Source organism: Pomacea canaliculata, linkage group LG1 (assembly GCF_003073045.1).
Source record: "Pomacea canaliculata isolate SZHN2017 linkage group LG1, ASM307304v1, whole genome shotgun sequence".
NCBI classification, from domain to species: domain Eukaryota; kingdom Metazoa; phylum Mollusca; class Gastropoda; order Architaenioglossa; family Ampullariidae; genus Pomacea; species Pomacea canaliculata.
The window spans coordinates 7,629,148-7,689,941 of NC_037590.1; the positions used below are offsets into that span (position 1 = coordinate 7,629,148).

The following is a 60,794-nucleotide window of genomic DNA, read 5'->3' on the forward strand; positions in this document are numbered from 1 at the left end:
TCTTCAAACTACTTTACTATCATTAATTAAAATAATGTCAACAGATTCACCTTCCTCTTGCTTTTGAAATCCTGCAACAGTTGCCAATACGATGACCTTGAAATAATGTTAAAATGAGAGAAAAGAGAAGGAATATATTTCATTATCTCTCTGAAGTTTTATCTCTTTGGAGAGATTTATTTCAGTTTTTATCAATTGAATCATGATAACACATAATGATAGAAAAATCTTGCAAATTGGGTCACTGAATTCATTTGCGAGGAACATGTTGTTTATGTGTTTATGTTTCCACAGTTCACTTGCCTCAGGGACCAAACGGCCTTGAACTTTGGCCACAGTAGGTTCAAAACAACAACTAGTCACAAAAGCGCGATTGTCAAAAGATTTCGAGTTCAAAGTGCTGTTTTGATGAAGTACACAAGTAAACAGTGGATTCCTCCTCTACTGCGAGCACTGCATCATTTTCTACCTAAAACTGCATTTTTTTCTCGATCAGATTCTGGTGGATACCTTGATCACAAAAAACCTTCAATCAACAGAAACAAAATACGAATGAAGGTTATTTCAAAAAGTAGTTACACACGGTCCTAAAATGTGTAAACATATCAAGTTGTGTGACACGATTCAGTATCTCGAAAGTGAAACAGCTTCCGCATTTTCTGAAAGCAAACAACAGAGTGGGCGAACAATGATTCACACAGGCAGATGACAACACACGAGGGCAAACACGAGTAGAGGAGAAGAAAAGCTCTAACCTCCGTCAAAGGCCTTCCTCGTCTCGACAAATATTGTCACGAGCCTCTCATCCACCGCATCCGCCAGCTTTCTCAGAGGATGTGCACAAGTGCAGGAAGGATGAAGCCGCTTCAGCTGGTCATCATCTTCTGCTTGACAGCGGTTTCAGCTTCAGGTAAAGCATGTTGAGCTCAGACTGCCTCGGGTTACCTGTGTGCACGTAGATACGTTCGTTCGCCTGGCTGCGTATAGTCGAGGGTGAAAGCAGGTTCAAATGCAGTCCTAATGACTCACGTACTTATTATTATATTATATCTTTTTTGTCACTTTATCCTTCATTACGAATATGTAAAGGGTTTCTTGAAAATAGCTTTCTGCAGCAATGGTGCTGTGAAATCACTTAGTCATAGTGAAATCACATAGTCGCTGACTGTTTTCCATTGTAGCTAGCAGATACCTCGACAGTCAGGTGATGAGCGTGAATGTAATGGATTTTTGTTTGTTCCGACACATGAGATAAAACACTTTAAAAGAAAACCACGTGTTCAGATACATCGTCTGTCCTGATTAACCTTGAAGCAAAACCAGTTATAAACAATATACTACAGCGCGATAACGATGACGACGACGACGACGACGATGATGATGGTGACACAAAACTGTTCCAGAATGTCCCAGACGAGTGTGTTACTACACCAACTGGTCGCAGTACCGGCCGGACCAGGGCAAGTTCTTTCCCGAGAACATCGATGTCAACCTTTGCACTCACCTCATCTTCGCCTTCGCCAAGCTGCAGGGCAACAACCTGGCTCCCTACGAGTGGGACGACATCAGCACTCCGTGGTTAAAAGGCCTGTGAGTGTCACTCTCTGTATCTTGGGCATGTTTTTTTCCAGGGTGAGCAGTATAGACATGAGAAAGAATGTGAAGAAAATAATCAAAAACGAAGCGGGTAAATGAAGAAAGAAGTAAGGTAAAAAGGAAAAAATAATGAAGAAAAAAAAGAAGCGATGCATAAAATGAGATACGATTTAAGGGATGAATAAAAGCAGCTAGTGAACTAGCTTTTGTGAACAGGTACGAACGCTTCAATGACCTCAAGATCCTCAACCCCGGACTGGTCACTCTCCTGTCAGTGGGCGGGTGGACCTTGTCGTCTGCTCCTTTCAGCGCCATGGTGGCCACAGCCGCCGGGAGACAGGAGTTCGCCAACTCCAGTGTGCAGTACCTACGAAAATACGGTTTTGATGGCCTGGACCTTGACTGGGAATATCCTGGATCACGTGGCAGTCCCCCTGAGGACAAGCAGCGCTTCACATTGCTGGTGCAGGTACAATATTTTGTTTTCGATTGTTCGTGTTTTTCGTTCTCTTCTTCTTCGTCTTTCTTTCAGTTTTCTGTCTGTCTTTCTGAATCTGCCTCGGTTAGTGGGCGTGTCTCAATTGCTCCTACTGATTAGGAACCATTGAAAACCAAAGTTTTCACAATTAAAATGTGGCCTTGAGCAGCACCACCACTCTGTAGCGAAGGACTGTTTGCAGGAAGTGATGTCCACCTTCGAGAGAGAGGGACAGACAACAGGCCGGCCACGGCTTCTGCTGACCGCTGCTGTTGCAGCCGGTAAGGACAACATTGATGCTGGATATGACATACCATCCATTTCTCGGTATGTTCATCAAGAGAGAGGAGTGAGGTAGATAGAAAGAGAATGCGCGAGAACGTACCACAATTAAAAAATCACGAATTCAGATTTGTGTGGCAGAGGAATGCTTTTGAGCGTACTAACATTTGTAGACAGAGATGCAGAAAGCTTGAAGAAGAGAGCTGTATGAATTGCTTTTTTGAATAGATGAACTGATGGATAACAAAACAGAACTTTTTTCTGTACATGCTGTTGCTTCACCAAGGACGCTGGACTTTCTCAATCTGATGACGTTCGACTACCACGGCTCCTGGGAATCGTTCACCGGTGAGAACAGCCCACTGTACCCCTTGAGCCACGAGATAGGAGCACAACGATTTCTAAATGTGGTAAGTGGCATAGGCTGTTGTCATGGCAATGCATTGCTAACCACAAGCTGTCGGTAAGACAGACATAACAACTGGCATCACGGATTTTTTTTGGCGTTACTGCGCTTTATCCAGTAACTGTTGTTAATTACTCTTCTTGCTAATTAACTACATTATTGAGATGCTATTCTGTTTGGGTGTGGATGCCTGCAAGGTTTTGATATGATACAGTGTGTTACAGAACTGGTCAGTGAGCTACTGGCTGGACAAGGGAGCATCACCAGAGAAGCTTGTGGTCGGTTTACCTTCTTATGGTCGGAGTTTCACGCTGGCCAATAAAAAGGACAATGGAGTCGGTGCCCCTACCAATGGACCTGGTCACCCGGGCCCCTACAGTCGGGAGAGTGGAATTCTGACATACTATGAGGTAGACTAGTCCGTCCTGTCTTTAATTTAATGACACGGGTGAACCCATAGCATAACAATGGGTAGAAAAAGTTTATCTTTTCAACGTTACTCAAAAAATCTTTTCTATCAAAGTGCCTGAAGAAGAGAAAACGATGAAAAGACATTGGAATTCATCTAGAGCAATTATTTTTAGGAAACCTTACACTCGCACACTGATACATGACAACCTAGATAAGGTACCGTATATTAAAACTAGGAAGTGGAAGAACAAAGTTAAAAGTATTAACGTGTATACTCCAGTGTATGTAACTCTCCCTCCCTGTTCTTACATTATGTTTTATCCGTCCAACCGTATGTCACTACTTTGAAATAAGAGAAATAGATAAATATTTTCGGGTCTGTTTCATTTTGTTTAGTTTCCCCTGGCTTAACCGCACAGCCATTAAAATATTTTCAGAAAAACAATAAACTGCAACTGAATAAGAGCAACACTTGTTTACTCAGTTTATAAAAATAAAATAAAAGGATTAGGAGGCTTTTCTCCTCCCACGTTCCTGTCTAAACTGTAGTATCATTTCTGTGTATCAGATCTGCACTCAGATAGCCACTGCCGACAAGTTTGTCAACGACACGGAGCAGGAAGTGCCTTACCTCGTCAAGGACGACCAGTGGATGGGCTTTGATGATGAAAGCAGCCTCATAATCAAGGTAATTAAATGTAGTGAGGTCCACGTGTAGTAATGGGATATTCACCATGTAATATAACAATGCCAAGGGTAGTTATGAGATAAAAAAACAAAAACACATTGGGAGACGCAAGGACACTCGGTGACACAAACCAGAATTTTACCTGAGCACCGACAGTGATATACAGAGGGATGAAAAAAGATATTTATATTGTCTATAACTGCGAAATTTCAAATTTGTACTACACACACACACACTGTTACATCTACTTTATTCACATAGATGTATGTGTGTGCCTGTGATTCAGGTGCAGTACATAAAGAACCGGAAGCTGGGTGGTGTCATGGTGTGGACCCTGGATAATGACGACTTCTCTGGATCCTTCTGTGGCTCTGGACCCTATCCGCTCATAACAACAGTCCACAAGGAGTGTATAGCCCCATAAAAAAGGAAACAACAATTCAAGGACTATATTTCACATATTAGCAACACCAGAATTCCAAAAGTAATGTATTTCACGAAAGCTCCATTTTTATTCTGTTCGGCGGACCCTAGTATGGATGAAGATGTTGGACACAACAATGAACATCATAATCTAAAGAGAAAAACTGCGGTGAAAGGTGTACGTGGTGGAGATTTTGATATTCAAAATACAGAACAATTCTAAAAAACTTTTTTGAAAATTTTCCCTGCATCAGAATGCGTAATTCTTTTTGAAAAGAAATAGAAATATGATTAAAAGACTAACTCTACTTGCTGACATGAACACCATTACTCCATAAAATAAGATATTCTACCAACGATCCATCTTGACTAGAATCGTCTTTTTGTCAAGAAATTGTAAGTTTAACAGATTTACATAAAACGTATTTAGTTCAGACAATATTTTTGAAATAAGCTAGAAATAAGCGGCGCCATATATGTTATACATGTATAGAAAGGAAGGTCGGAAGAAGTAAACAGAGTTGCACTTTGTATGCTTAGAGTTGTCGTTAATCGTTGTTTGTTTTTGTTGTTTTACCTTGAAATGCAAACATAAACAGAGTCACCTGTAAGGACTGGACCACCGATTTGTGAGAACAAGTAATTTTCCGAATGTGTTCAGATCACTATTTGTCTGTGAGGGCTGGTTTTAAAGTTTTATTATGAGCGAATTCAAACAGATTCACTTTATACAATAAATTCTGTAAATGAAAGCCTTTCTGAACTCATTTGTTGTCCATTCCGTGATCACTAGGTTTGTTGTGTGTGTGGTTTTTTTATTATTATTTTACAGGACCGTCGCAAAACTTTAAACAGAATTTTGAGGCCAGCCTCCAAAAATAAAAGTTTGCCCACCCCTCCCCTAGGACCTTCTCTATAACCACCCACCACCTTTAATGGCTATAACATAAGGCTTTGCCCATGTACATATCTGTCATTACAAAAGAGTAAAAGACTCAAGCTGTGTTTTAAATAAATATAGATGAATAACGGGCATAGGATTTGATAAGAGCTTACATTTCGTGCAGAGTTTGTGATGTGAATGCGTGTCACATCTCGTGTGGTGTGAGATACAATCTTTTCTACACTGATGTTTATCCACTGCAATACAAGCCCCTGCATAGGTCTTCAGGTCTGATTGTTTGCTAACAAATGTCCCGATCGTAGCAAAACATTATGTGTTCCTAGTATCTAATTATACCTCTCCATTTTTGAGGTGTGATCCTACATGGATGATAATGAAAGGTCGAACACCCTGATATCATGAATACACTTTGATACAATACAGAAGTTCTCAGTCAATGGACATGTTGAGGCCAATACTCGGAGGACATTTGTGGCCTCATGGCTGCTGATCTCTCTGTGTCTGAATAATAAAGTTTGAGTATACGAGACCTCAGACAAGCTATTTGAATAGTTAAAAAAAACCACTATGCCCCCGGGAGGTCAGCTGCTCGACTGCCTCGCCCGCTAGTTACTTGGGGACATGCACGAGCGTGATAACTATCGCTCTTCATTATTATTATTTTTTGATATGTTATTGTCCCTCCCTGCGCATGACACAAAAGGCAAAAACGATGACAAAGAGACATTTTATTGTTGGCACTCCCAATAGGTTTGCGCCATCTGTGACAGTCTGTCTCCTCTTACCTATAAACCAACGGGAGTTAATACAGCGATTGTAAGATGTTTCGCAAATTATCTCCCTTTCCCATCAGCAATTCAACTGGTGCTTTGTGGATGTGCGTGTGTGTGTGAGTGTGTGTGTTGGTGGGTATGTCATCAACAATCCTCATTGTCAGGTATACTTCTCACTGCTGTTACTGGAAAAACAGCTTCGCTTTCTATTATTAGCTCAACCTCTGACCTCAACCACTTACACGCGTGTAGGCTATCCATGCCATGTGTGCACGTGTGTCTGTGTGTCTGTATGTGTGTGTTGGTGGCTAGAGACGGTGGTTGACATGGGACTACAGGTGTCTGCCATTAATTAAAAACTTTGAATGAGTGCTGGCAGGTTGAATGTGAGTTGAGTAGGAGTGTCTGTGATGTCTGAAGTTCACAACAAGAGTGCTTTGTTCACTCCTTGATACTCTGGACTGTGTTTTATTTCTCCATCCCTCCCTCTCCCTCCCTCCCTCTCTCTCTGGGGTGTGTGTGGCTTTATTTCCCTCTGAATGTGTATGCGGAGCTCTTTTTCGAGTGTACGTGCCCCTGTAATGCGTGAGTGTGTTCCCTCGTGTGTAAGGGAATGTGTGTGTGATTCTGTTATGAGTACCGTTCATCTTATGTAGAAACCTTAGAGAAATGCTTTTAATCTTCAGGCCTTTCTCACTCTGTCTTGAAACCAGTTTCTCACATGATTTCTGACAGACCCTGGCATAACGGATATCACTGTGTCCCACAAACACACGCGAGCTGAAGGCGGGAGACATGTGACCAGTACTTGAGTGACATTTATTTAGGGTTGCTATTATTGACATTATATTTAAATGATTTTTTTTTGTCAGACACGGATGTTTGTCAAGCCCTCGTACAATAAGTAATGTTTATATTGACCTGTGTTAGTGCAACAGGATCCATTAAGGCTGCTTCACACGGTGCAACAAAAAGCTCATCAAGTGAACTATCAAGTCCTCAAGCCGCCATTTGCACAAAGTGTTTCTTGGGTTTGTTTGTTGTGTGTTATTCGCTGTTTGTTCGGGTTTTCTTCACTAGACAAATAGGGAAAGATAATATTCATTATCCGGAATAGGGGACCATGAAGACAGGAAAGAGAGAAGATAGAAAACATTGCAGAAAATATGAATTTTTCCTGCTATGACAGTCGCCACTAGAGCAAGGTCCTACACATAATTATAATAAACCTTCTGAACTTACCTTTTATAATTTAGAAACAGGAATATTGAAATGATTCTCTTACAATGACTAGGAAAAAATATGAGAGGCTGCAATAAACGACCTGATCTCGCGAGGTGCGTCATGGGAATATCACTTTCTGTTCAATCAACGAGACTTGGGCAAGAAACTCGCAACAGCTGCAGTTAATCAAACTGTGGAAACTCCGCGGCTTTTCCACCCTTTGAAATGTAGATGTTGGTGTCAACAGGTTTAAGAACACTAAATCTTTGAATCGGTAACTTTAGAATTTCGTCTGTTTATTCACATAGAGCGAGTGAAGGCGGGCAGGTGGCGACAGGTGAGAAGGATGAAGATGGCGCCCACGTGTCTCGTTGTGTGAGAGACAGGAAGACCGGACCTGAATACAGTGGAACCTCGGTTAGCGAACGCCTCGGATAGCGAATTTTTCGGTTAACGAACAAAAATTTCGCTAAAAATTTGTCTCGGATAGCGAACAAAATTTCGGATAACGAACAAAAATTTCGTTAAAAATTTGTCTCCGATAGCGAACAAAATTTCGGATAACGAACAGCCACGTGAACCACACGTGACCGACCAGCATGTAATCATTCGCGCTCGAGACAGTTACGATCAGTCGTTCCTTACCTGTGCGCATCCTTCTTATTTAGTGATTGTTGTGCTTTATTTTAATAAGATAATCCTCAATCATGGCTCCAAAGAAGATTAAGAGCAATTAATAGTAGTGAGGTAATGACAAGGACGCGGCCAACAAATGAATTGAAAAAGGAAATGATTTCAAAGTATGAAGGTGGCATGCGTCTGTCGTAATGTGATGTCGTATTACCGAAGAGTTTTACAAAAAAAGGCAGAAGCAACAGACACTGGACAAGTTTTTTTCTTCAACCTCAAAGCTACAGAAAAGGGAAGTCTCCCCGATTTTATAATGTCACGTGTGCTCATGGAGAGGGGAATCAAAGCAGTAATTCCACCCCTTCCTCCCCACACCTGTTTCCAACCACGCCGTCAAAACGGCAAGTTTTCTGTTTAAATGCTTTCGTTAATGTTTTTATGTTTATTTAACTCCATTTATATTGTATTATAACTGTTCTCATTAAAACAAATACCTATATATATATAGCCTGTAACTTTCAAATAATAGCGAGTCAACAGGGGCTGGGAACCAATTAAATCTATTTCCTTTATTTCTTATGGAAAAAATTGTTTCGGATAACGAACATTTCGGTTAACGAACAGCTTTCCAGAACGGATTAAGTTCGTTAACCGAGGTTCCACTGTACATCCTTTTGCTTCAGTACCACTCATCTCTGTATCAGACTTTCAAAGAACACAATTGTTCATTCATTTTTAATGTGGTCGTCGGGGGTCTCCTCACCAACATTTCATCCTGTGATTTTTATCCTAACCAGGGCATGATGTTTAAAAAATTATCTCAGGGGTTTCACAGGGATTGGTGTCGGCGATCGTGTCTGAGACAATAAATAGAAAATAGAGACGGGAGTGGGCGGAATAAAAATTTTAAATCCGACTGAATGCAACTCGATGATGTAAGACGAAACCTGATTATTTTTTGCTGTCGGGAAAGTCAAGGAAAGGAAACTGTGTTGTAGGATGGTCAGAATAACGGTTTAAAACAGACACGTGACGTGTGAGGGAGAAAATAATTCTTCTGATGATAGGAGGAGTTTCTATGTAAATGAAGATTTACAGGGAGTGAGCTGTAGCAGATGGTTTCTGTTTGTACACACGTTTAGTGTCTTAATTACAATAACAGTTATGCCATTCGACCTCATTTGGATGTTTGTTGTTGTTCTGCTGACTAATGTGTTTTGTGTTAGTCTCCTGCTTGCAAGGGAGAAACAGGTTTGAAAATTAAAGCGGTAATAATTAAGGACATCGTGTAAATTTTGTGGTGATTAATGTAAAAACAACTTTGCGAAAAAATCAATGTACTGAGAAGACGGATGAGGTGAAATATGAGGACAGTGTAATTAGTGGGTGTGGCGGACTTGTGGTACTCACCCTCACAGGGTGATACAGAGATACAGAGATACAGAGGGATAGAGCGAGCATACACGCTCAATTACACACGGTGCATACAAACACAACATGAATGTAATAAACACACACATATATATATATAGTCTGATTGTACTTTCCTTTCCTGTCAACCACGATTCTCTTCATAGAAAAACATATTTACCCCCAAAGTGATCCCGTTAACTGCTAATTATGAATCACATGCCCTCTTTATGTTACAACTTTGGCCAACATCTATATTTTTGGGGTGTGATAGCTAGATAATAAGCTCAGGATATGCTGTGTGTGTGTGTGCGCGTGTGTGTCTGTGCTTGTGTGTGTGTGTGTGTGTGTGAGGGAGTGTGAGAGAGAGACGTCTGACGTCCTCCAGAAAGAAAGACACAAATTTGATTTAATGTCCCAAAGATGGTGCACAGACGTTTCAAACCTTACAACTGAAATCCTTTACATACCTTTCCCTGTTGTTGTTGTTGTTGTTTGCTACTGTTGTTGTGTTCTAACTTCAAGGTTTCCAGTGCTTTCAGTGTGCGAGGTGTTAAATTCTCCTGACACCGCCAGGGATGGGCGTCGGCAATGGATCTTCGCTTGACGACACAGGACATGATGAGCTTCCTGCTAACAAACAGCTTTGAAGGGCTTGAGATAACCAATAGGAGGCTAATGTTGTTTTTTTTTTAAAAAAAAGGAGTGATGGGTGGTGCCGTCTGCACAGGGTATATTAAGCCCCCTTCCTCAGGACGAGAGGACGAGACAGTTCAGGTGCACAGGTGAAGCTTGTCTAAAGGTTTGCGTGCAGTCGACATGAAACTTGCTCACCTGACTGTAGTTCTTGTGTGCCTCTCTCTCGCCACAGGTAATTAATGAGTTTCTTGTCGGTGCGCATGAATGACTAAGGTCCGTGTGTACGTGTGTGGATGACAGTTGGCTTGGCTAACCTTGCTTTATTTTAAATACCTTAACTACCTTCACAAATCGCTGATGATGATGCTATATTTTCAAATAATTATGCAAATTATATTTTGCGTTTTTTATTTTTTTCTGTATTTCTTGTTAACTTAATCTTGTGAGTGAGGAAGTAAGTGGGAGACAAGGATTTTTAAAAACTTAGAATATTATTCTTTTATCTTCTAATGTTTCAATTTTCTGCTCTTCCCGACATGTTCTGATTAAATTGGCGATGAATTATTATTTGTTTAGCCTCCGTGGATAGATGAATGAATCCGTTTTCTTTCAACCTCAGCATGTCGGAGGCGAGTGTGTTACTACACCAACTGGTCGCAGTACCGACCGGACCAGGGGAGGTTCTTCCCAGCGAACATCGATGTCAACCTTTGCACTCACCTCATCTTCGCCTTCGCCAAGCTGCAGGGCAACAACCTGGCGCCAGTCGAGTGGAACGATCTCTCGGTCTGGAGCACCGGGCTGTGAGTGTTAATCTCCATTGAATGATTAAAAATCCTTTGATGTTGTCTTGAGGATGTCAGGGGGCTGTCTGGCACAGAGGTCGGAGGTAAGTGTTAGTCAAAAACTGCTGGCACGAGCAGCTGAGAGGCAAGCGAGAGGTAAGTGGTTCAGCGTGCAAGTATTGTTTAGTTCATGACTGAAGTTGAGGTTTATTAGTAATAGGCACCAGACGATTGTGATACAGACAGGAGGTAAGTACTGTGAGTGGCTCAATGTGAAGATAAGTGTGAGTAAATAAGAGAGACTAGGGTACATGAGTGGTGGTTAGGAATGGAAGACACATGTGTGATAGACTGAAGGTAAAGTGGAGGTAAAGGCAACAAAGTGAGACAGACATTCGGCAAGTATTAGTGAGTGGTTCATTTCCTGAGTTTTGCTGTTCTCCATCTTCCTTAGAATGGGCGTCAGGTCGTCAAGTTCCTGCTGGAGCCGAGAGTTTGTAAGTGGCAGCGCCTGGCATAAAATGTTGTGTTATCTGTCAGACTTTGGAGGGCAATGGAGAGAGAGAGAAGGAGAAAAAAAAAGACAAAATGCTTGCAGGTGCCAAGCGGACTTTTTTTTAACAGACCATCTGCCAAAGGAAACAAGATCTGGATGGGGCATTAGTTTATGTTTTGAATAATTCACAGCCCTCTCCCTCTCTTTGCTCTCTCTCTCTCTCTCTCAATGTTGACGAAGGAGTGTGTATGTGTGTGTGTGGTGGGGAGTATGTGTGCACTCATGTTATCTCAGTAACAGTGTGGTGTAGCATTTAACTAGAATGTTTGTATTCCCTGGGGAAGAGAAAGAAAGAGACAGAGAGAGATATGATAAATTTATACAGAAATCTCACAAAATGGTAGCGTTTGGGAAGGCAAGTCCCAGGACAGAGGAATGCTATACCACATTTACTGGATATTTTTCCCACTCCGTAAACAACATGATAAACAAACATATTTCCGACTGCATGCCTAAACGAAAACTGAAAAATTAATGTCCAAAATTACCCACTTCTCTGGTTGTCAAGGTACCGTCAAGTCAATGACCTGAAGCTACAGAATGCGAACCTGACCACATTGCTGGCTGTGGGCGGGTGGACCTTGTCGTCTGCTCCCTTCAGCGCCATGGTGGCCACAGCCGCCGGGAGACAGGAGTTCGCCAACTCCAGTGTCCAGTACCTCCGACTACACGGCTTCGACGGCCTTGCCCTTGACTGGCAGTACCCGGCAGCCCGAGGAAGTCCACCCGAAGACAAGGGACGATTTGTCTTGCTTTTAGAGGTGCGGAGCAACCTGTAGTCTGTTTGTCAACGTACTTTTAATCTTCGTATATATACATACACACATGTATACAACAGCCATGTCTGAATCGTTTTACTGCTTGTCTGTGTGATTACCTGTTTGTCGGCCTGACTGTTTACACCCATGTAAACATTTACCACTGTAAACATCTGAAGATAAATATACCCAAGTACAACAACTCATGGACTCAGCTGATTACACATCAAATACATCGTCAGACAAAGTCTCATCCTTGTTGACAGGAAGTGATGTCCACGTTTGAGCGAGAGGGGCAGACAACAGGCCGGCCACGTCTTCTGTTGACCGCTGCTGTTGCCGCCGGTAAGGACATCATCGATGCTGCCTACGACATACCAGCTATTTCCAGGTATTTCTCGACAATCGCCGTGTGGCATTACTTCTCGCTCAAGAACCTGTCTCCTTTCTATTCTGATGCCATTTGTCATGTGTTTTTTTTTTTCTTTAAGAATCTTATTTCCCGTTTGCTTTTTTCTGAAAGAAATGTAGACTTCATGAACCTGATGGCCTTTGACTACCATGGACCGTGGGATGGTGTGACAGGACAGAACAGTCCATTGTATTCCTTGCCGGAGGAGATTGACAGTCAATTGTTTCTCAACGTGGTAAGTGGCGCCATGACATCCACGTGACATGATTTAGAGGAAAAAAATAACGAGAAAACCCCGACTTCATTATATGTACAATACATGTAAAGTTATTCGCAAACATCACAGTTATTAACAGTTTATGCTTGAGAGAAACAACTGTATAAAAAACAGGGAAGGGGAAATAGTGAAGGACTAATAAACACTTAAATCCGGAGAATCAGAGGAGGTAGATAAATATACGAAAGAAAACAGAAAGCACTGCCAATCACTTCCTGCCAGGGGGAGTGAAGCTCAAGCAGGAAGCTGATTCAGATACAGATTGTCTCCCTTTTATCTTTTTATACATTGGCGAAAGTTCAAGAAAAACAAATCGCGATGCCCGCAGTTTGTCGAAAGATATCAAGGAAACGAATCAAACGCGAGGAGGTCGCTGTGACCCAGACAGTGTTTCGTGCTGAAGTAAATATATATTTTCCAGATGTCATTTTTTATTTTTATATAGCTTCAAATCCGTTGTTTATTGTGCGTTTCTCGTATTTTAATATTATATTGAATTTAATTCTTTTTATCGCTTTGTGTGTGGGTTTTAAAATACAGAACTGGTCAGTGAACTACTGGCTAGACAAAGGGGCATCACCAGACAAGCTTGTAGTTGCGGTTCCTGCCTATGGCCGAAGTTTCACTCTCATCAACTCGCAAAATACAAGCATCGGGGCCCCGGCCAACACGTCTGGACTGGCAGGACCATTCACCAGAGAGCCAGGAGTTCTCGCTTACTACGAGGTCAGTCGTACACTTACGGCGAGAGTAGGTCGTCTCCCCTGGGCTAAATGATCAACTCAAGAAGAAGCTTCTTGTTTTCATAGTTAGAATGTGCGACCTAGACATCATTTACAATTACTTTGTTTCATTATCCCAAGGCATCTTTGCTATCGCTTATCTCTTCGGGACTGGATCCCGCTTTTTAACTTCGGGAACAAGACTTTGTCTTTGTTTTACTCAAGTTACCCCAAGGGCAATGACTTACCATCCATTCAGTACGACGGCCCCAACTGTTTTCCGTTATTGGCGTAAATAAAGACTTCAATACCTCCTGAACCTCCAATTTCGCATTTTTTTATTATTTAACTTTTAGTCGTAGGCGCTTTCCTTAGCCTCAAGTCCTTCTAAAGTCTTTTCATTTTAGCTAGCATTGGCATCCTAGCTGCAAAAGTTCTCCAGCAGGTCATTAAACAGCAGTTTATCTTACTTATATTTAAACATTCTCTAGCCTTAATTAGCATAATTTATGAAACATTTTCCATATTTAAGCTAATTATAATAAATTTTATGATAAATATTGTGGCTAGGTAGACTCTGTAGCCGTGTCTCAGGTAGATGAAAGTCACACTGTAAGAGGAAGTAAGAGAAAAAGTCAGAAAAGGTGACCGTACTTTGCCGTCCGTCTATATTGCCTTTCATATGTTTCATAAATGTCACCAAAATGTGTGCCATGAGTCAGCAATCTTGTATGTGTTACGGCTCCATTGGTGTATATATATAATATCTACTTATATATATATATATACACTGGACTTTTGCTTCCAGATCTGTCCCCAAGTGCTGACCGCTGATATACTCGTCAATACAACCCTGCAGGAGGTTCCCTATCTGGTCAAGAATGACCAGTGGATTGGTTTTGATGACCAGGACAGCATTAGAACCAAGGTGAGGCTCACACGCGTGAATATACAAAACAAGACTGCAAAAGATAATTACTACTCAACATCAAATTAAATGCCACAAATGACAGCGAAATAGTGAAATTTCCCGCTAAAATCTTTTTTTAATATGTTTTATCTCCCGGATGATATTAACTTTCTCCTTTCCTGCCTTTCCTAAATAAAAAAGTATTTATATACGGGTGAGAAAAGCAGTTTTCTGGTGATTGGCCTGCTGTTGCCTAGCTAATGGATGGAGAAATAACACACACAGACACACTGCGAGAGAAAGACACGTGTTGATACATTTTACCTCGGGAGTAGCCTCAGTACAGATTGTTTACAGCTGCAGTAAACAAACAAAACATTGCCTCCATTGTGTACTACAGTGTATGGGGTCTCTGTCCACTCAGGTGCAGTACATCAAGAGCATGAATCTGGGTGGTGTCATGTTCTGGACACTGGATCAGGACGACTTCTCTGGAACTTTCTGTGGCAAGGGACGTTACCCTCTCTTACGCACAGTTGATGAGGAGTGTCGGGCCCTGTGAGGATCTTATGTCACAGAGAAACACGGAACAGTCATTAACTATGATTCCAATTATGTAAATTTATAAACACTGCATATTAACAGGGTGCCAGCTTCCTTACAAAGTAATGAGGCTCATCGACATTGCCTTCAAACACAGATTTATCTCCCTGTTAATATATTGATAAATAACCGAATGTTTTAGATAAACAAATGATGATTCCTGTACTCACTGGCGTGCACACACACGCATACACACAAGTACAAATGTGGATGTGTTCCATTTTTATTGCTGTAACGAACAGGCAAGCGTTTGTCCCTTCACAAAACTCCGAGCACACAACATCTCTGACCTCCTGCAATATTTACGATCATCGTAACTCCAAGAATGACAGTCAAAATAAAGTGGACAATTGAAATTGCATTACTAGAAACTTGTATCTGTTTTTTTTTTCTTCTTGAAATCGTCATTCACGTGTTTATGATCAATGGATATTTTTAATTTATGGAAAGCAGAAAAAAGAGAGATGGAAAAAAGGTAAAAGAACAAGATGAAGGAAAAGTTTTGGCTGATGTAAAACTGATTTATGTGGCTGTTTGAAAATCACAATGATCACTCATCATCTGTAGGATAACAAGTGGAACACGCATAATACAGAAAGAAAAACATGACAAGCACATTAATGTTACTAATATTTTTCATCTTTGAAATAGGTCACCACATTTTACAGACCTGTACTCTCTCAATTCAGTTGTATTTATACTGAAAACTTTGTAATGCAAAAATCCTCACACCTATACAAGACATGAGTAGAGGATGATACAAATTCTTCATAGTTATTAAGCAAGCAAAAACTGAGACTCTGAATGTGTTCCAAAGTGTCGAAAATGAATAGCAAGGCAAATAAGATATATAGTAACAAAAAGATATTAGAAATTAGAATCACTGTACAGATATGAACGAACACACCTTAGTTGTCTGAGTCTTCCTGGCTATCAATTCTAATCGCTTTCTCGGGAAATAATAGTTGCCAGTTAGAACAAAGCAATGTTAAGGCACTCTATAATGTGGTCAGCACAACTACCTCCTGCAAGCGAACCCTGGTGGTCAGGTGAACACGATGACCATAAGTAAGAATGACCACCTAGTTCTTGTCCACTGCGCCCTCTGCTTAGTAAACATGACAACCACGTACAACAACTATCATCAAAGAGGACAGACTATATGAAACTGTTACACATCAATACTGTGAGGAATCTTTCATCCTTTTTCTTTCTCTTTCTTTCACTCATCCTTTCCTAAAAAAAAAAATTTTTCTCTCCCTTTTTCTACCTCTCCTTCGAACCCAAACTCGCACGCGCGCACACGCACTTCATGGTTCGTTTCCACAGATGTCAAACGGTCCATTTTCCTCTCCAGTCTACAGGAAGTTAAAAAACAAGAATCGACAGATCCGTGCTTCAGAGAAAAAAAATCTTAATTTTAACCTGAAAATTGCACCAAAGAGATAACTGTATCTTCCAGACTTAAGCGAGAGATATGGACACATCTTGGCTTAGGGAGAAGAGTTTCCAGCAGATGGCCATTTCAAACTAGACAACGAACCATCTACCTGTTGCATATATACACATTTAGTTTGTTTTTGAACTTCGGGCTATTCCACATTTCGACACTTTTCACAATCCAATCTACAAAGAACTCTCTACTCCTAATGCATGTTAACAAGACCCAGGACATCGCCGAGGAAGATGTCGTGGCAAAATATTTGATTGTATGTGATCTGTTCTTGGCCATTGGGGTATCTCATCCTTCCAATCGGATGCATGGGAGCCATGAAGAAACCAGAAAATGCCATTCACAAACTCTAGCGCTTGACTTCCATCCATCAAGGAGGTTTTGAAAGCGCGTAGGAAAAAATATTGTAAGATCAACAATAAGTTATCTCTCTAAGATCGTTGTAACGAGTAACACATAAGTCAAAACTGGAATAGGCTTGAAATTCTTTCACATTGTGCGAGCAAACAAAAGTGACAGTGAATACATGAACAGTATTTGTACAATCAGGCACTTATTAGTGTCTATGACTACAGACTACACGTCTACTAGTGGCGACCTCTCACGACAAACACATCAGACTGGCCACAGCATCACTCCACGAACAGCATCTCAGTCAACTTTGCCAAACTAAGCCAAAACAAATGAATTTAGTATTATTATAACTATTGAATCAAACCCACACAGCAAACGATAATAAACAAGAAAAATATTCATGCAGCAACATCTCCACGTAGAACATCTTTGTTCTTTTCGCCGTAGAAATATTTCCCGGAACATAATGTTCAAACATATGAAGAATGTTTCTTGACAGTTCCTCTAATGTTACAAACATTCAGTTATGTAACTTGCTCGTCCATGGAGTGTCTCACAGGATGGCCAGTCTCCAATAACAGAAAGAAGTACAGGTGTACAGGAACACGTGATGTGAATCTGATGTCTATCCTATAACTGACTGTGCAACTCTTCATATCATTGACCCTCCTCCTGTCATTGCATCTTAAGGAAGGCGAGGTTTACAGGTGAGTTGACAGGTATTCAAACGGATCTGTTGTCTGAAAGAATGGTCTTACACGTGTAACTGTCATTAACATATTCCACTCCAAGCACAGTTCGTAAGCACTTAGTGATAAGGCCACTAGAGGAACAGATGGTCATCGACACAACCACAATGGCGAATGTTGTCCACAGAACATGTCTGTCTCCAGTCCTGCGGCAACCAGCTGAACCAGAGATTGGTCGAGAACAAGGAGTCAGATATAAGGTTCGCCATTGGCTGACATCTGAACGGCGTCAGATATGGAGCATGTCCCACCTTGCCGGGCATCAGATCATCGTCAGATATTTAGGCTTCCAGTCCTGGTGTGCGCATGGCAACAAACATTAAACAGTCCCTCATCGCCATCTTTGCTGGCGGTCACATGGCATCAGACATCTCAGTCGTCCTCTGCTGGCGTCCGAGGGTCGTCAGAGATTGAGGCCGCCTTTACTTTGGTATGCGCGGTGTCGGCTGATGCGCTTCTGGCCCTGTATTGCGATGTACAGGACGACGCTGGAGATGATGACCGTCGTTATCGTGATGCCCAGCAAGCTCAGGACGATGGAGAAGCGGCTCCGCCTCTCACCCATGTCGTGGCGCCCCTCCTGGTACGCGCGCACGGCACGGAGGGAAAAGTACATGGCCAGGATGCCGAAGGGGAGGTTGAAGCACAAGGCCACCATGCAGGCGATGGCGAAGTTGGTGTTGGGGATGTCACTCATGGCTTTGAACGGCGTCACCTTCTCTTCTTTCTTCGTTCCATCTTTCACGTCGTTTCGCACTGGACTCGGCGCCTTGCCCGTGGAGTCCTTCTGAAGCTCGATGACATCAAACACGCACTCCTCCATCTTACACTTCGACGGGCTGTCTTGAGGGAGGGGGCGCTTTTCTGGCTTTTCTGGGGTTATCGCCCCGGAGAAGGTCACTTTGCAGTCGTCGTACGAGGGCGCAGGTTTCTGATTGTTGGGTGGTCTCGGAGGTCTTGGGTTCGAATCCATGGCCGGTATATCCCAAATGGGGATGGGCACTGGATCGTTTTTGTCACCGTCGCGTTGGAAAGCAACTGTGTCGTAATCCTGGCTATCTTGTGACGTCATACTGCCACTACATCCGGGGCTTCCTGCGCCGCTGCTGGTCGGGCTGCTAGGCAGCGTGCCACTTCCGTCCACGTTGACGCTACTCGGTCGCGAAGACCCGATGGTGTGCTCTTTCCCTTGTTGTCTCCCTTTGTTACTTCCGGAAAGTGAAGTTTCTTTCTCTTTCTCTCCAGCTCGCGAACCTCCGTCTGTGTTTGTTCCTAGGATGCCCCCGACCTGGCCGAAGCTCCGAGGCCGCACAGGAAGTCGTGACGTAGGGTTGCGAGCTTGGGGGTTATCGTTCTTGTCTTTCTGTTCTGTGCTACCTGGACCTTCCACCACAATGATAGGAACCCGAGATGATAAATCACCACGAGGGTTAGACAAGTTGCCAGCCATCCTGTATGGAGGACACAATCTCTTGGCTAAATCCTTCTGGACAAACAACAAACAGGACGATCTCTAGCACTCATTCAGTCATTCTCTCCCTGGTCGGTAGATGGAGAACGCTACCGGAAGTGGCTAAAAGTGTTGCTATGGCTTCACCTTCTTGTAATCTTAAAGCTCCAGCTCCTTGAAGTTCTACGATGCTGAAAATAATCTACTCCTTGCGGTCTCACCTTGAAGAAGCTGACTATAATAATGGCTTAGGAGTCGATTCTCCTCCGGATCCTCTAGCCTTTATAGTAATGGTTTTCTAATAAATAATAGTTGTCCAATTAGTAATGCTGCATAATGATTCCAGCATTCATGGAAGACAGTCTGCTCATATCTGTTGGCAACACACACTTAACACATCACAATGCATCAGGCAACACGAATATTTTCCCCGCCAACACAATCCTCCACCTGCCTGCCTCAGTGATTTCGTGTTCCTCGAGGCCCACGGACTGTAATTTTAGAAAAATTTCACTGACAGTCTCTGAAAACTCAAAACCTTACAACAAATATATTCTTGAAAAAAGAAAGCATTTTCTGTATTCTCTGATCCTGCTAAGAACAATCACGGAGCTCAACTCTTGCCAAGTTTTCTAAATTCTCAATAAATCAGGACCAGCAACTCTTTCATCGGAAATTGCTAAAAAGATCTGTTAGGAGGTTGTGTCTATGAATTCGTTCATCGTTCTAGAAGGTATGAAAATGGAAACTCCAAGAGCAAGTTGGCAGTTTTGTTGATAATCTCCAGGAATTTGTTGCACTCACTCCTTCCTCGCGGCCTCCGTGGAGTCGTCGTTGGCTCGGTGTCAGGAACCTGCCTCCAGCATGACAGCTGTTGTTGTGCCAGCACCAGGCGCCTGTATCTACCCGCCTGCAAAGAAAAGAAACAGAAGAAGCCGGAGACTGAGACTGAGTATTCCACACACACGCACCCTTCTCGTGTTTCTCTCTTTCATTTGCTCTACCCACGCCATGACTCATTCTCTCCCTCTCGCCATCTTTCATTGAAATCACATTCTCCTGGCTTTTTGTCTATATATTTACTGTGGCTCTAACGTCCTTACTCAAAGCATTTCCCAAGGCTGGATAAAAGGATAAGATTATATCAGATTTACAACTATTTATGTATGTTTATTTTCCACTTGATCCATAATAATTCAAACTCCCTTTACTAGTCAGAAATACAACAATTTTTAGATAATTATATTATGAAGGTATTATGGGTTGTGTCTTAATTTGTAGCTTAGAGACGAGAGACAGTGATAATTATAAAAGAAAAAAAATATTGTTTCTTTAACAAAATTATAGTTGCTTCCTCTATGACTTCTTTATTCTAGGAATTGGTCTTAAAGATGATGGTGACAGAAATTACTATGAAACCAGTAACAATAATGATGTTACTGATCAGCTTAAAAAAGCTGGAGTCTCCATTAAAAAAGGTAACACTTATGTACGGGGAACAATCATAAAGTAAAGAACATACCAAGCAAATGCAAGATTCCAACTACAAATATAAATACAAAGAATTTACAGAGAAAAAAATATGGAGGAACTCTAATGTGCGCCGCCAAGATTCTCCAGAACATTCCAAGCAAAGTCAAGAATGTGAACATGTTCACTTGTCACAATGGGTCAGGGACAGCGCTTACAGACAAAAGCAGAGAGAAAAAGGTCTACATCAACTCTACAATGCTCCACAACATTCTTCACAACAAAGCTTTATGATAAAGAGTTACAGAAATCTGTGGAATGGAGGGCTGTCACACTTTGAGCTTCTGTTGTGAGCAGGGTGCCTGTTACCTTTCCCAACCCGATCTTAAGGAATCTGATTTCAGATTTCATGATGTCCGGGTTGAGCGTTAAGTCTCTCACCCTCCACCATTGCAAAAAGGAAAAGTCGTTAATGAGGCGATTACACCGCAGCTGTTGTGGACTCGCGAAGATCTTGTCTATGTTTATGCCATTAAGCCACCACCGGATACTTGTTTAACCCCACCCCAACTCATCCCTAGGAACAGAGTAAAAGGGGAAATTTTTCTTTATTTGGATGTTAGAAACAGGTAACTCTTGTACCCGCTCCTCACACAATCCTCACCCTCCACCTGTGTGCCTCCCTTCATGTTGCCGTGGACACAAGAATCGCTCAGCAGAGCCTTGTGCAGTTAACATGCTTTGTCATCGCTCACATCGTCACTACAAACATCTTCACTGCTACGTGGTCTGTCCTCAGATCACCCTGAATGGTCAGCACGCACTACGTCCACAACCTTTCAGGAACGTTAACAACTCTAAGAACGACAACCCTGACGGTTCGGAGACATTTTTGTCTTGTCTGCTTCTCCTTTTTTTTTTCTTTCTGTCTCACTTTTCCTTGTTCCTCCTTCGAATTCGTTCCTTTTCCCCCTCAATCATTTTATTGTATTTTTTTTTTCTTTTTCTTTTTGCTTTCTTCCTCACCCTTGTCTACTTTTAAGAGAAAAGCTACACTGACGCCCCCGGTGTTGACCTTTTAGTCCGACTTAACTCTGTCCTGATTGTTCTCGGACTGGATATCATGACTAGGTTTAACAATAACAGACACACACACACATAAACACAAAAATGTCCTACAAACTGCACGCACACGCGCACACGCACAGCCACAGAGGCACGCACGCACAGAGGTAGAGAGGAGTAAATTGAAAAGAAGGGAAAAGGAGTTTATCTAGTAAACGATCGGGTCTCCAAAGACAACAAAAAGCCGCCATTTTAATTAAAGCTTGCCTGTCATGCACTTGCTTCTCCCTTCTCCATGGGCTTCTCAGATTTTCAGCTAAGCTTCCATATTGCCTCACATAATCCTACAAGCATAGCTGTGATTGGATGCCCGTGGTTTGCGTGCTCGTGCGTGCGCGTGTTTGTGTGAGTGCGTGTGTGTATGTGTGTAGAAACTTGACCCTTTGATCTACAACTTGATCCATTCATTTTCTTCACCGCCATTGTGCGGATGTGAGTTCCGTGACAATCATCTGTAGGTGTGTGCCGAATATTTGACAACTTTGTTTATTGTTTTGTAAACCCCTTTCAACTTGCCTCGATGGTCATGAAGGCGCTATATAAATCATTATATGCACGTGTGTGTGTATATATATGTATGTGTGTGTGTGCGCGTGCGTACGCGTGTTCGTTTGCTGGCTTGCATGTCCAATCTGCTAAAAGTCCGCGGGGTCGATGGCCACCAATCTGGCCGCAAGACGAACCTCCACACGACGCATCCATCGATTGTGGCGGCGAGGTTTTGCAGTTTGTTCTGTAAAAGCAGTCAGGACTGTACCCAGGGCTACATGCCAACAGACTTGGCGCATTTATCTGCTCAGGCCTCTTGAGGAAAACAAGAAAGAAAGCTGTGAAGTCCTGTTCTTTTTCTGGATCCTTCTTAACGACTCTTTTCTCTTACGTCATCACTTCAATTTAAAAAAGTTGTTTGTGGCACCGTTTACCAAAATAGAACCATGAACTGGTGGAGGACAGGACTGTTTAAAGACAACAAGATGGTTAGGACATTAATAGTCACTATGACATGACTGTCCTCTTTGATACCATGTAGACATATAACTGCTCGCCTTCACCTAAGTCTTCTTTTATCGTCAAACAGTTTTTCTACAAACCGAGGTATTGGGCGCTCAAAGAACTCATTCAATGTAGATAGAAAACAAACAGCCAAGAGTACAATAGCAAGGGTCAAATATCTACAAAGATGCATCAGAGATGGATTACATAAAACTTAATGTCTCATTTTTATATTAATGTAAGATGACCTCTTCAGCTCCTGAACCAAAGCTGGTGTGTGGGCAGATGGGGATAAACGATTTCAGATTTTTTTTTTTAAGTTTACATATTTATAATTAGAACTGGCTAAGAAACAGTTCAGAGCTGCTCATATATTAGTGGTTGTGAACATAAAAGTGTTTAGAGTGAGATGAAAGCGTTTTCCAAGTCTTGTTTCTACGCCGCGCGGTCTGTGACAAGTCAGGTACCGAGTTCTCTTGAGCAGCTTTGAAGAAGGTTGAGGAAAATTTGTTTCCTCTAAAGCTAAGTCATCTGCAACAACATACTGCAGTAGCCTTTTAGGCTGTGTGTTGAGCAGTTTAGCAGGAGTCGGCTGGAATAGTGTTATGAGAGCCTGTCTGCACGGTGGTACGGGGGAACAAGAACAGGGTGTGCTGCCAAGATACCCTTACAACGATTTTCTCTTGCTCTTTGCAATGTCACGGAAGAATGTGCTAGAAAGCTGAAAGCAGTGGGATGAGGGAAATCTTTTGGCCAAAAAATAAGAAACAAGACTCTCTCCCTTCAGCCTTCAATTTAACCCCACCTCTCTCTCGTTCTATTTCTGTCTTCTTCTCTTCTCATTTTCTAAAGGTTTCAGTGTGTGTGTGCTGGGGGATGCATAAATGCATATATGTGCATTTGTGCGCCCATCTTTTCCACAACTCATAAAATACAAAAATTCGCGACAGTTTGTACATATGTCGAGAAAAGGAGTTCCTGGTGGATCGACCTGATCAAACACCATCTCGACAACCGCTGAAGTTCTTTGAAGTTACCTCCCGAGGTGCCGCTCTTGGCTGTGAGAGTTGGTTTTGTTCTACAGGTCAAATGTCGATACAGAAACAAGCGGCGAACTTACACAGGAAGTGGAGGATGCCATGGAGGGAGGTCGTGACGCCAACGACAACATAGACAACACAGAGACTCGCGCGAGGAGGTAAACAGACAGACGGGCAGAGACTAAACTTGCCAAACTAATGATTCTAAAGGGTTCCGGTGGATGGTATCGCCATCTGTCGGTGAGTGTGTGCAAAGTCTGGCTGCTTTTAAGACGAAACCCTTGCTTTTGCTAGAGGACGCATGCGCTAATGAAAGGAAGTGAGATAAGGAAACGTCACTTTCCGGGGAGGCAACTCTTTTCCGCTTTAGCACGTCACCTTCTGCGACAAGTCATTCACGCTTTAGTGCGTCCGGGGGTGCAGAGACAGAGACGTGACGTAGCACGCTGTTGGTTAGATGACAACGTGGTGACGTGCCCATACGTTCCTCACGTGCTGGACAACTCCCAAAAGCTGATAACAAAGAGTTGAAAGTTCATGCTGTGAAGTGTTTCTGTCAAGCGGGTCTATGAAGTGTGTCAGTGAAGTGTGTCAGTGAAGTGTGTCTGTGAAGTGTGTTTGTGAAGTGTGTCAGTGAAGTGTGTCAGTGAAGTGTGTCTGTGAAATAGGTCTGTGATTTGGAGCTGTAAACTCGCTGCTTCTATTCACCCGCTTCAGTACGTGGTCTTGCGGAATAGCTGCCCATTAAGAACTAGTTTCATGTTTACCCAATTTAACTAAGATCAAACAAAACGGAAGCAATGTACATTTCGCAAGACAGGAAAGGCTGAAGCACCATCATGATGCTGACAGTCAACAGGTTACCCAGTTCTTCTCAGCCTACAGACGAATCAAAGGACAAGGAGTCGAGTTCTCTTTCCTGTTTCATCACCATTCCTGATGACAATCTCTTTTACCTCTACCTCTTATAATGAGTATATTTCTTGTCTTGCAAACTGTCGACAAGAAGAAACGGCTGTTTCATGGAATGGATTGAAAATTTTTGTATTATAATGAACGGTGTGTAAATGTTCCTCTTATAACAATTAGTGTATGGTACAGTCACAATTATGTCTTCTGCTTCCATAATATTTTTCTTTATGTACTCTACAGATTTCTATCTCTTCTTCTGGCTTCTGATAGCATTCATGGATACCAAATGGCGAAACAGTTGTGATGTCAAGCAAAATGTCGGCAGGAAAACTGCCTTTACAATATGTGTGGGTGGCAAGCCAGACGACAAAAGTAGAAACGAGCATTCTATCACTTTCCTTTTTCTTTTTCATTTTTTTTTTCTTTTTACCGCAGACGTCTCTTTGCTTCAGGCGCAAATCCACAAAAGAGCACACAACTCTTGCTTACCCTCCCCTTGACTCTACTGCGTAGTAGATGACCTCCCCTTGTGGTCTGCTGCGTCAACACCCACGAGCGACAGAAACAAAAAGAGGAAAAATAATGCTCAAACGATTTGTGATCTTGTCGGCTCGACCTACAACTACCCACGTCTTGATACAGAAAGATTTGGACAAGCAAGGTGGTGTAGCCTGCCTCTGATAGCTTTGTTTTCTTCCTACCTCCCACGCGAAAGAGTGCGACTATGATTTGTTTCTCAAAAGGAAACAATGGATTTGTTGAAGGTGGTGGTGGCGGTGGTGATGGTGGTGGTGGTGGTGGTGGTCAACCGCAACCCACATATCTAGTCCTCAAAATCTACTCTCCATTCTTTATTTTTGTCTTAAATCGGAAGAGTTTTCGCAGAAACACACAGAGAGACAAACACGCACAGATTTAGCATCAAAAACGTGCTTTCACATGTGTGTACCCGTAAATAAACCAAAAAAAAGAAAAGTAAGAAAATCAGGGACAGCTTCAACAAAACTGGCAGGAAATGAATTAAAAGCTACAGCCCTGCGCCTCTTAAAATAACAAAAGGAATGGAGCTTCAGCGCGGATTGATATCGCCGAGTCCGGCCATGACGTCACGCGCAGCTAGTCGCATGTGCACGAGGGCGGTAAACACACGTGCAAAAGAACACAGCCACTCTTCTCAGTCGCTATCCTATCTACCCCACCGTCTTACGATCTACTCCCCATCTCTTCTCTTATCATTTCTCTCTCCCTCCTCCTTCTCTCCCTTGCTGCTGTTCTTGTCTCTCACGTGCGGACATTAATCGTCTGGTGCATCTAATTTGCACAGACTCGCCGCATGGCGAGAAAAACAAAGGTGACGGTAAGAGTTACCCAGTCCTCCATGATGAACTCAGTGTTTCCATAGTTACTATTTTTCGACTGATATGTATATAGATATATATTTAACAAAACGAATGGACTAGTGGTTGCAGCAACTTCGTCCAAACCCGAAATTGCGGGCGCTAGACGGTTCGATACTCGTGTAATGCAGCGTACTTTTCCCCAGTTGACAAGACTGTGGAGTTGGGTACCTGACTCTAAAGAGAGTTGGGAAACATACAGAAGAGAGATGGGCACTGCCCTCACAAAAATAAAAACTGGTTCCGAGATAATCAGAGGTTATGTGCCTCCCTCCCTGGAGAATGTAAAGACTATTACTTTTACCACAAACTTGTATTGTTGGACTGCAGGCAGACGATTGTTTTCAGTTAACTAGTAAAACGAGGCTGGTTTGTACAAAGCTTCCGGTTTAGTCACATTCATTGTTACGGCTCACCGAGACTAGCAGCGAACAAGAGGGTAAGCGTTGGTCTCGGCAGACAGACAGCAGTCCACCTACACATGTCCGTGGTTTTACCCTTTTACATATTTAGTTATGTGAAAGACACAGGACTTTACCATTCGTGCAAGTTATGTGCACTTTTGTACCTACATGCTGGACTATTTATGATGAAGTAAACACGCTTCTGCCTTGTTTACCACGTGACCTAGTGAACCAGTTACCAGTCCTGTCACGTGTGAAGTTCGTTCTGGTTAGTTAAGCAACATGTAACATGAACCAAACAGATAAACAGCAAAGCCCTCAGTCCATAAAACATGTGTAACATCTTGTGACATGTTCGACTTTTTGTTTTCTTTACTTGTTTTAATGGCGGGAATGTCTCTGAATGCACAACATGTTATCTCGAGATAAATACAGGAGGTTTTTGTTTACTGTGTTGACATCGACATGTTGAAGCCTGCGATACATGCAGTGATGTTACACCTTGTTACTTTTGGACCGAGCCTACTAGTCTTCCAGAGAAAAGTAAGACACACACACACACACACACACACACACACACACACACACACACACACACACACACACACACACACACACACACACACACACACACACACACACACACACACACACAAACACACACACTCACATACACACACAGAGCATACCTAGCTGCAGCCGGGTAACTGCTATAAGATCCAACAGTAACGGTCTCCACTTTCAAATAAAAGGTGAACACAAATCTTTTAAACAAGAAGCAGGTGAACCATGTTCCATTCACTTTCAATCTTCTCTGCTTTTAAATCATGGTAGATGTGTGTGTTTTAATGCTTTCACAGCAGTAAGTGTCCACCCAAAGCAAATAAATTTTTATTCAAACCAACCCTCCAACAATCGTCTTTCCAGCTCGGTCTGTTCTCACACCATCTTCTCTGCAATTTCTTTCCTTCAAGACTTAAAATTCTTTGCCAGACAATGATGGATGAAAGTCCTGCAGACATGTTCATTGTATCATCTAATGTTCGGCAGACAGACAGACTGAGAGAGAGAGAGTGCCAACAAATAAAGGGCTAAAACTTGTTTCTTCATTATGCCAGCTGAAAGATTAACGAGGTTCAGAAAGAATAAAGCCGCCATTGAGACTCCAGAGGCCAGTTGATGAAAACTGTAAAATTGTTTATCTGTGATCTGTTGTCTTTCTGAACTAACCGTGAAGATGAAAACAATCTTCGTCTTAGTCCGGAGAAAATGAAAATGGATGGTGAGCAGGGTTGAACTGTTGCCCTGAGGATAACAGAATCTCTACCCCTGTGGTATCAAATAGAGGACATGACTGCTGAGAGTTTTGACTGCTGTATTCTTTGCTGAGAAAGATAACTGACGATGAGAAGTCGTTTGATTTAGACATATAACAGATTTTTCTACTTTATCTTGGTCTACCTTTTCCTTCAATCGCGTACAAAAATTTTCTCTCTCATTGCCATTCACCAACCTCTCACCTGATGTTTCTGAACATTCTGGAAGGTGATCAGGGTTTGTTTTTTTTTTTTTTTGGCTAGGGTGGGTCACAAGGGGTATTGTTCTTTTTCGAGGGATAACTAATGTTTTATCATAGATGGCGCTGCATCATAATACAAAACCATGCATTCATTACTGTACACCATCACCGAGGGAGTGCGAACATAAATCGCGAGATAAGCACGCAGCTCATCACTCCTCGCCAGACCCACCATCTTGTCTTGCAAGCTCCTGGCTCCATGGCTGCCAGCAAGTCGCTTCTCGTCTTTCACAGGCATCCCAAAAATCTTCCACGTGTGCAGAACCACTCTTCCACAACATGATTCAGGGCCAATATTATCGTACATGCAATCCCACCAGGCCTCACCTTCGCTAAATTTCCAACTGAATCATTTGAAATCCATCCACCTTTATTCCGCAAGTCCGTGATAAACAGCACTTTCTATAGAATCTTCCAGGTAACCTGTTTGCCTGCTATTCTCGTGCCTGTTGGCAGGGTAACACTATCGTGTTGTTGTTTTTTTCAGTTCATGCCCAACCCGTTAAATAAGAAAAAAATGTATTAGTTTGAAATAAACAGTGTTAGAGAGAAAATGGGTTTTTTCCCCTTGAGTACAGAATTATCAAGGTCCTGAGGACGATCTCCTGCTGTACCTAATGTTTTCTGCTATTTTCCAGCAAACATGAGATGGTAAGAAGTGCATCAAGTCCTGCCACTGGCGTCAGAACATTTGTGTGACATGGTTGTGGTTCATATCAAAGCATACCAACATCTGGTGTATATCAAACTGCCTTCCCCCTTCACAGAAAAAATTAGTAGGTAATAAAGCAGACGATGCTGGGCTCTTAGTGTAGTGACTGTAGAAAGACGAACACAGTCTGTTTGCTGATGAGTTTCACAGAAAGATGTGGAAGATGGAAGAGGAAAAGTTGCTGTTTGGTGGTGGAAGAAGTTGAAATGAAAGTAGTGGTTGTTGTTGTTAATGGTGCTGCTGAAGAGAATGATGATGAAAGAAGGAATGAGAGAGAGGGAGAATTAATTTACCTAAAATGTCTGACATGTTAAGCCTTTTCAACGGTTTCTGGCATCATGACTTCCTTAGATAATCCTTGGATTCATCTCTTCTTATTTTAAAAAAAAATTATGATTACATTCTCTTCTCCTTCACCACCGCCATAACCATAACCTCAACCACACCACCACCATCACCACCACCATCACCATCATCTCAGCAGGCGCCGCTGCCAGCTACCTCCACTGCCACCACAGCCGTCGGTGCTCTCATTGCCTGGCGCGGGTCTCTCCCCCTCCCTTGTCTGCAGCTGGCATTGATGCCCCAGTGACGTCATTGGCTTAAAGAACGAGGGCTGTAAGAAGATCGCCTGCTGAGTTCATGGCGTCATGTCATCATAACTCCAAATCGCAGGAGGAGGGCGCTTGTCCAATCATAACTGTTTTAATTTCCAGTGCAACCGAGTGATCCAAGGGTCAGGACACGGAGGGTAAAAGTGCAGCTGCTACAGATGATGATGATGATGATGATGATGATGATGATGATGATGATGATGATGATGATGATGATGATGTCTGCAGCCAGAGACAAATATGCAGTGCCAATAAAAATGTTTTAATGACTAAGAAATCCTTCCCTTCAATAATAAAAAAAATAAATTGCACACGACTGAGGGGAGAAAAAAAATCACAAAAAGTGAATATCACCAAATGGCGCATGATTTCCTAAAGTTTCTGTCTAGATGCCAGGCATTCCTCGCTAGGTGACACACATCTCTTGCCTCTCTTCAGATAATATGCTGCAGCCATTAACGGCCGCTGACTGCAGCGCCGAGCAGCGGGCTTCTAAGTGAAATAATAGACGTACTTAGTGGTAAATGTTTGTGTCAGTGACAGTTCACAGTGCCAGCCTGCGTCTGACACAGATTTATTTTTCAGCAAGAGAGTCCTGTGAGCCCTGAGCATGCGCAGACCCTGCAGAGCCATTAAGAGGGATAAGCAAGGCATACGTACTTGCCTCCCCTTCTTAATTCACTTTGTGCCATAATGCGATCTTCATGAGGGAGTTATCCGCTCCTTTACACTCGATGGTCCGAGTGTAATGTGGTATTGAAGCTACCCCGAAATGACATTTTTAATACTAGCTTACCTTAACTGAAAATTAAAAACGAATTGAAGATTTATTTTCTTTAAATTTTAAATGAAAGATTTTGTTATTTGATATTCATTATTCTTACCTCAGTATTAAAAACTAATTGAAGTGTTTACTTTTTTAAAAATTTTGGATAAGAGTTTTGTTATTCGATATTCATTAATATTCTGTTAGTAAAGGTTTGTTCAAATGTACAAGTCAACAAAATAAAATTTTTAAATTTATTTCAGTTGATAAGATTGCACATTAAAACACGTAGCAAGCCTGACAGTTTATTTTTGGATTAAGTTTTATGTTTCTTTGCTTCTGGAATTTTTTTTCTCTCTCTCTCTCCTTTCTGCCTGAGCTACATGTCCGCCCACTCCAATCTCTCTTTAGGTTTTGGCAGAATGTGTTTGTCTACATGTCTACATGTCTTTCCACACCACAAAGCAGAAGAGTCTCTACATTATTTAATGAGAGAAGGAAACGCAAGAACTCTACCTCTTATCTTGTGTGTGTGTGTGTGTGTATTATGGGATATTCAATCATCGCGCTGAACATACTCGAGCATTTCTCAATTCGTGAAAAGAACTATGTTCATCCGATTCATATTTTTAAAACCACCAATGGGCGTGCACATCACTTGGCTGCATACAATTTAGCCAATCACAGTCAGCTTTATTCTGTTCAAGAGGTCAGAGTGACGTGGACAGTTTGCGCCACCAGGGGAATCGATTGAAGGCGAGCAGGTCTGAAGGGAGAGAACTCAGGAACACGGAATGGAAGCGGAAGTGGCCAGAGAAAACTGATCATGATCGGAATAAAGTCCGCAGGGCGCTCATCTCGTTCATCTCGAGTATTATTCAGATGGACTAAGGGGTGGATGAGTGGTGAGAGGGACACGTTGGGGTCGCGCGTAAGGTCAGTTTTATGTGACCCTGCCGGTTGACACTGAGTGAGAAGCAGGATGAATACTGCAAACTGTATTGTTCTGAAATTTTTATTTATTGTTTCCTATCTTTGGAAAGGGTTTCACTACTGACTGCGTCCATTCTTTCGGCCATTTTTGCATTCCGAGATAGTAATCTAGGCAAACAAATCTACTTCCAGACCACAATAGCAACAGGCTCAGTGATGACTCGTCACAAGGAGGCTAGGGGAGGAGGGGAAATCCCTGTTTAACGCCGAGTAATCAACTCAGGCTATTCACGACAATGGTATGCCATAACAAGAGAAGAAAAAAAATAGCACGCCGAGACGAGATTTGAACCCAGAAAAGCCACTCACTGTGTTGGATTCTTTTGATTATCCCGTTGCCTCATACTTTCGGTTAGTCTACTTCTGTGTGTGTGTGTGGTCTGTGTGAAGAGAGAGAGTGTGTGTGTATGGTCGTGTCAGAATGTTTGTGAGAGAGTGTTACTCTTTATGTGTGTGTGTGAGAGAGAGAGAAAGAAAGAGTTAAAGGGGAGACATAGACTGATGAGAGAAGTTTCTATATAAAAATGATCAGCAGCACAACAATAATAATGAGTTTGTAAAGTGCAAGATTTCCTAGAATCGTGTTGGATGCTTTAGCAACTGTCTGATTCATCCTTCACATTTCTTGTTGCCTGCTCCATCTACGTATTGGACAACCTTTCTTCAGTGCATCGGCATAACCTCGTTACGATGCCAATGAAATTGTCTGCCCCTGGTGCTGACTGTGCTTACTCGGCGTGATCTTCACTTGATCACAATCACCGAATTCCCGAGAATGTTGCTGCCTCTTGTGCTGCTGCAGGTCGGCCACAAGGAAATTTCCAGATAAGCGTCACGTGGTCAATCAATCATTCCAATGGTCTGCTGCTGGCATCTTTGAATACTTTTGCCAGATAAAGAGGGATGAGTCACTCCGACTCCTCTTCACCACCGCACAACTATCATGTAAAACTGTTTGGTTTCTCCTTCACCGATGACACCTCGTTGTGAGGAATTATTTTTACACGTCCTTCTCTCATCCGAATTTTTAGAAATACTAGTTTGAAGGTAAAGGTCGCACAAGGAGGAGTGACATGGGAGGTCCAGACAGGTGTTTCAGGAGGAAAAAACACTTTAGAAACATGTGAAAGGTTTTGTTTTTTTTTTTTGCTTCTTCTTTATTTTTATTTCTTCTTCTCCCCATGCTTAATGTGTGTTTGGATATTGTGGATTGACCGTTGTTACCATCTGACAATCCGTGAGCAGAAAAACAACAGTTTGAGACAGCCACGAGGTGCGTGTGCCTCTCATATGCAAATCAAACCCTATTTGATAAACTTTTATTTTTGTTTGCAGTCGAAGTGTCCGCAATGCCACGTCTGATATTGACATCGCAAGATCCAGTTCCGTCGATTCCAGAGGTTTGGCGAAACCCGATCTCTTTTCTCCTAAACAGCCATTTCCTCACGAACTTGCCGGAGCTGCGAGAGTATTGTCTTCTGTTCAGATTTCATCGTTCTTGGCTTCTCCTCGATGAGGTCAGTTATTCGATCGCCACCAAAAAAATCGCATCACGCGAGACGGCGAGAAGATTCGTCCATAAATGTGTCCGTCTGTGTTTTTAAATCGTAAAACAATACGCACGCTCAAGAAAGTGCTGGAAGACATCTTTTGTGATTTGTGAATGTGAGGCAGAGACAGACGCAACCATAGACGGGGTGGCTTGGTGTGATTTGTGAATGTGAGACAGAGACAGACAGAACCATAGACAGCGTGGCTTGGTGTTGAGAACTCCCACACCAAGAAAGACTGAGGAAGGAAGGCGAGGAATAGGTGATTAGTATGGTTGCAGACAGGATGGATGGAACGAATACTGGCAGAGAGAGAGAGAGAAAGAAAAGAAAGAAGAATAGCGGTAATCTGAACGATAGATATTGTATTGCCTGTGGACTTTCTTTTTTGAAGTAAATGTGTGTTTTGCGTGTTTACATTGCCAGTGAGCAGGAAGATATTCACAGATTTCAGATGTAATATCCCTCCCTTCACACACACACACACTGCTTTACTCATTTCTTGCCCTGTTCTCTCATTCTCTCTCTCTCTGTGCGATGGATGCTGAGGACAGACTTTGTCCTTCATGTCTTCACGGCATCTGCTACAAGAGAATAGCGAACAGACAAAGAGCTAAGAAAAGGAACACCATTTATTCACTCCATTTAGTTAATTTGCGGTAATATATCTTGTTTCCTTTCTTTCATTTGACTATAATATTTTTTAGTTAAGCCGCACGTTTCCCATCTTCATTTAGTTTTCATTCATTCCTTAGCCTTGTCCTACTTTTGGTTTTTGCTTTTTTCAATCGACCCTGTTTACACTCCCGTTTCCCTCTTTGTTCTTCTTTCTTCGTTATTCTATTCTTAATTTTTGTTTTGCTTGTTATTATTGTTTTTTTCTGCCGCCATCAGTTTAATAACCAGAGGTTGAACGAGAGAAGCGCGCTAGCTCAGAGTAGAGACAGCTTGAACCATCCCACCCTCCGTGAGACGAATTTACAGCCCAGACATCGTGAAAAATATGGCTACCCAGTTTTTTACGAGCCTTAGAAAATAACATAAAAGGAACAGGGAAAGGGACAGACAAAGAAAAAAGGTATAGAGAAAGAGAAAACGGAGAGTAAAAACCGTCTTGTAATTACTACTACAATTTACAATCTATTTGGAAGATGTTTCGGAGGGCGGTAGGATCAGGGATCGCCCATGTACGTGGAAAGATTCCTCAGCAAGTGAAATGTGCCCTGAAGTGTCTGGAAACTATAAATGGGGAAACATAACCATTTTGGATCGCATGTCACGTGATATTTTAAATTGTCCATAATGTGTCACAGAAACTCTACTGGCGGCTGTTGTCAGTCCTTGTGGATTGTGTGTAAATGTCATCATGTGAGGTGAAGACATCAGACCCATGTCAAGCCTTTAACTGTTCAGCAAACTGCTTACAGGATGTCAAGCACTGCTTACAGACCGTCAGCCATCTTGCAGGATGACAAGGATGACAGAAAGTTTATTTAAACTGCTCTGTCAGACACTTTCCACTTACTTCTGAATGTCAAAAATCTTTTCTTAAAATTCTCTATGTCCCACAGTTATTATCAAGGCTAAATATCAGAAATATTTGAACCCACGCAACCTGCATATCCCAGAATACCTTAGTTGTGTCGGCATATCATGACTTGCCCGAAGATGTCAGAAAGATAAGTTCTTTCGGTGACTAAAAATCGGTTTTCCTCGCCCTATTCTTACATTTTTCCAGTCATCCACAAACCAATAATCTTCCTGTATGATAATTGAATTCCAATTAATTTTTTAAGTATTTATTAGTTATAGAGCAGTAATTAAGACAGAAGTGGACATCAAGACATCCCATGTATAAACTCAAACACTGCTAGCCAGGTTGTGGGTCGGGTGGAAGAATGAAAAGCACGTGCATATCAAGGGGAGGGAACTCAGGGTTGCTGACGGGAAGCAATCGTAAATTTCGTACGTGCACGTGCACTTTTCAGTTGGAAAACGGTCATCTCACTTGCTGCAAGTTCTCGTGATTTATCGTGATTTAACGTGAATTTTGCGAGATCTCACGATCACGTCTTTGGTAATTTATTCAAGGATCAGCATTTCCAGGCACTCGACATCTGCGAACAGCTTGTTTAAAGTAATTAAAACTCTGACAGGAATAGCAAAGGGTGCTTGCTCCATGCACCTGTTATTAATGGCGGCTGGTGTGGAGTCAGTTTTTATGACTGCATATCAAGCGCCGAAAAGATTTAACTGACAGCAGGTATCCGCTTCCCTCCACTGAAATTAATTGCTCATTTCCTCGTTACTTCTAATTAACTCAAGAAGCAAGCGCTCCAGACAATGTTCCAGCCAAAATGAATCAAGCTGAAGCTGTAAGTTTAAAGCAATGAGAACATTAACATTCATATCTCCAGCAGAAAGACATGGAGACACTAAATCACTGAAAACAGTGTGGAAAAAAAGGACAAAAATGAAAACAAAGGAACTATGAAATATATAGACCAGGAACCCTGTAATTTCTTTTTATAGCAATTGTAGCTAAATCAATCCAAGTGAGAACGAGACTAAATGGAGAATATTATATTATATATCATCATACTATGTATAAGGAGCCTCACACAAGCTGATGTTAAGATTTAACACGAAATTTTAGCGTTTAAAAAAATTGCCAGTAAGAAAAGACCAGAAAAATATTACAAACAAAGGTAATTTTATTAAGCTCTCTTAACCCACCGACTGAAATACACTGTCCCTTTAAGATGGTTGCAAGCCATCCAAATTCCAGATTGATATAAGCAAAAAGTATTTTTTAAAAACACAACCAAAAAATTGTAATTATAAATAAACTTAACCTCCAACCTCTAAAAGACTCAGAACAATATTCCAATATAAAGAAGTTGATATGTATCTAATGCTCAAGATGTAGTCTCTACATAACAATTATTATTGTATTTCAAGCTCAACAAGCTTCCAGCAGTAAGGTGAGGTAAGTACTAGGTAACATCAGGGACCAAACAACAGTGCACCTACTGAGAACTTGGCAAGCTTTCCTGAACCCCAAGAACAACTGGAAGACAACACAACAGTAAACACTGTGGTGTCATGCAGCAGCGACCCTCCTCCCCTCCTAACCCATTCCCCTCCTCTCCCCTTCCATCATTTTTACCTGTATTCCCCAACATCAACATCCCATACGGTGTGAGATCGCCTTACAGTTGAAGTATTTTCTTTTTCCAAATACAACTACTTCATGTAGAACATTGAAAATCATCAACAGTGTCCCACAGTCAAAGTCTAGTTGACAAAGTTAACTCCACATACAGATTCTTATTTTTAGAGATGTTTCCAGAAGTCACATTGCTATTTTTGGATTTTTTTTCCATCAGTCACATTCATATTTCCGATGGCCTATCACACAGGTTACTGTCATTTTCTCCTGTGCCAGGTTAAGGCAGTTCTTAACACGACTAAGTGCCTAATCGTCAAGCCACCAAAGTCCACACAGTTCCTGTCATACTTCATCTAATGTAGTGACAAACACATTGGACTTAGTTTCTTGACCAAATTTCCAATGAGCCCCTAAAAATATTAGTTTCTTGCGACCTGGATAAACACCTTTGCTAAACTTTGTCAAACATTTTCCCTATTAAGACAGGCCTTTACACAGTTCCACGATGTGAAGATGTTTTATGGACCAACAACAAACAGCACTTTGTCGTCAACAATAGGGAGCACTCTGACCAACACCAGAGAGCACTCAGTCATCTGCCGACGAAGGGACGAGTAGCATCAGTGCAAATTAAACAACAAACTCCAGGAGCCTGCCTCTCAGACACACAGACACACAGACACACAGACACAGTCTACTGCGAGTCTCGAGCTTTGCAGTCAGAACAAGACCACGGTTCCTTCAACACCAGAGACGCTAGCTGAGGGTCAACAACCTGAAGATAAAGCGCGTGAGATGCGGCGGTTAGAGAATCTGCGTCACTCCAGTATTTTTAAAATGTTGGCCCGGTCAAGTGCACTAACTGCCAGGCACGTTCAAACTGTGATAAGCGAGACAACTTGTGAGACAGACTTACCATCTTTTTTTTTTTAACCTGGGGCTTTGCAAGAGACGGTTGCAGACTTTGTACACATAGAAATATTTTAACACATTCTAATTTACGTTTAAACATAATTTAAAGCTTTTTTTAGTTTTCAAAATATAAAACATTTTTTTCAAAAATACAGCATATTACGAAACTTAATATTATTGCGATTATCAATAATAATTTCCTTGACTTCTCAGAAATGGATTTCCTTTGCCTCTTAAGAATGAGTTTGAATTTTTCTCCATGCTAGAAAGTAATTTTTGTAATTTGGGTGAATTCAGTTAGAAATATCGATTACTCTTAGTAATAGTTTGTATCACTTTAGATACAAGACCTAACATATGAGAAGTATCATTAATTTTTAAGTTCGTATTTGTAATTGGGCTTTAGGCACTCCCTCCATTCTTGACTTTTGATTTATTTTCGATCTTGTTTTACCTTTGCCACCACACAGAGAGAGACAGAAGGAGAGAGGGAGATTTACCAGTATCACCAGGACCTTGAGGAAAACCTCATTAAACAAATCAAGGAAGATAGCCAGAATATACAAATAACAGCCAAAAAATCAAAAGAAAGATGAGAGTCAACATACCGAGGAATTAGAGGATGCTTTAGACAGCAAGACTCTCAAAGTACATCTTGGACAGATGGGAAAACTCACAGAGGATAGCCAGAACACCCAAAAGACACACAGAGGATAGCCAGAACATCAATAGAGACAGAGAGGATAGCTCGGACAGCAAGGAAGACGCAGGCAGGATAGCCAGGCACCCTGAAGACTCCCACAGCGGCCATCATCGATTGTGCAGGGCGATGACGCTGGACCGGTGCCCGTGGAGAGAAATTGGCTCCGACTCCTTCCCTCAATCCTATTTCGGCCTGGGTTTTCTTCCAGCTCCCCTCCCCCTCATTCCAAACACCGGCTCTTGCTCATGCGTACTGGCCGTGGGTCCACGCTTAAATTTGTCGATTCTGTTTGGAAAAGCAGGAAGTGCGTCATGGCGCTTCGGCAGGGGCCCTTAAACTCAAATGAAAGCAGGCGACAGGCGGATTCTTTTTAATTCTTCGTGTTGTCTCAAGCCGTTGCCAAATAGTAAAACTAAAATTAAGACAGGAGGAGATTTTCATGTCCTCTTTTAGCCGGTGTTTAACGCATGATCGTGGGGGTCAGTCATTGACGTCAAGTACGCAAATAAAAATTTTTTAAATCCGATTCCACGAGAATTTTTTTTAATTTGCATGCTTTTGCCTCGTGTAGCAAGTCTAATTCAAGACAAAAAAAAAAATGTCTGTCATGTGTTTGGATTTTTCTGGAGATTTGTATTGAGATAGGAAGGTTCAAGTGGTCAAGGAGTTTTTGTCCGGAGGTCCGGTCCTTAAGGCAGCCTGCATACAGCACGAAGTCACGACTTCCGATTGGATGACTGGTGAGGGGCGAGCAGTCACTGGAAATACATCGAAGTTGATCAGCTCAAGGCCGGGGCAGCAACTTCGGTTCGATTACCTGCAGCGGAAGTGGAGACAGAAATTTACATTTGGCGATCGTCGATTCTGATCAATGTCTTTACGAGTCGACCAACGACGGGAGGTCGTGAAGTCATCTTAACAAGAGCCAGGGGCCATAACTATGGACTGGAGGGGAAAATTATCCTGGTGGTAGCAACAGACCTGAAGAAAAGCTCTGTCTTCTAAGTGCAGTCTTTTGCAGCCGTCCCAGGTCTCCACACAACCTGGAAGGTCTTCAAAGGCATCCGAGGACGTTCATGGCGCTGCTCCGTAGTTGAGAGTTAGTCATGAAAACTTCAGTCGCCAGGGATGTGTACATGGAGGATGGCTGGCTGTCCTCCCAATGAAGATGTCACCCAGATTGGTAGTTGTCCTCTAGTGTTCTCTCAACAATTGCATGTATCCGTGATGTTTAATCTGTTTCAACTAACCCTAATGTTGCCTTATTTTCCACGACAATATTTTTTTAAGTTTATTTTGAAAGAAAATGTCTTTGTTTATATCTTAATTCAATAGTTGTTGGGAAGGTGAGGGAAAATGAAAAACGATGTGATTGTCACTTTGCATCAGCGTTGGGTGTTACAGGACCACGTGACCAGATTCCGCTACCCAGTGTATGAAAATCCATGTCCGACACCACAATTTGTAATTTGTCCACGACCACAAAAGCTTACGGTAACCCATGCAAGTACTTTTCTACACATAGCCGCCATATTTCCAAAGTAACTACAAAACTACAGAGTTGTTGGGAAAATTTGTATTTCAGCGAAACGAAGACACCTGTCAGCAGCTTTAAACTGAGTGTGTTCTAACGGCACCCGTTGTTTCGATTAAGTATTTGGTGATAAAATCTGATAGTTTACCTCCAACATGTAGCTGCTTTTCATTTAATCAGCCCGAATCTTCTAAGCAAACACATAAAAAAGTTTGTCATGCTCAGGTCGGAGGGTCAGGCCAGACTCCGCAAAGCCGCTAACATTCGAGATAAAGTCGTTTGCCTCTCCGAAGATGCCGAGTGTCAGACAGCCCAAGGTCAGCTGCCAGGGAGGACGACTCGACTGCAACATCTATTTTTAGCTTCAATCTTTGCTGGAGATGGAGCGAACGGACGAGCAACCCTGCATGTCCGCACCCACCCACGCACGCGCGCACACACATCCACACACACCGAAACGTGCGCGCGCGTGACAGGCCAAGAATAAAATATACTGGGACTCTACAATACTTATAAATAAAACATAAATATAGAACAGTCGAGAGACAGGTGGGAGGTAGAAGATGGGTAGATAGTGTGGAAAGGTCAGTGATATTGTTGAAAACTTCACAGACGTCAACATCCACTTTTTAACACTCATTGAGGAGGATGCAAGGAATGTTAGCAGCTTTCTGATTGAGATAATTGTAAGCAACTGTCGAGAGAAGTGATGTTGGTTTGTGAACCTTCTGTCGCCTGTGTATTACGTGCGACTGTTTACTGGAGAAAAAGATGGCAGCTGTGGGCACAAGTAAGCAACAAATGGCTGAATGGTAGAGACAACTGAAAATGGTTGATAGAGTTTGTTTGTCCAAACTTGCAGGTAAAGCCAAGTGAGGATGACCGAGAGGGCAAACTTAATGGAATGGTATCAAATACGAAAAAAAAAAAAATATGAATAAGCATTATATTTGGCAAAACGTGAAATACTTATGTTGCATATGAACACGTGTCAAAGAAAAAACCTAAACAAAATGAGATCATCCCCCCATCACCTCCTTTAAAACAAATCCCACACATTTTTTTACGGGATCGGATGTTCTACCTTTCTACCAATTATCAACCTTCCTACCCTGAAATTTTAGAAATAATTAGAAACATGGAAGCATGCAGCTTGGTTTGTCTGTCTGTTAGCGTGACATGAAATAAAAAGTACAGGTGAGAAAACAACTGACCTGCGTCGCTGGCTTCCTCGCCTCCGGCTCTTCCCTTCTAAGCCCACCTGCCGGTTCAGCTCACCTTCTGTAGCAAGGTGCGCGGGTGTGCTGCATGCGAGTGCAGCGTGGGTCTGCGTGCACGGGGCCAGCCACAGGACCTGCCGTAGCGCGGAGCTGTGGCGGTACAGCGGCGGTACAGCGGCGCACAGCTCGCATCTGACAACAGTGTGGTGTGCAGCAGGCGGAGGTGGCAAGAAGGCACTGGCACCACCACATCCCCATCACCACCACCACCACCACCCCCCACACACACGCCACCCACCACCACAGGGGCGCGTGGACCACGTGGTCGCAGGAAATTGACCAGCGCACGCGCAGCTCGCGGCATCTCGCGAGAACGTGCTGCAAGAAAGGGTGCAACGAAATAGTTCTGTAGAATTAGGAATTTGGAATCGTGTTACAACTATCATGAATAACAGATATGGCCATCGCTCTCTTCTCCTCACCATTTGTTCGTTCTTTCTTTCGACGCTTGAGTATTTTTTTTTTACCCGAACCACCTTCCTTTATATCATCTCGTTTCGTCAAAGAAGTGAATATGCGACGATTTCTTGCATTCCACCCTTATGGTTACAGAAAATGTGATTATCCGCTTCTCTCACAACCTGAAATGTGACCGCTTTGCATGTAGGGATGCTAGGTTATATGTGGCACATTAAGCCCACCCACCTCTTCCTTCACCGCTTTCTCCTTCATTTTGTCCTTTCCCTTGAACACACAGCCCACACATTTAAATGTATTGAAATACTTTGGGGTCCTGGGTTACATAGCAACAGAACATTGTAAAAGCTGTCCATCACTTACTCCAATAATAATAACAACAATAGTGGAGTATATTGTGCAGAATACCTTATTGTCTGATTCATGGGATTTTACCTGTAGATTCCATCTTGTTTATAGCACCCGGAAAAAAGAAAGTGCAGCTGCCAATTGAAGAAAGCAGTGCGGGAAGAATAATTATAATTATACAGTACAGCAGACCATGCTATCAGATCTTTGTTGTCTTCTTTGTGGGATTTAACCTATAAATTTGTATCGTGTTTCCTTCTGGATTTTTTCGTTATGCTTTCTTCTTTCATTTCTTGTTATGCTTTATTTTTTTCATTCGTTTCCTATTTCGTTTTAGCTGGTGCAGAGGAGCAACGGTTACCGCCTTTCACCAATACAAATGGGACTTATTATCCTGGGTTCAGATCTCCTCTCAGACACGCTTTTTCCTTCTCTGCATGTGGCATCTGTTTATAGGGCTGGCTGGCTGCCTTTGCCGTGATGTAGTCTTAGTTGCTGACTCGGCATAAAACACTAATTATCTCCCCTCCATATTCTTTGGGTTTTGTTTTCCTTCACTGATCACGTGATCCACGATACAGCAGGAGGCACCATGCTGTGAAGATGCTAATCTACTAACCCTCGGACACCGAGAGTAACTGTCGCTGAAAACTCATCGATAATTCCTCTTTTCCCAATGAAAAAGAAAATAAAGACATCGATATCCACCGGTGTAGCTTTCGCTGCTGTATATGTTTATCTCATTGCGAACGTCAGTGGCGACACGTGGTGTTGTGTGCGTGAGTTGAAAGGTCAGCAGGGTCAGAAAACTGTGGTGGGGGATGATGCTGATGCTGTAAGGAAAGGGACACAATCTGCTTTCAGGTTGCTGCTACTTCTGGCACTCAAAAACATGACCAAAAAAAGACAAAACAAGAGAGAAAAAAATAGATAACGAAGAAGGGAAAACAAAGACATGACAGACTTTCCAAACACTAGAATATAAAGAACGAGAAAAAACAAACAACAACAAAGAGTGTTGTGGGTGTCTAGAACGGATAATAACTAGTTTCTGTTTTTAGCTATGGAGGGTTCAGTGAGTAAGGATTGTGTGATCGCCACAGGTGATAAACTAAGGAAACAAACCCTCGCACACCAGGTGGAAAATGTTTATCTTCGCTTTTGCACTTCAGTTTTTTAAAATGGAAGTTATTGAGCATGGTGAGACGGACAGCTGGTGCAACTATCCGCATGGACGCAAACAGTGACTCGCTAAGATGTGAGGGAATGATTATTATTGGATTTATATATCAGATTTCTCCCACTATGAGGCGAGCTTAATGCACATAACAAGATACAGGTAACACTAGGTATGACAGAGACGAGCTCCACAATCAGGTAAACATACAAACATACAAACACAGGGAGCAGGTTCACCTCCATTATAACCTGTCGTGTATGTGGTACTGCGGTACTGTGGTACACCCAGCGTTGCAGGACTTACTGTCACATTTACATTGTTTATTGTTTATTCCTTGTTGTTCCTCTGATGAGGAACAGCCAGCGGACCCGGTTGTGGGCAGCCACCCCTCAGTTGGGCCCAGGTGCCTCGCTCTCTACTGTTCTTTTCCAAGTCTGCTTTGGTCTCCCAACTCTCCTCTTCCCCTGAGGGTTCCAGTCAAGTGCCTGCTTGGTGACATTTACATTGCCTCCAATATTTACTTAGCCCCCTGTTGCGATGCTCACTTAGGACAGAAATACAAGTTATTTAGCCTCGTGAAATTGCTTTTACACTGCAGGGAACTGAGACTTACAAATGATGAAAGACAAACATTAGAGCCCTAGCCTAAATTAACCCTACGCCTACTTCATTTATGTATTCATTTTTTTTTTCTCTCTCTCTTTTTCTCTCTCAAATTGAACTGTATGTAAATCAAACTTAATCAAACAGCTAATTCAACACCTCCCTTACACAACAGGAAATTTGTTGTTTGTTGTGTCTGCAGTTATTTGCATATCTTGAATAACCTGCTGTGTCTGTATTGTCGCAGGCTTTGCAAGGAGCACGGGGCAAGTACTCGCCCGCGACAGCTGGCAACAAACAACTCAGCGCTGAGATCATTACTTTCACCTGTATCCTCGTAATCACTCGTGTATACTTTGTGACTCACTCTCTCCATCTGGCTCTATCTCTCTCACTTGGTCCATCACTTATTTCCTCTCTTAATCGCTCCTTCTCTGTTTGTGTGTTCCTTACATCTTTTCTCTCTCTCTAACATGCCCAAAGCGAGCACTCAGATAATACCTCCTCCCATCACTATTTATTCTCCGGCTAGCGATGAATAAAACTAGTCTGTGTGTGTGTGAGTGTGTTGATTATGATGACAGATTCAGATAAAATGACCGTTTGTAGAAGTGGTAGTAATAACGGCGTTAAATGTAACCACACAACACCAAGAGAGAGAGACATATGGTCAGACAAAAATGGACAATAACACTCCCACCCTTTCGCTCCCACTACCAAGCACTCCCCCAGGCATCCCCCAAGCACTCCCCCATGCTACCCCCCCCCCCAAGCACTCCCCCAGCCAGCCCACACCTCCAACCAGAGCATCGATCTCACCGCTTGCCACAGCTGCGAGCCAAGGGACTGCCAAGGGCACGTTACTGCCGACAGGTTACTGCCCCTGATTATGGAGAGAGCACCGTTTGTGGACCGTTGATCGTCTTTTCAGGCCACCAGCGAGCCCGCGAGCTGATGTTTATTTATTTATTTATTTTTATTTTATTTAATTTTTTTTTTTTTTTTTGGTGTGAACTTTTCAGTGAAGGGAAAAAACATCGGGAGCCTTCGGAAGCGTGATGTCCGCTTCACTCACTGCCAGCCATGAAACTTGCTCTGGTGCTAATTCAACAACTTTTAAACACTATGAAGGGCTGCATAAAGTTTATTGCGACATGCAAAATAACTCAAGGCCTAAGACTGATGACAGGTAAAGGTAAAAAAAATAAATGAGGACCCAAAGCAACCGAGACAATGTTAAACTACAAGTAGGTTACATTACATTAGTAAGATCGCGAGCACCGTCTCCGTAGCCTAGTGATTATCTTGCTAAAGAAAACAAAAACAGACCGATTAAAATAAACAATTACAGTAATTGATTAAACATTGATTTCTTCTATCTTCTTTTAAATACTTGATTATGTATATATCTTGAGAAAACAATTTTTCAGTGCGGTTCAGGTGACAAACAAAATACTGAAGAATGGGAGATAACAAGCGAAACCTTTTTTAAGTGTCTTACGTCCCTTTGATTAGCTTATCCTCTGCCAGTTTGAATGAGTTGTTTAGTGTGGCGTCTATACACATAGTCAAAATGCTTTAGTATTATTTTAATATCTTAACTCAGTAATTGAACAACATTTTAATTCAGGTGGACCTTTGAAAACGTTATCAAAGAGACTGGTATAAATTTTACACCAAAATTTGTGTGATTGTTTTATAGTTAATTGTTGTTTATTCGTTTGCTATTATTATTATTAGTTGAAGATACACGATTAAATCCGAATTCCTAAACATTCTTGGGGGGGGGGGGGGTTTAAGCCGTGCCAGCAACTGGTTTAAGCCGTGCCAGCAACTGAGGCTACATCACGGCAAGGCAGCCAGCCCTGTAAACAGATGCCACATGCAGAGAAAAAGACGAGAAATGAACTCTGGGCAGCCAGCCTTATCTGGTGTAAACGTGACTTCATCTTTCAACAGAAAAGCGTCAGAATGTAGACGGAAAGACTAGGAAGAATAAATGAACAGAAAAAGTCAACTTGTGCATGCTTCCTTTTCCAGTGTAATTTACTTGTAAACAAAAGTTTCCTCAGGATGCATCTTGATAAAGATAACAAAATTCAGACAAATTAAATTAACAATTTAAAACAGTGAGAGATTAAAAAATTTTTCTTCTGTTTTAATATATTTAATTTTTATATCTGTATTTTGGAATGACAACATACCTTAAACTCTCTTCATCTTGCGGGGATACTAACAAGTGTGCTCACATACAAAGATAAACAAAAGAGTAAAAAATAAACCAAGCAATACAAGTGCTAGTGACAAGATGATTACAAGATAAGATAATGTTGTGTGTCAGAGAAATGTCTTATTTCCTGTGTGAGCGTAGTTCACGAGTGTGTGCGAGTGTGTCCGAGTGTGTCTACCGCGTGAGAAGAAAAGAAAAAACGGTTAAAGTTGGTAAGCCACGTGCAGGAGCATACCTGAACTGATGTCACGTGACATTGGCAACGACAGCTCAACTCCAGGTGTTTCGCTCAGTGAACAGTGTGTGACATTCCCAACGCAGCCGCCGAGACGCTTGGTCCTGCCTGTACAGGTGTAAATACAGACAGGGGAATGTGTGCATTTAGCTCCTTGCCCAGTCAAGGTAAGCAAATATGTGTTTATGTTGTCCTCAATTCTAAATTCTGATTTCACGGCAAAAGTATTGTGAAATTGTTTCATGAGAAAAATCTTAACGTTCAATACGAAATCACGTGTTGAGTTTAACTCAGGGAGATAAATAATAAATGATATTTAATAGTAGCAGTGAATGGCAGAGTCTCATTAGTCATTAAGTTGCAGGAACTCATGTGGAGGAACAGTTATGGAGGACCCGCTGAAACGGAACCCTAACTACAGGAGGGCCTGAGAGCCTTCTTCCTACACCGGCCCCACCCAGGGGTGACTGTCAACCGAGTGAGGGCTGGGTAGCTCGAACCGATCCGGGTAGCCTGGAGTTTCTTCCCTTGTCGGTCGCCGAGGAATGGAACATCCTGTCGACGTTTCCACGAATGTCCTGGCCAAAGAGTCTGGAAGCGTCTACCAGCATTGGTGTTTCCATGGCAACATGTGCAGTGGCGTGTTAGTGTGATTGCTAGTGTGACAGCTCACCTGCCTACAGTGAGTGGGAGGAGAAGAACATTGCTGGCGCTGAGATTTGTGAGAGCATTGGACATCGGGAGAGCACGGACTGACGGCAATGGTAAGTGTTATCTTCAACTTTGTCTAATTTGTCAGTGTGGCCGCTAGTCATTGAAACCATGATGTCATCCATATCTTGTGATTAGCAAGTAGACAGACGAGAGAACAAGTATAAGTAAATTGACATTTTTAGCGGGAAACTGAGAAGTGCGAGAGGGTGAAGTTAGCATTGAGTTGTCTCTGTGTGAGTTGTCTGAGTAGAATATTTAGTGTTTATACTGTGTGTTGCTGTAGAGTGTTTGTGTTATTGTGACCAGACCACAACCACTGTAAGAAAGATAACAGATAAGAAAAGAACAGAAAAGTAGACAGCAGGCGCTTCAGTAATTGGCTATCTCCATATAGATGAATGAATGGTGTAACTTATTCAATGTGTGTATAAGTTCTAATAATGGAAAGAGTTCTGTGTGGTTGTTATTGTAATAGTGATAAAGTTCAAAACGAATATTCATTAGCCAAGTAAGAATTTCAGGAATTACAATGGAGAGGAATTATCTTTGAGGAGGAATTACCCGGCAGAGGAATTTCCTAGGACAAGGAATTAACGAGGAAAGGAACGACGATTGGAAGAATATCGTCAGCAGCGAGGTGTCACTGACCGGCCAGCACCCGCTGCTCCTGGTTATTGAAGTGTATCGTCGCCAGCCGGGTGCATCTACCTCGTCATCACCTGCGGCTCGGGGCCACTGAAGTGTATCGTCAGTAGTCAGGTAAGTCTGTCTCGTCAGCCCTCCTGAATATTCAAGGAAATGTAGATGGATGTGTGTGTGTGTGAGTGTGTGTGTGTGTGTGTGTGTGTGTGTGCGCGTGTGTGAGTTTTACAGAAAGAATATTCAAGGAAGTTTGAAGAAAGATTATTCAAGGAAGTGTAGATGTGTGTGGGTGTGGGTGTGTGGGTGTGTGTGTGTGCGTGTGAGTTTTACAGAAAGAATATTCAAGGAAGTTTGAAGAAAGATTATTCAAGGAAGTTAGGGTGTGTGTGTGTGTGTGCGCGTGTGAGTTTTACAGAAGGAATATTCAAGAATATTCATATAAGTGTAGATGTGTGTGTGTGGGGGGGGGGGGGGACCTTCCTGGACAGAATGTAACTGTAAGTAAGAATTGTGGGGAACTATTAAACTAACGGTTGTGTAACTTAACTGAATGACGAAGAGGTTTCAAGTCATCGATGACATTGAGATACTATGGTTGACAGTCATGTATGTGCAATGATGTCAGCCATCTGCCACCATAATGTTTGTTGATAATGTTTGTTGATAATGTTTGTTGATAATAATGATGATGTTTGATGATGATTATTGCTACTGATGATGATTGTTGATGATGATAACGTTTGTCGAAGAAATGACATTTGATGATTGTTTGATGATTGGTTGATTGATGATGATAATGATGATAATACTGATGATGATTATTATTAATGATAATGTTTGTTGAAGAAGATGATGATGCTCGATGATAACGATAACGATTATTGCTAATAATGGTTATTGATGATGATACCGTTTCATGAAGAAGATAATGAACTTTAATGATGATAATTGATGAACATGATTATCTATTGCTGATGATGATTATTGATAATGTTTGTTGTTGATGATGATGTTTATTGTTGGTCATGTTTGTTGATGATGATGATGATGTTGATGATGATTGTTGTTGATTGATGATGGTGGTGGTGGTGATGGTGATGATGATGTATGGTGATGGATGATGGGTGGTGATGGTAATGATGGGTAGTGGTATCGATGAGCGTGTTGATGATGTTGATGATGATTGGTGTTGATTGATGATGATGATGTATGGTGATGCATCATGGTGATGATTGGTGGTGGTGATGATGGGTGGTGATGGTAATGATGGGTGTGGTGTTGATGATTGATGATGTTGACGATGATGCGTTGATGATGCAATGATGATGGTCGTTGATGATAGTTGTTGACTGTTATAGATCATTGTTGTTGGTGATAGTTGTTGATTGTTGCTGATTGTGATGGATAATTGGTGATGAATGTTGGACGATGTTTTATGGTGGTGGTGGTGAGCATGTTAATGATGTTGATGATGATGCATTGATGATAGTTTTGATGATCAGCGAAGCAGCGAAGAGCGAAGAGCGAAGAGCGAAGAGCGAAGAGCGAAGAGCGAAGAGCGAAGAGCGAAGAGCGAAGAGCGAAGAGCGAAGAGCGAAGAGCGAAGAGCGAAGAGCGAAGAGCGAAGAGCGAAGAGCGAAGAGCGAAGAGCGAAGAGCGAAGAGCGAAGAGCGAAGAGCGAAGAGCGAAGAGCGAAGAGCGAAGAGCGAAGAGCGAAGAGCGAAGAGCGAAGAGCGAAAGAGCGAAGAGCGAAGAGCGAAAGAGCGAAGACAAGAGCGAAGAGCGAAAGAGCGAAGAGCGAAGAGCGAAGAGCGAAGAGCGAAGAGCGAAGAGCGAAAGAGCGAAGAGCAAAGAGCGAAGAGCGAAGAGCAAGAGCGAAGAAGAGCGAAGAGCAAGAGCGAAGAGCGAAGAGCGAAGAGCGAAGAGCGAAGAGCAAGAGCGAAGAGCCAAGAGCGAAGAGCAGAGCGAAGAGCAAGAGCAAGAGCGAAGAGCGAAGAGCGAAGAGCGAAGAGCCGAAAGAGCAAGAGCGAAGAGCGAAGAGCCGAAGAGCGAAGAGAGAGCCAAGAGCAAGAGCAAGAGCCAAGAGCCAAGAGCCAAGAGCCAAGAGCAAGAGCCAAGAGCCAAGAGCAGAGCAAGAGCAAGAGCCAAGAGCCAAGAGCCAAGAGCCCAAGAGCCAAGAGCCAAGAGCCAAGAGCCAAGAGCCAAGAGCCAAGAGCCAAGAGCCAAGAGCCAAGAGCCAAGAGCCAAGAGCCAAGAGCCAAGAGCCAAGAGCCAGAGCCAAGAGCCAAGAGCCAAGAGCCAAGAGCAAGACCAAGAGCAAAGAGCAAGAGCCAAGAGCCAAGAGCCAAGAGCCAAGAGCAAGAGCAAGAGCCAAGAGCCAAGAGCCAAGAGCAAGAGCCAAGAGCCAAGAGCCAAGAGCAAGAGAGCCAAGAGCCAAGAGCAAGAGCAAGAGCCAAGAGCCAAGAGCAAGAGCCAAGAGCCAAGAGCCAAGAGCCAAGAGCCAAGAGCCAAAGCCAAGAGCCAAGAGCCAAGAGCCAAGAGCCAAGAGCAAGAGCCAAGAGCCAAGAGCAAGAGCCAAGAGCAAGAGCCAAGAGCAAGAGCCAAGAGCCAAGAGCCAAGAGCCAAGAGCCAAGAGCAAGAGCCAAGAGCCAAGAGCCAAGAGCCAAGAGCCAAGAGCCAAGAGCAAGAGCCAAGAGCCAAGAGCCAAGAGCCAAGAGCCAAGAGCCAAGAGCCAAGAGCCAAGAGCCAAGAGCCAAGAGCCAAGAGCAAGAGCCAAGAGCCAAGAGCCAAGAGCCAGAGCCAAGAGCCAAGAGCCAAGAGCCAAGAGCCAAGAGCCAAGAGCCAAGAGCCAAGAGCAAGAGCCAAGAGCCAAGAGCCAAGAGCCAAGAGCCAAGAGCCAAGAGCCAAGAGCAAGAGCCAAGAGCCAAGAGCCAAGAGCCAAGAGCCAAGAGCCAAGAGCCAAGAGCCAGAGCCAAGAGCCAAGAGCCAAGAGCCAAGAGCAAGAGCCAAGAGCCAAGAGCCAAGAGCCAAGAGCCAAGAGCCAAGAGCCAAGAGCCAGAGCCAAGAGCCAAGAGCCAAGAGCCAAGAGCCAAGAGCCAAGAGCCAAGAGCCAAGAGCCAAGAGCCAAGAGCAGAGCCAAGAGCAAGAGCCAAGAGCCAAGAGCCAAGAGCCAGAGCCAAGAGCCAAGCCAGCCAAGAGCCAAGAGCCAAGAGCCAAGAGCCAAGAGCAAGAGCCAAGAGCCAAGAGCCAAGAGCCAAGAGCCAAGAGCCAGAGAGCCAAGAGCCAAGAGCCAAGAGCCAAGAGCCAAAGAGCCAAGAGCCAAGAGCCAAGAGCCAAGAGCCAAGAGCCAAGAGCCCCAAGAGCCAAGAGCCAGAGAGAGCCAAGAGCCAAGAGCCAAGAGCAAGAGCCAAGAGCCACCTGGCGGTGGGGGAGGTGCCATGCCAGAATCCCCAGCCCTGTCTTGCAGCCAGGGTGGTGCTCTGGACCTGGCGGGAGGTGCCATGCCAGAATCCCCAGCCCTGTCTTGCAGCCAACCTGGCGCCATGCCAGAACTCCCAGCCTGTTTGCATGCCTGGAGCTGCATGCCAGAATCCCCAGCCTGTCTTGCAGCCAGGGTGGTGCTCTGGACCTGGCGGTGGGGGAGGTGCCATGCCAGAATCCCCAGCCCTGTCTTGCAGCCAGGGTGGTGCTCTGGACCTGGCGGTGGGGGAGGTGCCATGCCAGAATCCCCAGCCCTGTCTTGCAGCCAGGGTGGTGCTCTGGACCTGGCGGTGGGGGAGGTGCCATGCCAGAATCCCCAGCCCTGTCTTGCAGCCAGGGTGGTGCTCTGGACCTGGCGGGGGGGAGGTGCCATGCCAGAATCCCAGCCCTGTCTTGCAGCCAGGTGGTGCTCTGGACCTGGCGGTGGGGAGGTGCCATGCCAGAATCCCAGCCCTGTCTTGCAGCCAGGGTGGTGCTCTGGACTGGCGGTGGGGGAGGTGCCATGCCAGAATCCCAGCCCTGTCTTGCAGCCAGGGTGGTGCTCTGGACCTGCGGTGGGGGAGGTGCCATGCCAGAATCCCCAGCCCTGTCTTGCAGCCAGGGTGGTGCTCTGGACCTGGCGGTGGGGAGGTGCCATGCCAGAATCCCCAGCCTGTCTTGCAGCAGGTGGTGCTCTGGACTGGCGGTGGGGAGGTGCCATGCCAGAATCCCCAGCCCTGTCCAGCCAGGGTGGTGCTCTGGACCTGGCGGTGGGGGAGGTGCCATGCCAAATCCCAGCCTGTCTTGCAGCCAGGTGGTGCTCTGGACCTGGCGGTGGGGAGGTGCCATGCCAGAATCCCCAGCCCTGTCTTGCAGCCAGGGTGGTGCTCTGGACCTGGCGGTGGGGGAGGTGCCATGCCAGAATCCCAGCCCTGTCTTGCAGCAGGGTGGTGCTCTGGACTGGCGGTGGGGAGGTGCCATGCCAGAATCCCCAGCCCTGTCTTGCAGCCAGGGTGGTGCTCTGGACCTGGCGGTGGGGGAGGTGCCATGCCAGAATCCCCAGCCCTGTCTTGCAGCCAGGGTGGTGCTCTGGACCTGGCGGTGGGGGAGGTGCCATGCCAGAATCCCCAGCCCTGTCTTGCAGCCAGGGTGGTGCTCTGGACCTGGCGGTGGGGGAGGTGCCATGCCAGAATCCCCAGCCCTGTCTTGCAGCCAGGGTGGTGCTCTGGACCTGGCGGTGGGGGAGGTGCCATGCCAGAATCCCCAGCCCTGTCTTGCAGCCAGGGTGGTGCTCTGGACCTGGCGGTGGGGGAGGTGCCATGCCAGAATCCCCAGCCCTGTCTTGCAGCCAGGGTGGTGCTCTGGACCTGGCGGTGGGGGAGGTGCCATGCCAGAATCCCCAGCCCTGTCTTGCAGCCAGGGTGGTGCTCTGGACCTGGCGGTGGGGGAGGTGCCATGCCAGAATCCCCAGCCCTGTCTTGCAGCCAGGGTGGTGCTCTGGACCTGGCGGTGGGGGAGGTGCCATGCCAGAATCCCCAGCCCTGTCTTGCGCCAGGTGGTGCTCTGGACCTGGCGGTGGGGGAGGTGCCATGCCAGGAATCCCCAGCCTGTCTTGCAGCCAGGTGGTGCTCTGGACCTGGCGGTGGGGGAGGTGCCATGCCAGAATCCCCAGCCCTGTCTTGCAGCCAGGGTGGTGCTCTGGACCTGGCGGTGGGGGAGGTGCCATGCCAGAATCCCCAGCCCTGTCTTGCAGCCAGGGTGGTGCTCTGGACCTGGCGGTGGGGGAGGTGCCATGCCAGAATCCCCAGCCCTGTCTTGCAGCCAGGGTGGTGCTCTGGACCTGGCGGTGGGGGAGGTGCCATGCCAGAATCCCCAGCCCTGTCTTGCAGCCAGGGTGGTGCTCTGGACCTGGCGGTGGGGGAGTGCCATGCCAGAATCCCAGCCCTGTCTTGCCAGCCAGGGTGGTGCTGGACCTGGCGGTGGGGAGTGCCATGCCAGAATCCCCAGCCCTGTCTTGCAGCCAGGGTGGTGCTCTGGACCTGCGGTGGGGAGGTGCCATGCAGAATCCCAGCCTGTCTTGCACCAGGGTGGTGCTCTGGACCTGGCGGTGGGGGAGGTGCCATGCAGATCCCAGCCCTGTCTTGCAGGCCAGGTGGTGCTTCTGGACCTGGCGGTGGGGAGGTGCATGCAGAATCCCCAGCCCTGTCTTGCAGCCAGGGTGGTGCTCCTGGAGCCTGGCCGTGGTGTGGGGAGTGCCATGCCAGAATCCAGCCCTGTCTTGCACAGGGTGCTCTGGACCTGGCGGTGGGGGAGGTTGTGCCAGCCCAGAATCCCCCTGTCTTGCAGCCATGCTCTGGACCTGGCGGTGGGAGGTTGCCATGCCAGATCCCCAGGGCCTGTCTTGCCAAAGCCAGGGTGGTGTCGGTTTGCCTCAGGGTGTGTCTGGACCTGGGGTGCGGGGGGAGGTGCCATCAGAAACCCCAGCCCTGTCTTGCAGCTGGCGGGGGAGGTGCATGCAGAATACCAGTGTCTGCAGCAGGTGGTCTGGACCTGGCGCAGAATGGCTTGTTTGCAGCCAGGGGGTGACTGGCGGGGGAGGTGCCAGGTCTTGCAGCCAGGGTGGTGCTTCTGGACCTGGCGGCATGGGGGAGGTGCATGCCAGAAATCCCCAGCCTGTCTTGCAGCCAGGGTGGTGCTCTGGACTGGCGTGGGGGAGTGATGCCAGAATCCCCAGCTGTGTGGGTGGTGGGACCTGCGGTGGGGAGGTGCCATGCCAGATCCCCAGCCCTGTCTTGCAGCAGGGTGTGCTCGGACTGGAGGTGGGGGAGGTGCCATGCCAGAATCCCAGCCCTGTCTTGCAGCCAGGGTGGTGCTCTGGACTGGCGGTGGGAGGTGCCTGCAGAATCCAGGGTGGCAGCCAGGTGGTGTGGACCTGGCGGTGGGCCAGAATGCCCTAGCTTCAGGCGCAAGGGTGGTGCTCTGCTGGCCAGATCCCAGCCCTGTCTTAGGCAGCCAGGGTGGTGCTCTGGAGCCTGGGCGGTGGGGGAGGTGCCATGCCAGAATCAGCCCTGTCTTGCAGCCAGGTTGGTGCTCTGGACCTGGCGTGGGGGAGGGTGCCATGCCAGAATCCCCAGCCCTGTCTTGCAGCCAGGGTGGTGCTCTGGACTGGCGGGGAGGTGCCATGCAGAATCCCAGCTGTCTTGCAGCCAGGTGCTCTGGACCTGGCGGTGGGGGAGGTGCCATGCAGAATCCCCCAGCCTGTCTGCAGCCAGGGTGGTGCTCTGGACCTGGCGGTGGGGGAGGTGCCATGCCAGAATCCCCAGCCCTGTCTTGCAGCCAGGGTGGTGCTCTGGACCTGGCGGTGGGGGAGGTGCCATGCCAAATCCCCAGCCCTGTCTTGCAGCAGGGTGGTGCTCTGGACCTGGCGGTGGGGGAGGTGCCATGCCAGAATCCCCAGCCCTGTCTTGCAGCCAGGGTGGTGCTCTGGACCTGGCGGTGGGGGAGTGCCATGCAGAACCCAGCCCGCTGTCTTGCAGCAGGTGGTGTGCAAAAGGTGCCATGCCAGAATCCCAGCCCTGTCTGCAGCCAGGTGGTGCTGGACCTGGGGCTGGGGGGAAACTCAGCCAGGGTGGTGCTCTGGACCTGAGCGGTGGGGGAGGTGCATGCCAGAATCCCCAGCCCTGTCTTGCAGCCAGGGTGGTGCTCTGGACCTGGCGGTGGGGAGGTGCATGCAGAATCCCCAGCCCTGTCTTGCAGCCAGGGTGGTGCTCTGGACCTGGCGAAGTGGGGAGGTGCCATGCCAGAATCCCAGCCCTGTCTTGCAGCCAGGGTGGTGCTCTGGACCTGGCGGTGGGGGAGTGGTAGCAACGCGGCGGGAAGGTGCCATGCCAGAATCCCAGCCCTGTTCTTGCAGCAGGGTTGGTGCTCTGGACGACTGGCGGTGGGGGAGGTGCATGCCAGAATCCCAGCCTGTTTGGCAGCCCAGGGTGTGCTCTGGACTGGCTGCGTGGCGCAAGGCCCTGGGCCAGGTGGTGCTCTGTGCCATGCCAGAATCCAGCCCTGTCTTGCAGCCAGGGTGGTGCTCTGGACTGGCGGTGGGGAGGTGCATGCAGATCCAGCCTGTCTTGAGCCAGGGTGGTGTCTGGGACTGGCGGTGGGGAAGGTGCCATGCAGAAACCCCAGCTTTGCTGACCAGTGGTGAATCGATTCTGGACCTGGGTGGGGAGGTGCCCAAATCCCAGCCTTCGCAGCAGGTGCAGAGGTGAACCCACCTCTCTGGACCTGGCTCTGGACCTGGGGGAGGTGACATGCCAGAATCCTCCAGCCTGTCCTTGGCAGCCAGTGGGCTGCTCTGGGGAGGAAACTGCATTCCAGAAACACCCTGTCTTGCGCAGGGTGGTGACCGGACCGTGGCGTGGGGGTGCCATGATATCCCAGCCCTAGTCTTGCAGCAGGGTGGGTGCTCTGACCTGGCGTGGGGGCAAGGGGGTGGTCCATGCCAGAATCCCAGCCCTGTCTGCAGCGTGGTGCCTGGACTGAGCGAGTGAGTGCCATCCAAATCCCCCAGTCTTCTTGCAGCAGGGGAGGCTGACCATGCAGTGGGGAATCCCCAGAATCTCCTAACTGTCTGAGCAGGGTGGTGGCTCTGGACCTGGCGGTGGCGAAGGGGAGGTGCCATCCAGAATGCCCAGCCCTGTCTTGGCAGCCAGGGTGGTGCTCTGGACTGGCGGGGGGGGGAGTGCGATGCGCAAAGAATCCCCAGCCCTGTCATTGGCAGCAGGGGTGGTGCTCTGGACCTGCATGCAAACCAGCCTGTCTTTGCGCCAGGGTGGGCTTTCTGGACCTGGCGGTTGGGGGAGGGCCATGCAGAAATCCCGCTCAGCCGTTTGGAGGGTGGTGCCTGGACCCCGGTGGGGGAGGTTGCCGATGCTGTCTTAGTGGTGCTCTGGACCTGGCGGGCCAGGTCGGGTGTCTGGAACTGGCGGGTGGGGGAGGTGCCAGAATCCGAGCCCTGTCTTGCAGCAGGGTGGTGATCTGGAAGGGTGTGCTCTGGTGGTCTTCAGGTGGGTGCTAGGATGGGGTGGGGAGTCCATGCCAGGAATCCCCTGTCTTGCAGCCAGGGTGGTGCTCGGAGCGTGGCGGTGGGGGAGGCCCTGCCAGAATGGCCAGCCTGTTTGCAAGCCAGGGTGGTCTGCTCTGGACCTTGGCGGAAAGGGGCAGGATGCCATGCAGTCACCTGTCTTGCAGCAGGGTGGTGCTCGTGGACCGTGGGGGTGGCAAGCGGGGAGGTTTGCCTGCCAAGAATCCCCAGCCCTGAATACTTGGCGCCAGGGTGGTGCTCTGGGGAGGACAGGGTGGTGCTTCGAAGGGGCAGCGTGCCGGGTGGGGGAGGTGCCATGCAGAGATCCCCACCCTCCCAGCCAGGCGTGGTGCTCTGGACTGGTCGAAGGGGTAGGTGTTCATGCAGCCCTGGTCTTGCAGCCAGCAGGTGGTGCTCTGGCACCTAGGCGGCGGGGGGGAGGTGACATCCCAGAAGCCTGTCTTGCAGGGTGGAGACTGGACTCGAAGGGGGAGGTGCATGCCAGCGTCTTGCAGCCAGCTCTTGGACGCTCTGGCGAAGGGGGAGGTGGCCAGGTGGGAGGTGAATCCAGGGTGGTTGCTTCTGGAATCCTGGCGAACGGGGGAGGTGATGCCAGAATAGAATCCCAGCTGTTTAGCGCAGCCCAGGGTGGTGCTCTGAACCTGGCGCGTGGGGGAGGTGCCAATCCCAGGCCTGTGCAGCCAGAGGTGGGCCTGGACCTTGCGGTGATGGTGGCCAGAAGAATCCCACTGTCAGGGTGGTGCTTCTGACTCTGAGGGTGGGGGATGGTTCCCAGCCCTGGCTTGGCAGGGGTGGTGCTCTGCAGACGTGGCGTGGGGGAGTGTGCCATGAATAAAAAAAAAACAGAAAAGCCCTGTCTTGCAGCCAGGGTGGTGCTCTGGACTGGCGGCTGGGGAGGTGCCATGCCAGAATCCAGCCCTGTTGCAGGCCAGGGGGTGCTTCTGGAGCCTGGCGTGTGGGGAGGTCATGCCATGCCTAGAATCCCCAGCCCTGTCTTGCGCAGGGTGGGCTGCTGGACATCCATGCCAGAATCCGCGCGTCTTTGCTTGAGGCAGGGTGGTGAACCGTGTGGGGGGAGGTGCCAGCCCTGCAGAGGTGGTGCTCTGGATCGGTGGGGGAGGTGCCCAGATCCCCACCCTGTGCGCCTGGTGGTTGAAGCGTTTTTGTGGGGAAGGTGCCATGCACAGAATCCCAGCCTGTCTTTCGCAGGGTGGTGCTCTGGAACTGGGGATGGGGGTGGTGCATGAAATCCTCGAGCTCTGGACCTGGCGGTGGGGAGGGCCATGGGCCCATAGGTCTCTGCAGCAGGGGGTGCTCACCTGGCGGTGGGGGAGGGGTGCACCCCAGCTCCTGTCTTGTCCAGTGGTGTCTGGACATGCGGTGGGGAGGTGCCCAGAATCCCAGCTCTAGTCTTGCACAGGGTGGTGCTCTGGCTGGCGGTGGGGGAGGTGCCATGGAATCCACAATACACTCAGGGCCATGCACCAGAATGCCCAGCCCTGTCTCTAGGGACTGGGGTGGGGGGGATGCACAGGTGGCTATCTGCAGGGTCTTGCACAGACGGTGTGGGGGGGTGTCCATGCCATGAATGCCACATGCAGATCCCCAGAAGGTTGGTGCCACCAGCCATCTTACTTTGGACCTAGGCGGGTGGAGGGAGGTGACCATGACAGAACTGCAGACCTGGGGGGGGGGACTGGATGGGGATGCATGCCAGAATCCCAGCCCTGTCTTTGCAGCCTCTGTGGCTTGCCAGAATTCCAAGGGATGGTGCAGGGGTCCTGGAAGAGGGGCAGAATTCCCCAGCCCTTGTCTTGCAGCCAGGGTGGTGCTCTGGATCCTGGGGTGGGAGTCTGCATCCCCAGCCCTGTCTTGCAGCCAGTGGTAGGGTGGATCCCAGACGCCCCATAGGTGGTAGAATAGCTCTGGCTGGTCTTTGCAGCCAGGGTGGTGCTCTCGTCATGCCAGAATCCCCAGCCCTGTCTTGCAGGGTGGTGCTCTGGACCTGGCGGACCTGGCGAAGGGGGAGGTGCCATGCAAGATAATCCCCAGCCTGTTCTTGCAGCAGGGTGGTGCTCTGGACCTGGCGAAGGGGGAGGTGCCATGCCAGGAATCCCAGCCCTGTCTTGGCAGCCAGGGTGGTGCTCTGGACCTGGCGTGGGGGAGGTGCCATGCAGAATCCCATCCCTGTCTGCAGCCGGTGGTGCTCTGGACCTGGCGGTGGGAGGTGCCATGCCAGAATCCAGCCTGTCTCGCAGCCAGGGTGGTGCCTGGACCCTGCCATGCCAGTCTGGCATTTTCTGGCGGACTGGCGCAAGGGGGAGGTGCCAATGGCCAGAAAATCCCAGCCCTGTCTTGCAGGCAGACCCTACGTTCTTGCAGCTGGAGTGCCTGGATACTGGCGGATGGGGGAGGTGCAAAGGGTTCTTGGCCAGGTGTTGCATTCTGCCATGCCAGAATCCCAGCCCTGGGGGAGTTCCAGTCTTCAGCCAGGGTGGTGCTCTGGACCTGGCGAAGGGGAGGTTTTGGTGCCCATGCCCTGTCTTGGAGCCAGGTGTGTTGCCTAGCTCTGACCTGCATCCAGGGAATAGCAGAATCTCCCCAGCCCTGTCTTGCAGCCAGGGTGGTGCTCTGGACTGGCGGTGGGGGAGTGCCATGCCAGAATCCCCAGCCCTGTCTTGCAGCCAGGGTGGTGCTCTGGACCTGGGCGTGAAGGGGAGGGGCCATCATGCCAGAATCCCCAGCCCTGTCTTATGCAGCCAGGGTGGTGCTCTGGACCTGGCGGTGGGGAGGTGCGAAAATGCCAGAATCCCCAGCCCTGTCTTGCAGCAGGTGTGGTGCTCTGGGCCCTGGCGGTGGGGGAGGTGCCATGACCAGAAATCTGCCACAGCCTGTCTTGCAGCCAGGGTGGTGTTCTCAGACCTGGCGGTGGGGGAGAGGTATCCATGCCAGAATCCCAGCCTGTCTTTGCGGCAGGGTGGTGCCTTGGACCTGAGCGGTGGAGAGGAGGTGCATGCCAGAAATCCCGCCCGTTCTGCCAGGCAGGGTGGACCTGTGCCTGCCAGAATCCCCAGCCTGTCTTGCAGTCAGGGTGCTGGACCTGGCGGTGGGGAGGTGCACCAAACCAGCAATCCAAGCTAGCTCCTATGCAGCCAGGGTGTAGCTCGGATGCGAAGCGAGCCATGCACAGCAATCACAGGTGGTTCCCCAAACCCTGTGCGGAGGGTGCCAACGTCAGTGTCATGCATGGACCTGGCGGTGATGGGGAAGGAAGATGCCATGCCAAGAGCGCCGTCCTAGCAGCCAGAAACGTGGTCAGCTCTGAACATGGCGGTGGGAGGGAGGTGCCATGCCAGAATCCCCAGGCCCTGTTATAGCAGCCAGGGTGGTGCTACCCAGACTGGACCTGCTGGCAAAGGTGATAGAAAAAGAAACCTCCAGATCCATCACACCAGCAACTGTCTTACAGCCAGAGGGTGGTGTCGACTGGCGGTGGCAAGCCTGGAACGGCACAAAGGTGCATGCAGAATACCCCACCGTTTGCACCCTAAACGAGGTTTGCTCTGGGAAACCCATGGACCTGAGGGGGGAGCCAATGACCAGAATCCCAGAGCAAGTGCCCTGATCTTGGCAGCCAGGGTGGGTGCTCGACCTGGCAGTGGGGGGAGGTAGCCACAGAATCATCACATGGTGGATGTCTGCAAGTCGAGTAGGTGGTGCTTCGCTGGCTGGCGGGTGGGACGGGAGGTGCCAATATGCAAGAATCCCAGCCCTTGTCTTGGGCGGCCAGGGTGGGTGCCGGACCTGGCGGGGTGCCATGCCAAGAAATCCCCAGCCCTGTCTTGCAGCCAGGGTGGATGCTCTGGACCTGGCGGATGGAGGTGGCATGCCAGAATCCCGGTACATGTCTGTTGCAGCCAGGGGATGGTGCTGGATCTTGGCGGTGGGGGAGGTGCCATGCCAGATGATTTCCCAGCCCTGTCTTGCAGCAGGGTGGTGCTCTGATGGACCTGGCGGTGGGGGAGGTGCCATGAGCCAGAATACCCCAGCCTGTCTTTCGGCAGCAGGGTGGTGCTCATGGACCTGGCGTGTGGGGGAGGTCCATGCGCCAAGAATCCCAGCCCTGTCTTGCAGCCAGTGGTGGTGTCCCTACCTGGACCTGGCGGTGGGGGAGGGTGCCATGCCAGATACCAGCCTGTTCTGGCAAGCAGGGGGTGGTACTGAGACCTGGCGGTGGAGTGCATGCCAGATATCCCACCACGTCATGCGCAGGGTGTGCCTGGACCTGGGGGGGATGTGCATGCCAGATACCCAACCGTCTGCAGCCAGGGTGGTGCTCTGGACCTGGCGTGGGAGGTGCCATGCAAATCCCAGCCTGTCTATGCACAGGTGGGCCTGACTGGCGTGGGAGGTGCATGCAAATCCCAGCCGTCTTGCCAGCAGGGTGTGTCTGACCTGGCGGTGGGAGTGCCATCCAGAATCCTCCAGACGCTTTTTTTGCAGCAGGGTGGTGCCTGACGGCGGTGGGGAGTGTGCATGCAGAATCCCAGCACTGCTTCTTGCAAGCCAGGGGGTGCTCTGGAACTGGCCGGTGGGAGGTGCCAAATCAGAAACCCCAGCCCTGTCTGCAGCAGGTGCATCTCGGACTGCGTGGGGATGCCATGCCAAACCCCAGCCCTGTCTGCGCCAGGGTGGGCTCTGGACACTCGTAGGGGGGTGCCATGCAAACTCCAGCCTTCTGCAGCAGGGGTGCTAACTGACTGGGTGGAGTGCATGCCAGAACAGCTGTTGCAGCAGGGTGTGCTGACAGCGTGGGGGGTGCATGCAGAATCCAGCCGTCTTAGCATGTGGTGCTCTGGGACTGCGGTGGGAGGAGTTCATGGACAGAATCCAGCACTGTCTGCAACAGGTGGTCTCACTGCGAGTGGGAGGTAGCCATGCAATCCACCTTCTTGCAGCCAGTGGGCTCTGGACCTAGGCGGTGGGCGGCGGTATGCAGAATCCCCACCCCGTTGCCAGGGTGTGCACTGACTGGGGGGGGAGTTCCAGCAGAATCCAGCCCGTCTTGCAAGCAGGTGGCTCTGGACCTGCGATGGGGGAGGTGATGCCAGAATCCCGCCTGTCTGCGCCAGGTGGTGACTGGACCGGGTGGGGGAGGTGCATGCAGAACCCACCCTGTCTTGCAGCCAGTTGGTGCCTGGACTGGGTGGGGAGGTCATGCAGAATCCCAGCCTGCTGCAGCCAGGTGGTGCTCTGGACTGCGGGGAGGTGCAATACACAGAATCCCTCCGCCGCTTCAAGCAGGGTGGTGCCTGACCTGGCCAGGTGGGAGGGCAGCCAGAATCCCCAGCCTGCTTGCAGCAGGGTGTGTCTGGCCGCTGCGTGGGAGGTGCCATGCCAGAATCCCACCCTGTCTTGCAGCCAGTGTGCTCTGGACCTGGCGTGGGGGAGTCATGCAGAAATCCACCCTTTGGCGCCAGGGGTGCTCGGCCCTGGCGGTGGGGAGGTGATGATGCCAAACCCAGCCTGTCTTGCACCAGGTGGCACTGCCTGCGGGGGAGTGCAATCCAGAACCCAGCTCGTCTGCAGCAGCATGTGCTGGACCTGGCGGGGGGAGGTGCAATGCAGAACCCAGCCGTCTTGCAGCCAGGGGCCTGGCCTGAGCGTGGGGGAGGTGCATCAGAATCCCGCCCTGTTTGCAAGCCAGGATGTGCTCTGGCCTGAGCGGGGGAGTCATGCAGAATCCCCAGACTGTCTGCAGCAGGTGGTCCTGGACGCGGTGGGGAGGTGCAGCCAGAACCAGCCGTCTGCAGACC

General features: G+C 46.6%; 2 protein-coding genes across 2 annotated transcripts; one reads left to right on the top strand and one right to left on the bottom strand.

The window, feature by feature from the left end:
- The first annotated feature begins 678 nt into the window (after nt 1-678).
- LOC112553666 lies at nt 679-15,248 on the top strand. Its single transcript, XM_025221034.1, has 15 exons — nt 679-910; nt 1,404-1,590; nt 1,813-2,065; nt 2,277-2,401; nt 2,643-2,766; nt 2,987-3,172; nt 3,742-3,861; nt 4,148-4,283; nt 10,484-10,667; nt 11,714-11,966; nt 12,230-12,354; nt 12,487-12,610; nt 13,193-13,378; nt 14,183-14,302; nt 14,709-15,248. Exons 1-15 carry the CDS (start codon nt 835-837, stop codon nt 14,844-14,846), a joined length of 2,337 nt encoding a protein of 778 aa, XP_025076819.1. The 5' UTR covers nt 679-834; the 3' UTR covers nt 14,847-15,248.
- On the bottom strand, nt 15,097-40,268 carry LOC112565405. The gene is made up of 2 exons (XM_025240846.1): nt 39,984-40,268; nt 15,097-19,803 (listed from the first exon to the last, which is right to left on the bottom strand). Exon 2 carries the CDS (start codon nt 18,891-18,893, stop codon nt 17,847-17,849), a length of 1,047 nt encoding a protein of 348 aa, XP_025096631.1. The 5' UTR covers nt 18,894-19,803; nt 39,984-40,268; the 3' UTR covers nt 15,097-17,846.
- Nucleotides 40,269-60,794: the final 20,526 nt, after the last annotated feature.

Bases quoted from the DNA above. Each gene is read 5' to 3' on its own strand.
- LOC112565405 (XM_025240846.1), bottom strand. From the start codon at position 18,893: ATGGCTGGCAACTTGTCTAACCCTCGTGGTGATTTATCATCTCGGGTT.
- LOC112553666 (XM_025221034.1), top strand. From the start codon at position 835: ATGTGCACAAGTGCAGGAAGGATGAAGCCGCTTCAGCTGGTCATCATC. The intron at 2,402-2,642 runs GTATGTTCATCA...TGCTTCACCAAG, and splicing joins GACATACCATCCATTTCTCG to GACGCTGGACTTTCTCAATC. The intron at 2,767-2,986 runs GTAAGTGGCATA...AGTGTGTTACAG, and splicing joins CACAACGATTTCTAAATGTG to AACTGGTCAGTGAGCTACTG.